Source organism: Pinus tabuliformis, chromosome 9, assembly GCF_031772625.1.
Source record: "Pinus tabuliformis cultivar Carrire ecotype Pingquan chromosome 9, CPIR1, whole genome shotgun sequence".
NCBI classification, from domain to species: domain Eukaryota; kingdom Viridiplantae; phylum Streptophyta; class Pinopsida; order Pinales; family Pinaceae; genus Pinus; species Pinus tabuliformis.
The window spans coordinates 59175360-59247448 of record NC_142307.1 but is presented as its reverse complement, the minus strand read 5'-3'; the positions used below and the strand labels follow the sequence as shown (position 1 = coordinate 59247448).

The 72089-nt window shown below is 39.6% G+C and overlaps 1 pseudogene; it reads left to right on the top strand.

The window, feature by feature from the left end:
* The first annotated feature begins 12697 nt into the window (after positions 1-12697).
* Positions 12698-49328, top strand: LOC149147118 (long chain base biosynthesis protein 1 pseudogene; annotated as a pseudogene).
* The last annotated feature ends 22761 nt before the right edge of the window (positions 49329-72089 follow it).

Sequence of the window (72089 nt, the reverse complement as noted above, 5' to 3'; positions counted from 1 at the left end):
TTTATTCAGATTGAAATACTGCTCCATTTGTGCTATCCATGCTGCCGGGTGAGAACCATCAAATTTATGCATATCCAACTTGGGAGGTCACGGACGGGATTGTTGGTGGGGGTCCCAGAGGTGAAGAGAGTGGCTAGACTCACCCTCACTATGTCCATTGACAATATACACCTCCTCGTGGGCTTCCTCCTTGCCCTTCAGGATTATGCTAGTTAGTCTGTCAAGCTGAATTTGGAGGGATTGCAAGGTTTGTTCAAGTTTGTCCATCCTCTCATTGGCCATAGCTTGAGCTCTAGTTTCTACCATGCACCGACCTGATGTTCTTGAAATTTGGGACCGCCCAAAAAAAAAAATCACTAAGAATTGAATGGTACCACCGTGCTCAGCTCGTCGTCCTGATTTTGATGGGCTAGATCACCAATAAGCGCCCCGGAAGATCTCAGACTTCTGAAAACTCCTAACGGAGTTTTACTCCTTCCTTAAGAATACTGCAGTAACCGAATCCTCAAAATGTCAATGCTACCAAAAGTCCTGCGAAAATCATGCCCCGGTATAGGAACCCCACACAACTACTCAGATTCGGTGGATCTGAGAGATCTGAATGGCGGATCGGATAGCTCTGAGTGGCGGAACAGATTGTAGCTGCAGATCTGATGGATCTAATAGATCGGAATGTCTGGTCGGCACTACAGGACTGATGTCTGCTGCTGCGGCACCCCTTTGCGCGAGCAGATCTAGCAGAGATGATGCGTGATCCCAAGATATAAAAGCGAACTATGGTCTCGAGGAGTGTCAGGTGCTACAGATCGCAATATACATAAGGGTCTGACAGTAGTACTCGGCCCAATGTTTCAGGGCTCTATCTAAGGAGGATCAACCGTACCCTTAGCCATACAACCCGACCACCCTATCGTACGGAGGAGTAATCTCTCCAAGTGCTGTTCTCGGTGTACTATAGCAGCAAGACAGCCAACGGTTTATCTATGGCGAGGTTGCAGAGGAGCTAAGGGGCTTCCGATATACCCAGAAGGTACTTGGAAGATAGTCTGTACGCGGTTCTGTCTAATGCGCTACTACTCGAAGGGGTACCCACAGGGGTTACAAGGGAGTCCAACAAGCGTGACCACCTCTTGTATTTCCTGCGTGCATGCCTCCCCAAATCTGCAAGTTTATGCGCTCAACGACAGATCCCATGGTTTAAAGATGTCAGAACACGTCTCTAGCCAAAAAAAAAAATTCTAAGAAATGGTGATACCACCGGCCCTGGAGCTATAACAAGTGGTATCAAAGCTATAACATGTGTGATTTCCCGCATGCTGATACTGAAACTGTGGCGGAAGAGCCCATTGCGGACGAATCCTTGTTTCTTATCAGTACTCTTGATCCATGGTATGGAGATATCATTGTTTATCTCCAAACCCAATCTTTTCGGCCTGAAATTTCACGATCTCAGCAACGAAAGATACACTTCCAATCCCAACAATACAAAATTATTGAAGATACACTCTATCGTCATGGGGCGGATTCTGTTTTCCGACGTTGTTTAACTCATGAAGAAGTTGAAAAGGTTCTAAATGACTGTCACTCTGGAGCATGTGGTGGTCATATGTCTGGGTATGCCACAGCCCAAAAGATATTGCGCGTTGGTTATTTTTTGCTGTATTTATTTAAAGATTGTATTTATGCGGTCCGAAAATGCCACAATTGTCAAATTTTTTATCGAAAGACGCGTGCTCCACCTGCTCCTCTCCACCCTATAATTGCCATCGGTCCTTTTGCAAAATGGGGTATCGACTTTATTAGATGTAAACCTCACTCGGCCGGGGGGCATGCGTATATCACCCTTGCGGTAGATTATTTTACTAAGTGGGTCGAGGCGATGCCTACTTTTTCAGCAGATGACAAAACTGCTGCAATTTTCATTTTCAATCATATAATTACTAGATTCGGTGTTCCTCAAGTGATTATTACCAATCATGGGAGTCATTTTCGAAACATCATGATGACTGAACTAACAGATCAACTTGGCTTGCGTCACGATAGTTCTACTCCATATTACCCACAGGCTAATGGTCTGGTTGAAGCTATCAACAACGTTCTAGTCATTATGATCTGACGAATCATTGGTATTCATAGGTCGAATTGGTATAACATGTTATTTTCAGCACTTTGGGCGTATCAAACCTCAGTAAAAACATCAACTGGTTTCACTCCTTTTCAACTGGTTTACGGGTTGGAAGTTATGTTACCTATTGAATGTGAAATTCCATCATTGTAAATAGCCATAGAATTACTCCCAGCCACTTCCGAAGAGGAGAAACGTTTGTTGTACTTAGCTCAGCTAGATGAGAATCGACGTGATGCTGCATTAGCAATCGAAACTCATGCCAAATGAATTAAAGCTCAGTACAATCAAAATGTTACACCTCATAATTTTTCAGAAGGAGACCTAGTCTTACTATACGATCAAGCAAACAATAAGCTAGGGGCTCGAAAATTTGTACCTATGTGGCATGGTCCCTATGTTGTTAAGCGAAATCTGGCAAAAGGGGCCTATGAATTGGTAGATTTTGACAGTGTCCCTTTGGGTAAACCCAGAAATGGTCTTTATCTGAAGAGATATTATGCTTAAATCTAGGTGTGGAGATTTTAGTTAGATTAGTTTCTTTCTAGCTGGTGTGTTTTAGATTAGAAAAGTGTGCTTAGTTTAGAGAGTGTTTTTGTCATTATTCTTGCTTATCTTGATTTTACTCTTGATATTGCAGATGTCGACGTCTCTTCAAACATACATTGGTTTCGCTGATGGTGCTTGTCATAATACATGGAACATTTCTTCTCCAGCTTGGGTTATCTATTCACCCTTTGATGAGTTGGTATCTATGCACGGGGTAAGCCTCGGTCAAACAATGAACAACATTGCAGAGTATAGTGCAGTGATTGAGTTATTATCTGAATCCATCTCATTCGGGATTCGGAGTTTGATTGTTAGGTTAGATTCTGAACTCATTGTATTGCATCTTAATAGAGTTTATGCCATTAGAAATCCGGTGTTATTAATATTATTTTTGAGAGTTCATCTCTTGGAACGTGAATTTGACTACATTGAATATCAGCATATTCCAAGATATTTAAATACATTAGCAGATGCAATTGCTTCTCGAATGTTAAATAGACATTTGCAATAATCAAACAGTAAATTTAAAAACATTTCATAACATGTTGTACAAGATAGCCAGTAATAGTGATATAGCATAGCATAGAAATGTGTCAAATATACATCATCTTCGATCATAGGTTGAAAAACACCTTATGATCGACAAAAATGATATTACAATAAAAGCAAAAATGTCATATGAGTCTACAAAGGTGATCATCCTATCACTAGTGATGATCACGATAAGAAACCACTGCTCGGGCCACCCTACAAAGGAACCTCCTGAAAGGTCCTGGGACCCTAATCACATAGCGTTGTAACCTAAGTGGAATATCATCTATGCTAGTCTTTAGAATATCTGTTGTCAAACGCTCTAGATGATTTTCCAATTCGGTCAGGGTCTCTGTAGATTCATCATGTGGGGTCGGTACTGTTGCAGCAAGGTGTCTCCTCTCATAGGGCCGGAGAGTGGCTGGTCACCGTGGACCCACATCTGCATTTGAAACTTTTTACTATTAGTTCTGGATGATTTAAAAACAAAACAAAAAAATAGTTAAAACTTAGAAAATGTTGAGAATGATTTTACCTGAATCATCGCACTGCTCTCCTGGTGGAAGAGTCATGTCTGGGTCACTACGATAATCCATCCCAGCATAAGGAAAATCCTGAATCACGAAAAGTTGGTTCTCCAACCAACGAAAATACTCAGGCGGAAATCGAACAACCCTCCTCAGGATGACGGGCCATAACTGCAACCCAACGCATTAGCTTAGGTTCTCAGGGAAGTCCAACTCCAACAGAAAGATGTTGTGGGACTAACATCGGGACCCTCTCTAGACCAAAGCTCACAACTAGGAAACCATATCCAAAGTTTTTTAGTTTTCTATTATTTGCTCTAGTTAGTTGGCCTTTTACATTCGCCAACATAGCTTCGCACTAGTTGAATATGGTGCCTCAATAACAGTCTACTGCCATTCGCATTTGGGATCTTGTAGCTACATGCAGTGCTTCGCTTATGCAGAGTCTGGTGACAGTAAATGCAATCACTTTAAGTTCAGGACGGGAGATAGTTTTGATATCAATCCCTTTGTCCTTTGTTTGGTCATTACAAAACTCTAGCCGGAGACTATCGACAGACTGGCCACCTGGCCTAGTCTCGAATAGAGATTATCATTCACCTCTCTTGAGCAAACCAGTCAAGAAGTAAATGTCCTCTAGCTCGATTTCGAGCCGATGGCCACCAATAATGAAACATTGGTCATGTATATTCCACCTATCCACCAGCGATTGCAAAAAGTCTACTTGGGCCCTCATGCCAGGTATGGCCCAGAATTTAAATAGCCCACATGCCCTTAATGCATCCAATGAGGGATGATGATTAATTGCGGCAAGGTCCACATCCTCATGCTTCCGTTCCCACCAAATGAGCATTGTGTATATCCTACATTGCAAAAACGGCGAATTAGAACATTTTAATTAAAGAATTTTTGGGCAGAAATGGGAAAATTGAAGTTTTAAAACCTATTTCGCGGGGTCCGCACCCGCTAGTTAGGGACAATGCGTAGGTCCGCACTCTTCCCAAGCAATAGGTGCGAGCCCCTGGCTCTTTCCTTTGTAGGAAAAAGTTGAGGTCCGCAGGTTTCGCATGTTGCACCTGCAGACCCCCGCGAGCGGTCTTTTAAACTAATTTTTCCTAAAAAAATCAAAATGGAAGCCTAAAAAAAAAATTCAAATGGTTGAAATGCAAGATTAAGGTGATGTGAATTACCTGGAGCTAGCGGTTTTCGATTCCAACGGATGGATTTTCTGCAATCTTCACAGGAAGTTTCTTACCCAAATGCTCTCTTTTCTCACTCTGAAGTCAAAACGGTAAAAATGAATTTACAAAAGCCCTTTTTATAAGCTTTTTTGAATAAATGAATTTTAAATTGGTTTATTTTTCACTTTAAAAGGTAACTTTTGATGCATTTTTATTTATTTTAAATAGGTATGAGTAATGTTTGAGTTTTTGTGCAGAATATCGGATTTTGTAGGGAAAATTGATCATTTTCAACAAAAAACATTTGAGTCCTCTTCAAGCTCATTTCTGACTCGTAAAATATGAAAAGATTGCCGAGTTTTTCTTTTTAAGCTCGTTAAAACGGAATTAAAAGGACGGTCCACTTACAGCTCTTTTCTGACCATATAAACATGAAAATATTTCCACGCTTTTGTCGTTTCAAGTTCGATATTGGTTACAAAATGACGTGTCATTGATTGCTTTTTTACTTTTTCGGATCAAAGACACTAATTATGAAAAGAACTCCTTGATCGTAATGGTCAAGCAGTTCTCTCAAGTATTATTTTATACTTTTTCGGCCTTAGGAGACACAAATTTATGAAAAAGGACAACCATGGAGTTTTCTTAAGTTTTTCTTCTAACTCCCTAAAATTGAAAAATGTCGAGTTTCTCCTATACTGGACTCATTAAAATGTAATAGTAAAGGACCTGTTCAATTTTAAAACAGGAACGAACCACTCCTTCTTAGGGTTCGAATTTTAAACTAAGTTGGACTCATCCGAAGGGTGAGCTTATAACCAAGCAAATGTTATCCTCCTCAAGCTTGTCAAAAATAAAGAGGTACTTGCCAGAAATGGTGGGGGAAAAGAGAGAAAAATGAACCTGTTTGTTATACTTTGTGTTTTAGAAAAGAATTTAACCACTCTTGAACACAACACTTTTTGTTCACCTAGGATGGGAAATCCTTTGCCTAACAGTTAATCAAACCATATTGAAAGTCTTCAGCTGGTTTCTGGGTATTAGCTTTGGGTCAATTGTCACCAAACCATCTGCAGTGTTGTTATGTGTTCAAGAGGTCAGTTCAAATAAACCATTCATCTGCAAAATATCTTTCATCCATCTTGACCATCCTTGAGTTAGTCCTTGCCAAATATATTTCTTCAAACTTTATCTATGATTTCATGTTGTGGGCTTGCCTACGACGGATCACTTTCTATCGAATTCAGCTCATTATCTAGAAAGATGATCTAGAAATTGTCAGTACCTTGGAATCTGCATGCCTCAATGGCAGGTTTCTCGCCTTTGATGATAGGTTGCATCATTGACCTTCAATCAAAGGATTCTATGACATGTTCGACATCAACTCATCTATTCACATTTTGTGGATTGTACTAAGTACTTTGAGAGCCATTGACATCACTGATGGTTTCTCTCACACTTGTTAACAGTTCACATCATTGACTGGTAATCAAGTGGTTTCTACCATGTTTGACTTCGACACATTCATTCACATGGATAGAATCGTACTAGTTCGGGAAGCAGAAATCAAGACCCTGGATCTAGTTTCCACCATCCAGGCTGCGAGGAATTTTGTTATTCATTATACAGTAGACTATTCATAAGCAGATGTCCATATTGTGTCTACATATGTCTTTACTTGTGATGTATTACAAGATCATTTCTATATCAGAGCAGTTTAGTTAATTTTCTATTCAGTTTTGATCTGAGTATGGGAATGCCTACCTCAGCGATGATATGTTCACATATATATATTTTGTATTGAATGATTTTACAGGTTTCGACCAGAATGCCCATAGGATGATCTTTGAAATGATAAAGTACTTCACTCTTCTTAGATGACAAATACTATCCTTATCTATTACAGACTTCGCACTTTAGGGGGCAATCTGTTGCACAAAATATTGTCACCATGACATTCTACAATCTGTGTGAGTCTATCACCACTCATACTTTCCTCCTTTGCAACTCTTAAACCTTAGTTCTTCATGTCAAGCCTTGAAAAATAAGAGAAAGCCCTTAAAAGTCTCTAAAACTCTGGTTCCGCACTTTCTCTTAGCATTACCTGCGCTCCCGCACCTACTGATCATGTCCCCTGCGTACCTGACCGCTCTGTCTTTGTGTAATGGGTGCGGACCCCTATAAAAGTCAAAAAGACGCAAGTACATTCTTAAAAACTCACTTTGGGTTATTTCTGGAAGCTTCTAGAGGGAATCTTGAGGTGGAAAGTTCGCTCCTGTAAGGTTCATGCATCCCATACCTTAAGGATCTAACCCCTTGATGTGAGGAGCTTATCCCTTTGAAGGAGGACTCTATCCCTTCATAGGTGGACCTGTAACTTCCTCCCTCTACACTATAAAATGAGGCATTGGGCTGGTTACTGAGGAGGTTGAAAGCTGAATATTTTTGAGGTGAAATGCTGTTGGAATTTAGTCTTCCTAATTGAGCTTGAGAGGAGAGATTACATACCTTTTTTGATCTCATTGGGAAGAGTGTGAAGCTTGTCAAAGTAGAGGAGATTCTTGCTTGGACCCTGGGAGGAGCTTGTACAACATCAAGGCACCAAAGGTTGTAAAGTTCTTCTTTTTTCAAAGTTAATACAATCAAGTTTATTTTTCTCAATAAGCTATGTTTTATGGTTTATTTCATGGATTCCTTTATCACCATGATGAATCTGATTTATTATATTAGCTATGCAGGTGTTATTTGATGTGTGCTTGTTTGTGATTGCAAGTTCTTAAAAGGAAACTTGTTCGGACGATCGAAGTGTGGCTGCCACAAACTAGCATTAGACTTAAGGTAGGGTCTAAAACACCTTTTAGTTTTTATTAATAAATCACAATATATTTAGAGAAAGGTAGATTTGCTTGTCCTATTTGTCGCTAGATATCTGTTGATACTAGGGAGGTCGGTCTTGTCCGTAAGAACGATTTATCTGGCTGACACTCCATTGCCCAATGGATAAGGCTAATTGGTCTATGGTTTTCCTGACACCTCCAAGGAGCCACCATCCCCAGTTGGAGCCAATGTTAGTGTCAGTCAGTTCAGCCTATCGCCAATGATCAAATATGCTCTTACAAGGTGTTGTTAGGGTGTCAAGTCAAATTTTTGTCATTTCAATGAGTCTTCAAATAAAAGTTTTGTCACCAGTTGTTGTGTCTAGTTCATTGTTGCTCCCTTCACTTACTCATGGTCTTCATCACTCATCATGGTCATTGTCTTCTTTGAGGTATCATATCTTCATTTAAATGTCTTGGGTCATGAAATGGTTAAATTCCTCATTTTAGGTCATGGTCTAGGGTTTCACTCCATGTGTCGTCATGATACCATATGTCAAAACAAGACATGTCCATAATGTGATTTAGTGGGTAAAGGGAGTTAGCACCTTAGGGAAAGAAAAATAAAGGTAAAGGTAATATTTAATTTCAAATAAGACAATGTTGCAGTACACTACCTCGCCTCATCATTCCTCATAGGGACATGTTTGATTCAAAATATGTTTCTGACCAAATGGAGAATAATTTTACAAATGTGAAATAGGATTTTGTCCATTATAGTCCAAGGAACAAAAACCTCCTTCATTTTATGCATAGGTGTTATGATTTGAAAGAAATTCCCAAAATACACTTGCTACGGGAGAGTTAATGCACTTATGAACAGCTTGACTTCAAGATCGTTTTTCCGGGGCTTGGAGCATGTGTTGGTAGTTCTTAAGGACTCTATTTTGTATAATGCACCCTAAGCTTTCCAATGGTACCTTCAGATCATGATTTTGATTAGTATAAGGCATCCAAAAGTTCTCTGCGAGTTGGAGCTTCTCTTTTGTCAAAGAAACCCTGAGTTTTTGGAGTGACCTTGGGAAAATAAACTTTTCTCCCTTTTGGAGTGTCCAAATTACATTCTTTAGGTGTTCATATTATATAAGACGTAAATATCTTTCCAACGAGCTATCAAGCTCTCAATTTGGAGCAGTTTAAGGCCTCCAAAAGTAGTTTGGAAGATGGAATTTTGCTTCTGTGAACTGCGTTGCGCTTTGGCACTGCGCGTAGGAACATTGCGCTGCGCGCAAGACAGAGTGCCCAGAAATCCTTCAAAACTCTCCCAAATCTAAATTTTTCCCTTGAAAGCTTGATTTTATTGAATTCTAAGCCAAGTGACAAGTAATTACACCATCATCCTCCATCTTTTGCTTTCCCAATTTCATCTCATGTCAATGATTCTCCAAGTTAGGGTTTATAGCAAACTTTCCATGGGAAATGCTAGGGTAGAAATGGTCATCGTAACTTTTCATTTCAAAAACATGTAAATTGATATTATACACCTACACACATGATTGATGAGTCATTTTTACAAGTTCATCCACCTCCAAACAAAGTTTAAACACTAAAAAAACAAAACCCTAGCTCATTCCTAGAGTTCTTTTGGGAAAATTTCATTATAAACCTTCCTGGTATCACTTGCAAGCAACAACATCTTTACACTATTTTCTTCACTCATTTCCATCAGTTTTCAAAGTCATCTCATCTTTCATAAAACCCCTCCCATCATTTTGTCAAAATCTCCTATATATCACTTCATTTCCATTCACACCTCAAATCTATTTTCACTTCCTGCTGCTAGGACGTTGTGTCATCATGGAGGTTGAATATCCACCAGAAAGAAAGAGAGAATACAAAGGAGGGAGGATTCTTAGATATGTACCATCAGACTGCAACACAATCAACTCCTATCCTTTCATCAAAGAGTGCTTTGAGGATGTTCACTGCTTTGAATTTTGCAACGGATAAGGATATAGTGGAGCATGAGTTTGAGCTAATTTTTCCAGAGGCTGAGGATCAAACCACAAGCATGAGACAGACTATCAAGGACAAATAATACCAAATCAAGGAGCTGGTGATAAATTTGGAAAGCGAAAAATATGTCATATCATTCCTTAACAAGAAGACGGTCAACTCAAAGCAAAGGAGTTGATCCTAGAAAAGGAAAAAGCTAAGCTAATGCAACAAGTCGGCAAAGGTAAGGAGATAATGACATCAAGTGAGCCTAAAGCATTAGAGGTGAAAGGGAAAAGGAAAAGACCAAGAACAAGAGGCCTCAAGAAATCTTTGCAAGAGGAACAAGCAAAAAACTTCTGCTTAATGAGGATCTTGACCTAGAAGATAGGATCACCCTAGAGGTACATCAAGATAAAGAATATTGGCTTAACAGGGTGAATGAACACTTAGAGAAGCTCCTGGAGAAGGAAAACAGAGATAATAAATTTCTCAGACACATGGCGCATCATTATCAAGCTCAAAAGATGATTGCCAATGTCAAAGTGAAACAACTTGAGAACAAGCTCGAGGAGGCCAAAAAAGATCAAAAGGATGAGGGAAACTTGGAGATGCTTGTTGTAGCATCCATGAAGCTATAAAAAAACTCATTTTTACACTTTCCCTCCAATTTTGAGTCAATTCTGAGCATTTTGTGTTTTTTGGCAAATTTTGGTCTAAATTCAAAAATTTAGCCTTTCCAGAAGCGCAACACCTTGGCACTACGATTTTTCCTCAGGCCTACATTTGAGGAAAGGTATACATTTTTGGAAAGGTATTGCCATCCTCTAAAAACCAATTTTCTCATATTTTGCAGAGGTGGCTTATTTTTGGAGAAAAATGCAAAAAAGTGGCAAAAAACTAGCATTCTGGACCATTTTTTGCCAGCGGCTACGCTTTTGGAGGGACATTGGGAGAATGGATTTGTGAAGGTCTTCCCGTTCTCCAAATTTAGAAATTCAAACTGTTATGGAAACTAGACTTGAAGGTATAGTTGACCGTTCTCTCAGATTTGCATTTTGACCCCTGGAAGGAACCTAAAAGTCAGCTCAAAGTTGGCACTGTGCTTCTGCACTTTCTGTGTTTTTATTTGAAAAATTTCACTGTGTAAAATTTCTAGTTTCTAGTCGAACTTGGTCCAATTCAAGATTATCTATGTAATGGCACAAGTTACGAGGTTAGGTTATGTAGGCATGAATAAATTTATATCATAGTTTTTTTTTATGTTTATTAAGCCTCATAAAAGAAGCAAACTCCTAGACAAACTCTTCATGAAGTGTTTGAGTTTCACCTTCTCACTCTCACCTGTTGGTTGAGAGAATCTTGGATTCAGTTCCTTCACCAAGGAATTCAACTCCTGAAGGTGGGAAAGTGGTCTAGTAGAGTCTATAATTGTCATTTCACTTCAAGAGAAGAAGGTTGAACTTTTTGTGAAGGAGGCTTGCATTGTAATCATCTTTCAGCTAATATAGATATAGGTTGGAGCTATTTTCATGGAACTCTAGCCCATTGAGTTCATGGTGCTTGTACTTCATTCGTTTTTTTTTCTCATGGTCTAAACATCTTTATCTACATTATATCTCTTCTTTCTATGAATGCCTTGTGATAAAATACTCAGAATTCTTTCTTTTCAAGCTCTATTATATGGTTTTCATAGTTATGTGTTTTGTCTTCCTAAGCTAATGAAATCATGTTTATTTATGCTCATTAGTTTCTTTCACATTATATTCTCTATACTACACTGAAAAATACTCAAATTACACCATGGCTTTTGACATCTAGCTCCTTCTTATGCTTGCTCCTGTATTCCCACAGCCTAGACCTACTTGTGGCTCCAAACCCTAAGTTCAACAAATCCTTAAAAAAACCAAATTTTCACAAACAAATTCACATATATAGGCTAAAATTTATTATATTTAAAGTCATATCACTGATAAGAGACTTAGAGAGATCCCTCTCATGCTCAGTAGGGCTAGCTACTGAGCTGAAGCAGTTTGAGGTTACCCTTGTCGATTTCCTTTTGAGCCTAGGAGATTGTAAGGACTAATAGAACATATGTTAGAACAGATGGACACGAATATGGTTCAGCTAGAACTAGATCAGGATATAGACCTCATGCCTAAGGGCCAAAAGGTCACTCCAACAGCTTCACCAGATCTGGGAGTATAGGAAGTTCCAAACGATCAAGGAGACACTGAAATCCTTAATGAAAATCCTGAAGTATATGTGCACAACATATCCTTTGACGAGTCACAACACAGAGTCATGCAGTCATGAAAAGTGCCCACTCTGTATGTCCATGTATCTCATGCACAATTTGAAGAATGAGTGATCGTTTCCAATGTGCGCAGACATCCAACTGCATTGGTCAATGCTACAAAGGCATATGCCAAAGCCACCTTCTCAAGTGTTAGATTCTTGATCGCTGAGAACGAGCACATGGCTAAGGAGCTACAAATGGCCAAGCAGGGAGAAGAGAAAGCTACAGCATACACCATAGCAGAGTTGAAGAAATTGATACTTGATGAAGTATCGTCTCTCGAGACAGTCATGCGGAAGTTGTACTTCAAGTTCACCACTGTGCATAAGTCACTTGTCCATCTTAACGGTTGGCGGTGGTGTTGTGCTAGGAGAGCACGCATATTGTCAGACATACAAATTGTTGTCAGTCACATGCAGATATGGGCAATGAGGTACGAGGGATGCCCGTTGCACTTGCTAAAGATGATGAAGCCAAAGGCAGTGGAGTTGAAATCACTTATCTAGAGTTAGATCTGGAACTATGAGGAATTCCCACAGCTCATCACCAGCTTACAAGTTTCACATGCATGAGTGTTTAGGAGCATGGATTTCATTGTGTGCACACATGTGATCCCATCCATTGGCACACTCACCGAGGCAAAAGAAAATAACCAAGTCTGACTGGAGCTGGACATGTACTTCGATCAGTTGATACGCATAGCCACTAGCGTAGACTTGCAGATGAGTGCAAACACTATGCATCAGTATGTCATTGGCCTGACTGCACTCAATACCATGATGCACATGCTATTTGATGAGTTGGACAATGGTGCCAAATCAGTGTACTCGGATGTAACGGAGGCAAGAGTTTTCTTTCAGAAGGATGTCACCACAGAGTACGCGGACACCATAACAGACTACCAAGCTTGGCATCAATTCACTATCGTCAATCATCAAGAAGATGTCAAAGAGTTATTGTTCCCACAACTGTCTGAGTCTTAGTGATGTCTTGTATAGCTTACTCAAGCCCATTTTTGTCTCACATGGGTACATGTGCAGATTGTATTGTTAACATGTTTTAAAGTGAAAGACCAAGTGTCAATAGTAGAATGTAAACAGTCATGTGTAAGTTGAAGAGACATGAGGGTAGTTGAAGAATCACAAAGGGGAATGTCAAGGGTCACCCTACCCATTGCTATTTATACAACCTCATAACTCATTGTAAGGGCTTTTGGAATCCAAGATTCTGATAAGTATAACTTAGAGAAAGCTTGGAGTGTATTGTAACAAGCCTTGGCTTCTCCAAAGTGCAGAGCTAGTACATATCTTTGGAGGACGAAGAGGCAGTGACTGTAACATTCCTCTATCAAGGCTAGTGGTCGTCATGGTTGTATGTATGACTGGATATTTCACTCTTTTAATACAACAAAGACAACACGTTTCATGCATATATTGTTATTGTAGTTTGGTTATCCTAGATACTCTAATGATGTATGTAGTTGTAATTTACGCATGTATGTATGGACTATTCTGTATGTGTTTGTATGAATCTTATATAACTGTGTTGTTGGTATAGCCCATCACTTTGGATTGTTGGCTATCATGCTTTCCTTATTGTGATGTCTTTCTGCTCATGTGTTCCCTTCCAAGCTGTGTGCTATCACAGGCTTCTAAGGGGCGCACTCCTCTACCCTTCTATGTGTTAGAGCCTTTCATGCACCTACCTTGACTTGCACAAGGTCACACCCTTGCTTTCAACAAGGACATCTTACTTACCTCTGTGTGCAACCACAATCAAGGCAATACCATACTACCCACTACTGGGACTCTTACTCCAAATGGTCTGAGGTCTAGTTGGGACTTATTACCAGGGAGACCCCTGTTATAGACAATTTTGTGCCTTGCAGCATCAGGCATGAATTGTCAATAATCCAAGGGATCCAAAGTCCCTAAACATGATGTTCCTACCCCTAGAGGAACAAGGTCAACAAACCAACAGCTCTCAGATCAGTTCTCCACCTGAAAACACTCAAAAACAAGCAATCCTGAAATCAAAGCAGGTGCTCCACTAGGCTTCTGCGCTGAAACTCAACTCCTCCATGGTGTACCTGCATTGCAAAGCAGGTAGAACAAAGGCCACCTGCGCTGAGCGAGATGGGACAAGTGGCACACTGAGTCATTGCTCTGGAATCTTCCAAAAATGACACTTGGATCAGGGATTTCGCCTTGTGATGAGTCAGAGGCTCTGTTTCTCCAAGTGGAAGGAAGGTTCTCCAAGTGGACTCAAGAACTGAAGATCAACTGAAGAGAGAGAGGACACAAGGCAGCTACACATCAGTTGCAAGCTGACTCATCCTTTCTCAATTCGTCTATATATTGAGCTCTCTCCTATGAGCTCAGGAGGCTGGAATTTTGTGCAAAGTAATGATATGCTGTTGGTTTCACCATAGAACTATTGGGTGATTGCTTGAAGGAGGTGAAGAGGAGAAATTCTTTCTGCTGGGAGGTGTTGCTGGATTGGGGCCTTCAATGGTTGTAACCTTCTCAGAACTTTACTTCTTCCATTAATAAAAGCTATTGAGGTTCTTCTATATGCACTTGTTTCAATGATGTATTGTGATAATTGTATATTTGATTTATGCTAATCCTTGAATCAGTTATGATTGCATGCTTCTTGTAGTTTCCTTCTTTGTTATTTTGCAGGATCTCATTGTAGCTGGGCCAGCAAAAGAGCAAGGAGCTGGGAGCAAGCAGCAAAGAGAAGAGTTTGGATTCGACATTAAGCGCAAGGCAACGGTTAGTGCATTCCTTCATTCTCTCTTGCTTTCATAAAGAAGTAAACCTTAAGTAGTTTTCTTTACAGTTGTTGCTGAGGTACTATCACCCTTAGAGTGGGATAGGGTCATCCGAATCGGATACTTTTCCCTACAACAAACTGGTGACTCCACTAGGGATCGTATCTGTTTGATTGTTTGTAGTATTTTGCTATTCATTTCCTGAACAAAAGAGTACCAAATCGAAAAGCTTTTGACTATATCAAAAGCGAAGTAGAGGGCAGCTACTCTAGCTCATTTCTGAGCAGGTTCATGATTTGAAGAGCTGATCTACAAGGATCCTTGTAAGCTCTTAGTGATAGCTTTTCATCTTCCTTGTCATCCCTTAGTGTGTACTTGACTGATAGCTTCTGATTTGAGCAAAAACTGTGAATTTTTGAGAAAATTGTGACCCGGAAACTGAGAAAACGCAACTTTCGTTTTCCAAAGCAGGTAGTACACAGGCTACCTGCTTTGCAACGCAGGTCCCGAAGGGGCTAACTGCGCTGAGAGCCAGACTAGCTGTGCAGCACCTGCGTTGGCCCAATTTTGCCTTGTGCATTTGGGGTTTCCTCCCTTTTTCTTGCCTGTTTTCACTATAGATTTTGCAGCCAGTTACCAGTCTTGTACCTATTCTGAAACCAACCTTACTTGCCATCATTCCACCTCTGTTATATAACGAAATTGTACTTGTTCTTTTGTATTTCTTACATCATTTACAATTTCCCATAACGAAAGTGAAATAGTCTTGCTTTGGCCTCTTAGATCTGAACCTGTGTTAGGCATTTTGCTGGTCTAAAGAGTTAGCTTGTTTGCTGTCCATAGCTGATTAGTCTTTTTACTTTCGTCATTATGGTTTGATTTCATGTATTTCCAGTGATTAAACAAGTAAATCTTAAGGTGTCTTTTGATTTTGGACAAGCTTGTTTGTTTTCGCTTTAAATCGAAATCAAAGTTATATAACAACTTTCTTTTTGTAATACATCAACATTAAGAAAGGGAAAAGAAAATACATGCATTGTGCATTTTGCATTTGACTGTTTGCATGCTGATTTAGGAAATTTTGCATTAGTGTGTGCTCTATGATCTGTGTGAAAAGATTTGCCTTTCTTCTCCTCAATAGTTAAGATTTTCAAAGTTGAAAGATTGAAAAGTTTGCTTCTCATCTTAGACTGCATCCAGGAATTTGTTACATACATCTCGTGGTGATCCTTAAAGGCAAACTGCTAAGCAAGATCAACATTAAAATAAATCCAATTTACTTAACAATGCTTTGAAACATAACGCAAACACATAGAGGTCTAGGTAGAGACGTGTTCTGGCGTCGTTAAACGTAGTGACCGTCGATCTCTACGAAGGTGGGTGATTCCTCCTGAGAGTCGGTGGCACTAATACGGACTCATGCTCCCACGTACTGTCGCGTATATATTGGGAGACCCCTATAGGAACAAAGCCTCTATCCATAGGAAGCCGTGTCGGCCGCCCTACTGATCGCGACGCAGTGAACACAGCATTCACGAAGATCGACCACCCGTACCGTAAAACGTATTCTGTGGTTTCGCGAAAAGTTTGGCACACCCTCTGCCTAGAACTCCAGAGTAGTTTCTTTTGGCCTTTTTCAAACTCTATAACTGAAAAAGTCCAGCCGAGCATTTGTCACTTGGGGCTCGTTAAAACATCGAAGGAGACTAGAGTCATCTTTAGCATTTTCTCGACTCTTAAAACATGAAAAAGCAAAGTTGTGTCTAAAGCGTCGTTAATAAAATTTATTTTAATCGGAACATAATCACCTGTTATTCCCACGTTGATCTTTCAGTTGAAAAGTATGGAGCCCACCAACCAAGGAAGTCACCTTGGTGGAAGTCCCAATCCCTTCTCCTCTTGGGGAGATGTTGGTGCGCCTCATATGGCCACATTGTCACTTCCAGGATTGACAATTGGCCTACCTGTATGGCTCTTTTCAACTAATGTAGTTCAGATCACCACTAATCCTGAGCAGTCGAATCAACAGTCAGACCAGTCTAGAGCTACCCACCAGCCTTCCACTTCTTACAATTCTTCCTCTGATCCTTCATCTTCGCAAGGTAGAGCCAGCAAAAGTCAGCCTCCCATGGAGAAGAAGGAAAAGAAGAAGAGAGAAAAGAAGCAGAAGGGGCCTATGGCGAAGGCGACTGGGGGCAAGCAAAAGACATCTGACAAAAATCCACACACTACACCGACCGGGCCTAAATCGCCATGTGTCATTTGCAAAGGGACCCACTTCCACCGTGACTGTCCTTGTATTCCCCGGATACTAAGGGACTGGTCCCCCAGGTTGCACAATCCGGTAGCATCAACCTCTGATAGACATGTTGATTGCATTCCATCAACTAGCGAGAGTGAAGGACAAAGAGGGAGACCAAGATCACCCTGCAGACTGTGTGAAGGCGATCACACCATCCACCGTTGTCCATTCTTAGATGAGGCGAAGAGAGTTTTGGAAGATCGTCCGGTTTCACCGTTACGACTTCCTCCTGGATACCAAAAACTCGTGCCAAGTCCCTCGATAGTTGAAAATCCAGCTGGCCCGATCAAGTGGTCAGCTGAAGTGTCGGTCATTGAGAATGAACCTACTGAATCCAGACCAGACGAAAGTCTAAAGGTCGAAACGGCAGTTGACCCGGTTCTTCCTTCAGAGGTTTCATCCTCAAATGACACCGTCGTTGAAGATTCATCTTCAAATGACACCCTCACTGAAGAGAACAAGGATGACACCATCCAGATTCTTTTCATCAACACAGACTCTGATGAGCATCAGGGCAATGCGCCCATTCCTTTATCGCAGGAAGGAACATCGTCAGGGTCGTATTCGGCCGTGTATTCGGTCCCACCAACAAGCAACCTGGTTGTGTCCTTTGATTGGAACCAACTAGGCAGACCCCGGTTACCAGCCAATATACCATTCAGAATCATTGTCCAAATCTATAGAATGGTGATGGCTGGAACTATCATTGATGAAGGGGCATCTGTGAGTATCCTTTCCTCTATTGCTTGGAAAGAACTGGATTCCCCGGCGCTTTTACCTGAGATGAGAAATCTATCAGGTTTTGATAAAGGAACCAGTCGCCCGTTAGGGATTCTCCCCAATGTTCCCGTTACATTGAAGGGGAAGACAGTTCATATGAACGTCATGGTCGTCCAGGGACCCTTGGTGTATAACTTACTCCTTGGACGAGACTATATATATTGCATGGAGGCGATAGTGTCCTCACTCTTCAGAGTTATGTGTTTTCCGCACGAAGGAAGAATGGTCAAGCTCGTAGACCAACTTTCATTTCCAGGATCACGCATCGTAAATAGTCAAATACCATCCCTTAACGGTTTATTCACTCAAGGAATGCCTCCACCCCTGGTTCTACTTCCCGATGAATGCGAGTGATTCGGAAGAAAGAACTGGGACCCAGGGGGCATGCACCCTGGCCTGCCTTGGGCAGAGAAAACCTTGGGTATAAAGTTAATTTCCGCAGAAGAATATGACTAGTCCGTACCCCGTCCGACATGGAAGAGAGGGTTGTTCTAGGATAAAGTTCTTTTGTCAAAGTTATGTGAGTGAGATAATCAGCTTCTCGCTCCCCTTGTCTAGGTAAGTAGGTTGCCGAGGGAGGAGATCCATTTGTGGCGGCAAGTAGCCACCATCTTTGAAGCCAAGCCTCACCCATTAAAACATATGTTTTGAAGGATAAGTAGGGGCAGCCTCCAAAGAAAGAGATGAAATTGCTGCAACAAGTGGTCACCATCTTTAGTAACCTAGTAATAGACATCGCCGGAAAAAAGAGTTTAGTTTGCGGCAGCGAACAAAACCATTTTTCGGATAATAAGTAAGAGGCAAACCTCCCTCCGTAACGCCAATGTTTTATCTGTTGCGATCTTGCAAAAATCAAAAAGTGAACTGATGGGAAGACAAGTACCGTCGGCACCGAAAAATAACGAGAAGACAAGTATCGTTAAAAATATAGCAAGACGACAAGTAGAAAAACAGAGGTGGGACAGAGGAGGGGTAGCCTTGAAATTATACTTTATACCTGGGGGCATGCGAACCTTTTGGAGTGCAAGCACGGGACGACTATTTATTTTTTAAATTTTTAGGTCCTCCCTTTAAACCTGTAGGTCTAACCCGTTAAACTCGTAGGATTAGCCGTTTCCAGCTTGCATAAAAAAGGATGTGGGGCAAAAGTTAAAACTTGCCAAATTGGAGTAACTAGTGAGGTATAGCTCCTTAAATATGACTACCTCACCTGAGGCGTTCCTTGTATTAAGACTGGTATAATCGAGCAGTTTTAGCACACAGTTCATGCTCGTTAAAAAATAAACGCAAGATCCGAGCAGTTTTAGCACATAGTTCATGCTCGTTAAAAAATAAACATAAGTTGTGAGCAATCTTCCCCTAGAGTTCAAGCTCACCCAGAAAAAATGAACCGGTAAATAACCTTGGTAAATGTAACCTTTGACAGCCATATTAAAGCCCTGGGTCGTGTTCTTGCAGTCTCATCTCCATCCGTTCATTTGGCCAATCGTTCATCTCCATATGTTTGTTTACCCATTTTGAGGAACAGCTGCGAAGAGTGATTTCACTTAGCCATCCTTGTGACACTGCCATGATTGGAATATTCCAACCTGTACCTGGAATCTGCTGCTATCCCTGTTTATCACTCGTTCCTCAAAAGACGAGTCTTCTTTGAGCTCTTTTCTTCTGACTCGTAAAATATGAAAATTTTGCCGAGTTTTGGCCTTCCAGCTCGTTAAACGACCGAAAGAGCTATCCCTCCCCTAGGTTTTAATCTTTTTGGACCTGAGGGATTATTGCACAAAAAGATCGAGCGCTTGTTTTGTTCGGCTCGTTAAAGCAATCGAAAATTCATCCCTTCTGTATTGTTTTATACTTTTTCGGACTTAAGGGATTAGATGACGAAAAAGGAATTCTGGAGTTGACTTTATGTACCTTTTCAGACTCTCTAAAAATGAAAAGGACCGAGTTATCCTTGTCGTTAGACTCATTAAATTCATTAAATAGCGACAAACTTGTCTTTAGACGAGAACGAGTTTCCCTATCGCTAGGCTCGTTAAAACATAGCGATGGGCTTGCCCGAAGGGCAGGTTATAGAACAAGCATATGTTATCCTCCTCAAGCTTGACAAAAATAAAGAGGTACTGGTCAGCAATGACTGGGGAAAAAATTGGGAGAACCTCACAGCTTTAATGGTAGCAAGTCGCTCTTGAACATGACACTTTGTCCTCCGTATCACATCGGGTTGGGTTGTTTCATTCACCGGTCTCATCACCATGGTCCTCGCCACACCATCCACATTTGGGGTAATGCTACCGATCCATCACATCAGTGTCGTTATATGTTCAAGAGATGTTGTTCTGCAAAGAGTCAACCGTGTCCCATCCACTACCATACATTGTCCTTCATCCATTTCATGACCACCACCCTGAATCATACATCACAGTTTGTTTTCACCTCATCACAATCACTAGCTCCGTTCCGTGTCACTAATGTGGGATTCATTAAGGCCCTCCTTTGACGAATCGCTCCTTGTCGACATCAGCTCATTATCCAAGGAGTTGATCTAGGAACAACCCCTTCAGTACTTTGAAACTTGCATGCCTCAATGGCAAGTTTCTCACTTCCGGTGACAGGTATACATCAATGACCTTCGACCAGAAGATTTTGCATGGTGGTTGACGCCAAGTCCTTTATTCCCACCATGTGAATTGTACTGCCGTACCTTGAGGGTCATCATCCTTATCGGTGATTCCTCTCGCGCTTGTTAACGGTTTACATCATTGACCGGTAATCAAGCGATGTCTTTCCATGTTCGACTTCAAGAAATTCTCACATGGATCGACTTGTACATCGAGTGAAGATCGGAAGAGATTGAAGACCCCAGATCTAGTTTCATCCATCCGGGCTGCGATATATATTCAGGATATAAAGACATTTGATGTGTACATCATTGCAGCAGATGATCATCCTTCTCAAAGGATGATAATTTCAGCAGAGAATTATCAGTCTACCATCAGACGATCGTCTGTTCTATGTACCAAAATGAATTTATAAAGCTGAGCATGGGAATGCCCGCCTCATCTAGATCATGAAAAAGTATGAAAAATAATGTATTGTATTGTATCTTATTACAGGACACTTCTCGGCAGATTGAATGAACTTCGGATCCTCCTAATAAAGCATTTCACCCGATAAACGACCTCATACTTTAGGGGGCATCTGTTATAGACAATTTTGTGCCTTGCAGCATCAGGCATGAATTGTCAATAATCCAAGGGATCCAAAGTCCCTAAACATGATGTTCCTACCCCTAGAGGAACAAGGTCAGCAAACCAACAGCTCTCAGATCAGTTCTCCACCTGAAAACACTCAAAAACAAGCAATCCTGAAATCAAAGCAGGTGCTCCACTAGGCTTCTGCGCTGAAACTCAACTCCTCCATGGTGTACCTGCGTTGCAAAGCAGGTAGAACAAAGGCCACCTGCGCTGAGCGAGATGGGACAAGTGGCACACTGAGTCATTGCTCTGGAATCTTCCAAAAATGACACTTGGATCAGGGATTTCGCCTTGTGATGAGTCAGAGGCTCTGTTTCTCCAAGTGGAAGCAAGGTTCTCCAAGTGGACTCAAGAACTGAAGATCAACTGAAGAGAGAGAGGACACAAGGCAGCTACACATCAGTTGCAAGCTGACTCATCCTTTCTCAATTCATCTATATATTGAGCTCTCTCCTATGAGCTCAGGAGGCTGGAATTTTGTGCAAAGTAATGATATGCTGTTGGTTTCACCATAGAACTATTGGGTGATTGCTTGAAGGAGGTGAAGAGGAGAAATTCTTTCTGCTGGGAGGTGTTGCTGGATTGGGGCCTTCAATGGTTGTAACCTTCTCAGAACTTTACTTCTTCCATTAATAAAAGCTATTGAGGTTCTTCTATATGCACTTGTTTCAATGATGTATTGTGATAATTGTATATTTGATTTATGCTAATCCTTGAATCAGTTATGATTGCATGCTTCTTGTAGTTTCCTTCTTTGTTATTTTGCAGGATCTCATTGTAGCTGGGCCAGCAAAAGAGCAAGGAGCTGGGAGCAAGCAGCAAAGAGAAGAGTTTGGATTCGACATTAAGCGCAAGGCAACGGTTAGTGAATTCCTTCATTCTCTCTTGCTTTCATAAAGAAGTAAACCTTAAGTAGTTTTCTTTACAGTTGTTGCTGAGGTACTATCACCCTTAGAGTGGGATAGGGTCATCCGAATCGGATACTTTTCCCTACAACAACCCCCTAACATGTTGGCGGGTCCAGCACCATCAACAAAAATCATATGAACTACTGAAGCATTGAGGACAACAACTTTTTGAAAGAGAGGGTCATGTTAGGTCCCTATAAGACTAGTGTATTCCCCTTGTTGTTATTTTTAGTGTATCCCCCTATTATTATTGTTGTGCCCATAGAAGCCTACTATTGTTATTGTTGTGCCCTTACATTATTATTGTTATGTAGGCTTTGATTATATTGTGACCCCTTATACTCATATATATACCAAGGAGGTCTTATCATTTGTATCATCCAAGAATTTTTTCATTTATGTAATGTAAAGGAAGTTTCCCCCTCAAAGAGGCTAATTTCTAAGTTTTTGATCTATGTTTTCTTCTATTTGGTGAGAATGTTGCATCTATCTTGGAAGTCCTTGTCAAGCTAGGCCACACAAATGTGGGTTTGGATCATCTATCTCAATTGGAGCTAAGAGAATTTAGAGGATCAGTCAATGATCGGTTATGAGATGTGTTGTAGCTCAATCTGGCACAACTAAGAAGTTCTATTAAAGAACCTCATTATTAGTATTGTCATGTTTTGAATTGGTGTATCTGCAATGGCATCTGGTTTTTCACTAGATGTGTGCATTGTTTCATTCCTATTAAGTGATGGGAGGTGGAGTTGTAATGTGCCTGTTATGGAAATTTTTATAAGGTATATATATTTTTAAGCGAATTGGAGAAATGGAACTCTTCGATCTTCCATCTCATTACAGGTGCAAATGAACTATCACAACATGCATAAGATCAACTAAAAAGTTAGTTGCATCTATTGAAAATGGCACCAAGAAATGCTAAAAATAGAAATGTTATAAATAGCATTTCTATAAATAGCATCTCAGGTACCAGTTTTGGATATAACAACAAGGAATGAAAAATGGAAATGCTAAAAATAGCATTGCTATAAATAGCATTTCTGGATGGATTCCTCTTTTAGTTAGTCCCTGAACTAAAATAGAGAAGTAAAATTCGAATTTGATCTTAGAAGCTATTTGAAAAATAACTAATTAATTCATCTTGAGTTAATTAGTTGGAGAAAATCAAACATGAAGTCTATGTGAAGACATGCAACAGTTATCCCATTGATTGAGGAATTTATCCATCAGTTAAAGAGATAAGGATGAGTTGTAATTAGTTAGCTCAGTTGACTGAGTTAAGTCCAGTTAGATTAGTTCCAACAGTTTGTGGAATTAATTGTGAGTTCATTTAGTTAATGCATGCATGCATCTAACTGCTGCACTTCAGATAACTAAATATTCTCTCATAAATAACTCATGCAGGTCAGTTCAGTCAGAGACCCAGTTGAGATCATAGGAAGGGACAATGTACTCTCAGTTGGAGGATTTTTCATATATAGGAAACTCATCCATGCAGAAGGAATTATCTCCTTCAGGTTTGTGCAATTATTTCTAAGCCAAGTGAGTAGTGTGAGGTGGGAATTCACACAAGTGGAAGCACTGGACCATAGGAAAAACTACGCAAGGAAATAGGAGGCTTGGAGAGCAGAGGAGAAGGTTGTGAGAGCCTTTGGCTATCTATTAGCAGTATTGTTTGATTGCAGAGAGAACAGGATAGCTTGTGAGCTGATTCTTTTTGTAACTCGAACATATTTCCACTTGTATGATAATACAAAGATCGGGTTTTAGCTGAGGCTTTCCCCAGAGTATTCTTCTGTGTTTCATTTGTATGATTTCTTCTTCTCTATTATATGTGTTCTGATTGATCTAGCTCAAATTGATTAAGCTTCCGCAAAGTTTGATTGTATAAGTAGATCTAGTATTTTGCTTTAGTATATTGCATTGTCAAGTGATCTACAATGGGAATTTCTATAGCATCAATAACATTGAAGGAGTTTTTGACATTGAAGATGTCACACTTCACGTTTGGGTTAAGGACATGTGCACAATAGAATATATTCCTAATTTGGAAGAAAATATAAGAACTTAGGTGTTATAGACATTTTTTGGCACTGCAACCCCAAGCATGAAATGTCCATAAACCAAGGGCTCCAAGTCCCTAAAAATGTTGTTCTAACCCCTAAAGAAACAAGGTCAACTGATTACAGCTTCTCCCAGAAGTTCTCCATGAAAAACTGCTCAGAATTGGTCAAAACAGGATCATTTCAGCTGCTCCACAGGCCAAGTGTGTTGCATCTCACCTAAGTACATTGTGTGGGTGCGTTGCATTTCAAAAATCCCTTCTATGGGGTGCGATGGGTGAGAAATGACAAATGGCAGTGTCATTCCGCGAGGTGGAGAGGCAATGGAAGCTTCCAGAAACTTCTCCTGTGATACTTGCCTCTCTGAATTCGACCAAGGATGAGTAAGAGATCATCAATCTCCAAGTGGAAGCAAGAACTATCAGAGGGAAGACACTAATCAAATCATAAGCTGACTCATCTCCCTTACAGATATCTATATATGGATCCCTCATCCCAGATATCCAGAGGCTGGAATTTTGCATATTGTAAGGAATTGTTGTTGGTTTCTTGAGACAAACATCAGATTGTTGGGTGATCTAAGCTTTGTATGAGGTGAAGAGGGGCTTCCTTGCTGAGAGGTTGATGCTGGGTCAGAACAACTGGTTGTAACTCCTCTTGGCTCTTTCTTGTTTATCAATAAAAGCTATTCAAGTTTTCCTCCATACTCTTGTGTCATTTATGTTTGCTGCATTTGTATGGTCAATTTACATCTGATCCTAGATTGTTTATGATTATAGATCCATGTTCTTGTATAGTGCTATGCTACTGTGATCTTACAGGTACTCTGTGAAGCTGGGTGTGCAAGGGAACAAGTAGCGAAAGACTATCAAGAAAGAGAGGAATCGAACCAGGAGATTAGCGCAAGACAGAGGTTGGTCTTCTTTGTTCCTCTCTATCTATACTTCATAAAGGAAAAACGAAAGTAGCTTTACTTTGTTTGTTTCTAAGGCAGCTATCACACCTTAGTGGGATAAGCAGTTCTGAGTAGACACTTTTCCCTGTAACAAAATGGCGACTCCACTGGGGACGAATTAGTTTGTTTGTTTATCTTTCGTGTTGTCTATTTCATAAACTTACAGACGGAGTCTGAAGTTGTGCCAGGTAGCATTCGAACTGCATTTTCCATAGCAAATGCAAAGTAGATAAATGCCACTTCAATCCATCTCCGGGATCTGTTTATGATTTAAACAACTGATTCACAAACTCTCTGATTGCCCTTGTGATAGCTCTTAGATCCTCCTTAGATCTACCCCTGATTGTTGAATTACTGATTACCTTTTGCTCGGCCAAAACCCATGAACTGAACTGCAAACTGTGACCCGGAACCCAAGAAAAGTCTCGTTTCTGGCCCAGCGCAGGTACTGTTCTGAGAATCTAAAATTCAGCGCACTTCCCGAGTGTAGAAGGTGCGCTACATTTCAAATTCCCTGTGTTACAGGTGCGCTGATCAGGCTAGGCTTTGTGCAGTTTTGGTTTCTGTGATTCATTCTTTCCAGTTCTATTCATGAATTTTGCTGCCTGTGATCAGTATATCTCTGTTTGAAACCCCTTTTCCTTGCTGTTATTCCGCCTCCTTTGTACAAAAGAACTGTAAATGTTTTTGTGTGTTTGTTGAGTCATTTTCAGTTCTCCTTTGTAAAAGTAACATAATCGTACTGTCGTCCTTTGATTTGAAAGTGTCGCAAGTGTCAATTTCAATCATAGGAAAGAGTTTGATTGCTGTTGATAGTCGATTATCTTGTTACTATTGTTTTTGGTCTGAATTTGTAATTTTTCTAGTGTCGAAAACAAGTATTCATTTCCAAATCGTAAGGTGTTGTGATTGCCTCCATTTTTTATTTCGAAAAGAAACTTGTTGATAACTGTCGCTTGAAAAGTAATTCAGATTTGTGCATCAACTTTCTTTTTATCATTCATATACTAAGAAAGTCGAAAACAAATACATGCATGTGCATTTGCATTTAGACAGTCTGATTGGTTTGATTTAGGAAAGTGCATTTAGAGTGTGCTCTTTGCTCTTTGTGAAAGGATTCTATCTTTCTTTCCTTAGTAGCTAGGATTTTCATTGCACAAAGAAGATAAAAAGATTTTTTATCATCTTAGATTTCATTTTAGGAATTACATCTACATCTCACGGTGAACCTAAAAGGCAAACTTCATAAACAAGATCAACTATAAAATAAATTCAATGAATCTAACAACGCTTTGGAACCTAACGCACAACATTTAGAAGTCTAGGCTAGAGACGTATTCCAGCGTCGTAAAGCCTGGTAACTATTGTTCTCACTGATGGTTGGGTGATTCCTCCACTTTGAGACGATAAGTGCCAGTACGGACTTGTGCTCCCACGTACCGTCGAGTATATTTTGGGAGACCACAATAGGCTTAATCCTTTATCCATAGGAAGCCGTGTCTGCCGCCTTATCGATCGCAATGCATTGAACATAGCATTCGGGAAGATTGACTATCGTACCGTAAAAAATATTCTGCAGTTTTGCGATTGGTTTGGTAATCCCTCTACCTATATTTCCAGAGCAGTCCCTTTAGTTCCTTTTCAGACTCTTTAACAGAAAAGGTCCATCTGAGCACTTGTCACTTCAGGCTCATTAAAAATCGAAGGAGACTAGAGTCATCTTTTGTTTTTTCTCAACTCTTAAAAATTGAAAAAACAAGTTGTGTCAAAGCGTCTAAAATTCATTTAATTCAGAAACATACTTCCCCTTTATTTTTAGTTGAACGAGTAATCCGCAATCGTGGAAGAAAGTTAATTGAAACCCCGTCATTCATGGAGGCTTACGAGTCAACCGTCTTTGTCTCCGAAATCGAAGCTAGTACAGACAAAGCGAACTCATTTAACCGGTTCCAAATCTCCTGTTAAAGTTAGAACAAGTGTTCCAACAACATCAGAGACTCCAGTTACTCCAAACATTTCTGGTATCCCTGCCTCTACAAAAGAAGTTCAGCAGCCACAGAAGGACAGTAGTACTAATCCTAGTCTGAGGGTAAACACTTGTGTTACCGAACCAGTTCCATTTACAACCGGTTCGGAGAGTCTTGCTCCTCAAACATCTGTCGTTGCCGATTCCATACCTTCTTCGGCACCAGAAATATTCTACGGACCTGACGATCTACCCCTTCCACCTGGTCTGATTGCCATAGAAGAGATTGTGGAAGATCCTCCATCTAGTACTCCATCGCAATTTGGAGTCGGGATCGCTGTGTATCCTTCTTCATCAGAAGTTAGTCTACCACCAGCAGAAGCTCCTGTAGAATCACTAGGTAATCTTTTGGATAGACTAGAAATTTCTGAACAACCATCGACATCTAGGACTGTGTCGTCTGACACAGCGACGGCAGAACTCCCTGCTATCACTCCAACAATGTTCGCTGGTATACCATCTGTCCCAAATAGCTCTCAATCGCTAGAAGGAGCCCACTCAGGGGCCATTTCGACGGTATGGTCTGTTCCTGTTTGTTCATCCGGAATAATATCCAGAAACTCTTATGTTGAGTCTCAACAAATTGATCCATTTGGAGGTCAATTTGGGCAGTCCGGCCCTCAAGGGCAAACCATTCCCTTGAGTTTTGGATTACCACCGTATGGGGGGCAGTATGCCCTTTCATTATCCCCTCCGGGAGGAAAACCATACGGGAGTTCACAACAAAATTCGAGTTATGCTGGAATTACTTCAAGCGGTTGGGTACCGATACTACCTCAACAACCAAGAGTTGTATATTCGATGCAACAATGCTTACCTATGTCAAATATACCAACTACGCCAGCTATTGTGACGGTGTCGCAAGTTCAAGCGCTGCCTGTTGTATGCCAACCTCAAGTTTCTCAGGTTGTAATGCAACAACCCCTTGACCCTGCGACTCAACCACAATCGCTGACTGGTGGAATGACACAGGTTCAGATGGGTACAATTACCCCTCATCTTGGTCAAACAGTTAGTATCGGACAACAGCACATGGCTTCACAACCATGGCTAGTACAATACCAACAACCGCAATTCCAACAAGTATACCAAGGTTCTGAGCAACAAATCTTTGCAAATAGTGGGCAGCCGTATATTCAAAACAGTCAAAATCAACCATTTTACAATGGTCATGCTCGCTAACCTTACCAAAGTTACTAGCATCAAATGCATTATGCCGGTATGCAAAGACCAACTGCTTAGGAAATCCCATCTTATCCTGGGTATGATTCACCTAACCTGAATCAACAGTTACCCTTCGTGGCAACTTTAGAGTTACCTGATTTAAATCGGTTAACAAATGATCCAATCGCTTACGCTCCTTGGTGGCCAGCGATTCCACATAAACTTCCATCAGATATTCCTAAATTTAATGGAAATCCGGGTGAAGATCCGTCGAATCATGTGATGACCTTTCATCTGCGGTGTTCATCAAACACCCTAAACGATGATTCGATTAGGCTTCACCTTTTTCAGAGGATGTTAACTGGTCCGGCAGCAAAATGGTATATCGAATTTCCTAGAGCTTCATTCGACAACTTCAGTACCCTAGCCACAACCTTTTTAACCCATTTTCAATTACCGATAAGGTACGAAACGAGAACGGAACTCCTTACCAACTTCAAACAAACGACGGCCACTCACATATCTAACCATATACATGAGTGGCGACGTGGAAAAAGGGAGAGTCGTCACAGAAGAGCAAGTTATCGCTCGTGCGCAATATTTGGACTTGATTTACACTCAGTCTGGCATGCTCTACTATAAAATACCTAATGCCCCTAGACCGGAATTCTCAGTTCCTCCTCCTCCTAAATCAAACAATGACTCTCATGCCGGCGATGGCATGATTGGCGCAACAGACACGAAATCGACAACGGCTACATCCAAAAAGGCCCGTAATATTTCAGGTCAAAATGCAAAAGATGAACTTCTTGCCTCGGAAGTAAATGCCGTATCGACAGATAAAGGCAAAAAAACCAAGCAACCAGGGGGCAAGAAGAAAGGCAAAGGGAAGAAGAAGAAACAGGAAGAATCATCTCTCGAAAAATCTTTTGCAAGCCCTCCTGGAAATAGGAAACAAAAATTTCCATGCATGATATGCGATGAGGATCATCGGACACTAGATTGTCCACACAGAGCTGAGCTTAAAAAATTCTTCAAGAATTCAAAAACCTCCGCGGTGTTAATTGATCCGTTTCCAAATCTAGGAACAAATCTGGTTGACAATGGAAATGCTTCCCCGTCTCAAGTGCTAATGTTGTCGGTTTCAAAACAGCAAAATGATGCTTTGATATCGACAAGGAACAAAGATTATGGGAATTCACAGCTGTCGAACAACAAGGATAAAGATCAACCTAGTAGTTCGACAACAACTTCGACAGAAGTTGCGCCACCCATCATTCCTGAACTGACAATAAAACCGCCAAAGGGAGTAGTACACAAATCGACATTTAATCCTCGTGCTAGAGCGGCACAGCATTATAATATAGTGGAAGATTTGGCCCAATCGCCATCCGCTATGTCGACTCTTGAAGTACTACAAAATTGCCCATACCAAAATTAGGCTTTATTATCAGCCATTGGTGGGATAGACCCAAAAGATTTCAATCTTGTATCCTTCGATCATAAAGGATACGATCCTCAATTACCAGCTCAACTAGCTTTCCTTGTTCAAGTGAAAGCCCTCAACAAAACTGTTCATCGAACAATTATTGATGAGGGGGCATCTACATGCATTATGTCAATGAGTTGCTGGAAAACTTTAGGATCTCCAACCTTGTCGCGATCTTCGACGACATTAAAAGCATTCGACGGAAGAACATATACCCCATATGGTATTCTAAGTAACTTGAAGGTTGAACTAGGAGGGAAAACAGTAGAAATAGATGTTGAGGTAATCGACGTAAATCTCGATTACAACATCCTACTAGGAAGGCCATGGATATATGCCATGGCTGCTGTGGTGTCGACCTATTTTAGAAAGATTGCATTTCCCTTTCAAGGAGGGATTACAATCGTCGATCAACAAAACTTCCTCCCCAATAGTTCTCAAGTTACGGGAAGCATTCCTATGATCCATGGAAGCCCCCATTCGCTTCAAAATATCGGAGTAGGCCTACTAAAAGACCCTATATTAATGGGAACTTTTTCCCTTCCACCTCCAATCAATTTGGCGGAAGTAGCATTGGTAGGAACCTGCAACATGATATCTTCTAAAAACATCTCAGAAAACGATTTCGGCATGGATCATGTGATGGTTTTGCCTCCAAGCCCAACGGAAATATTGTAGCAATCAATGTTCCTAGCCTGGGTGGCAAACCCAAATCAACGCTCATCGAGTGTTTGGATAGATAGGTCTAAGGAATGTGGCACCCCTTCAGATCCTTGGTCAAGAGTGCATGACACCGACGAAGGAATTGTTCAATCAATGGTAATTGAAGGGGCACCATGGGATGATTACCACCATCGTTCCCTTCTTCCGAATTGTGGAGAAGATACTCCTGATGACCTTTATCATCCTTCGGTTTTTTATTTTCTATCAAATACTGTAAACACGGTGGATTGCGAGCGAAACTTGTCCAACATTGAAGAGACTATCGCCATAAATATTTCGACCAAAACAGATGTTATAGACAATATTTATGTTGGCAAATGTTGTTCTCTTCAGAACTGGAAATATATAATGCTCTTTTTCACGAATTAAGAGATGTCTTTGCTTGGTCATATAGTGAAATGCGAGGCATTGACTCGAGCATCGTTGAACACGAAATTAAGATGTATCCAGATGTCAAACCAGTAAGACAACGGCTATGGCAGGTGCACCCCAAGAAAGCCACTGCCATTAAGGCAGAAGTTGAGAAACTTCTCCATGATGGTTTCATTTACCCGGTTCCTCTAACCGATTGGGTATCGAATATTGTCCCTGTTATGAAAAAACAAGGAACAATTAGAGTGTGCGTCGATTATAGGGATGTAAATCAAGCTTGTCCAAAAGACAACTACCCTACACCCTTCATCGACCAGATAATTGATGAATGCGACGGATGCGAAATCTTTTCATTTATGGATGGATTCTCCAGGTATAATCAAATAAATATCCGCCCACAGGACCAGTCAAAGACTGCATTTATTTGTCCATGGGGCACATTTGCATATCGAAAATTACCCTTTGGTTTAAAGAACGCAGGGGCAACATTTCAGAGGGCGATGAATTATGCCTTCCATGACATCAAAAACATCATGCAACCATACCTCGACGACCTTCCGGCTCATTCGCGAAAGCGGACTGATCATTCGCAGCATTTAAGAGTGATATTTCTACGTTGCCGACACTACAAGATACGACTCAATCCACACAAATGTGTATTTTGCGTCAGTTATGGTCGTTTACTTGGCTTTGTAGTCTCAAAGGACGGGATTCGTCTTGACCCATGTAAGGTTCAAGCAAACATAAATTTGCCTCCACCTTCAAATTTGCTTCAGATTCAGAAACTCCAAGGGAAAGCAAACTTTCTAAGGAGGTTCATTCCAAATTACGCCGAACTTTCTAAAGGTTATACGTGTCTTTTGAAAAAGGAAGTACCCTTTGTCTGGGATCAGGTTGCGCAAGCTTCCTTTGATGCTTTAAAAGAATCCCTAATGAAAGCATCATTAATGTATGCTCCTGATTATCAAAAAGATTTTAACCTGTATCTCGCTGAAGCGGATACGACCATCGCAATGGTTTTAGTTCAAGAAGACGACGGAATCAAACATCCTATATATTATTTAAGTAAGAACTTAAATGATACAGAAATCAAATATTCTTATGTTGAAAAGCTAGCGCTCGCAGTTGTTCAAGCGATACAGAGATTTCGACACTATGTCCTCTTTCGAAAAACCACCATTCTGTCAGATTGCAACCCCATGACTTATATATTGTCCCGACAGTTGCTGGGGGGAAAATATTCAAAATGGATAGCAATCCTACAAGAGTTTGATATGGAATTTGTAAAATCCAAGTCAAAGAAAGCTCTGGTTTTCGCAGAATTATTATGCGATCTCCCATCGTCGTCCAACGATGAAACATCTGAAGAAATGATCGTGGACGAAAGCTTGTTTCTGATATCTTCAAGCAATCAGTGGTATGGGGATATAATAATTTATCTCCAAACCCAAAAATATAGGCCAAATACCTCTCGCTCCGAACAAAAACGTATTCGATACCAAGCAAAATAATACATGATCGTCGGTGATACACTTTACCGTCGCGATATCGATACAGTTCTGAGAAGGTGCCTCAAGTATGAGGAGGCCGAAAAAGTCCTGAATGATTGCCATTCAGGCGGGTGTGGGGGGCATCAATCTAGTTATGCTACAGCGCAAAAAATCTTACGAGCAGGATACTTCTGGCCAACAATGTTTAAAAATTGCATAAACGCAGTCAGAAGTTGCCATGCTTGTCAAATTTTCGATAGAAAAACCAGAAGACCACCCGCACCTCTACAGCCAATAGTTGTTGTTGGGCCATTCGTCAAATGGGGCATCGATTTCATGACATGTAACCCCACCTCGACCGGGGGACATGGGTATATCATAGTCGCAGTTGACTATTTTACCAAATGGGCCGAGGCGATGCCTACATTAGATAATACTGGTGAAACAGTTGCCCTCTTCTTTTTCAATCATGTAGTCGCCAGATTCGGCGTCCCACAAGCTATAGTCACAGATCATGGATCGCATTTTTGCAATCACATGATGGTCGAATTAGCTGCCAAACTATGGTTGTCTCACAACAGCTCTACTCCATATTACCCGCAAGCCAACGGACAAGTTGAAGCAATCAACAAGGTCCTGAAGCGCATGCTGCAAAGGATGATTGGAGTTCACAAAAGAAGATGGCACCTAATCCTGTACTCAGCCTTGTGGGCTTACCGAACATCGGTAAGGAATGCAACCGGGTTTACACCTTTCCAACTGATATATGGCCTAGAAGCAGTCTTATCAATCCAGTGCGAAATCTCGTCCCTCAAACTCGCAATTGATCTCCTCCCCGGAACTTCAGAAGAAGAAGCTCATTTCTTGGAACTAATCCAATTGGATGAAACCCGTCATGACGCCGCTTTGGCTAACAAAGCCCATAAGAAACAAGTCAAAGCGCATTTCGACAAAAATGTCAAACCCCGTGTCTTCTCAGAAGGTGACTTGGTCTTGCTTTATGACCAAGAATCCGATAAATTGGGAGCAGGTAAATTTAAATATTTATGGATGGGCCCCTATATTGTTAAGCGAGTGTTAGCAAAAGGAGCCTATGAGTTAAAGGATTATGACAGAATTCCACTGGCACAACCTCGTAACGGGTTGTACCTCAAGCGTTACTATGCGTAATTCAGTATGGTAACCTGTATGCTTTTGTTATGTTTTTGTTTTCGCTAAAGTGTTTATTTTGGTCAAGTAATCCACTTTTTACATTTATTTCAGATGTCAAACCTATTGGAGTCATGTGTCGGATATGCCGATGGAGCGAGTCGTAGTTCGCGGAACCTATCTTCCGCGGCCTAGACCATTTTTTATCCAAGCGGCGAGTTAGTAAGTTTCAGAGGGGTATGTATTGGTTGATCAACGAATAACATCGCTGAATATAGCGCATTGATAGAACTTCTCTCTGATGCCATCACACATGGTATACGCCGACTAATTGTCAAGCTAGGCTCACAACTCGTCATACTACAACTCACTGGTATCTACTCTGTCCGAAATCCAGCTATTTATCGCATGTTCCTAAGGGTTAAGATTCTGGAAAGACAATTTGATTTTATTCAATATCAACATATTTCCAGAAACTTAAACACATTAACTGACTCATTGGCAAATTATGTGTTAGATAGACATTTGCAACATTTGTAAAAAGAAGCATACCATCAATATTTGCATTTGGATCATGTAACTTAACCAAAATAAAACTCCGAAAATCAAAAATATATATAATTGTTTATGGTTTGCACATAATGTTCTGTAACCAAGACAAAATTGGTCAAATGACCAAAAAACTCAAAACGCTAGGGGGCACCCTAGTCTAATGATGCTCGTGATAGCAAATCACAGCCTATGCGATCATGCGTAAGAGCTGAGTCCATCGTCTTGGCACACCAGTAGTATGCCGCTGCAACCTCAAGGGCAGCTCGTCAGTCCTCACATCTGGAATACCAAGAGTAAGGCCCTCAATCTGCTCCTGTAATGCTGTAACAGTCTTGGCCACATCGACGTCACGAAGGATAGCCCTTCCAACAGCCTCTCCTGCTGGGGCAGCAGCTGGCACTCTCAGGCGTACTACTGGACGAACGGGACCAACATCTGCATGAACACATGATTTTGATTAAGTCTTGACAGAATAAAGCACAAGGACATTATAAATGAAAAACGATAAACAGGAATATGGTCAAAGAATTTACCAATGGCACCCCACTGTTTGCCAGCCGGCAGTACTAAATCTGGGTCACCCCGGAAGTCCATACCAGCGTATGGGTACTCGGAATAAACCATCTCCTGACGATCAAACCACCCGAAGAAGGTATCAGAAAATGAAATCTGAGACTGACCAGCATGCCTGGACATATGGTCGACCCATCTCTGCATACGTGGTTCAGTCGGTGAAGGTAAAGCGAGTGCAATATACTGCGGCTGCATCAGTGGTATCTTTTCCAAGGCAAAGGTGGTCAAAATAGAACCATACCCAAAGTTCTTCAACCTCCCACTCTTTACCTTGGTCAATTGTTCTTTCATCACAAGAAGTATTGCATCGCACCAGTTGAACACCTTCGGTTGGAGGCATTCCAAGGCATACTGCATATAAGATCGGTTGGCTACATGAAGAGTCGCACCACCAGCCATCCTACCAAAAGTAAACAGAATAGTCCTGAAGGACCTGTCAGTGACATCACAGATGATGATCTTGCCGTCTTTACTCGGTTGAGATCCCTCTCTACAATACCGGCGAACATAATCTCTCATAGATTCACCTCCTCGGGCCGAACCTGATAAAGAGATGGGGGCACCCCACCTCGACAAGCCAATCAAGAAATAGATGTCCACTACAGTCAAGGGGATGGATTTGCCCCTGATCTGGAATACCTGGTTGGTAGGATCCCAAGCATCGAGCAAATATTGCAGTAAGTTGATCTGCTGTCTCATGCTAGAAATGCGGAAAAACTTCAACAAGCCACAGTTCCGCAGTGCGTTTACTGTAACTGAATCATGTAGGGCAAGCATGTCCTCTTCTTCATGCTCACTTTCTCACCATGTAATAGTCATCTTACTCCAAATATCTCCGAAAAACAAACAAGAGAAGAGTTAGATCCTGATTTTGGTAAGACACAGGCAAAATTTCCATCAAAAACTGTGCATAGAATTCCTTCTTTGCGCCCATCACACCTATAGTAGTGCTCTGGGTGCGTTGCATGTCAGATGGCTAGTGGACAGGCCAACATCCAACGCACCTTTCGATACACAAAGGGTGCGCTGAAGGCAGAGCGAGTTTTTCAAACCCCAGAGGCTCAAAAAAACCAGGAACCAAGCTCAGAATGCAAAATGGAAAGCATGAAATGAAAGAGCTCAAGTTTAGCTCCTACCTGGTCCAGACGGCGCCAAGAATCGTCCACAGAATCTCCCGAAATCAGCTGATGAAAATCAAAGGGGGAAAGCACCTCCAAAGCTCCAACAAACCAAAGTTCAAATGAAATGGTAAAATGAGAGGTAAAAGCACTTTTTCATTACTTTTTACGTAGTTCAAAGTAAAATATTAGTGTTCTAACTCATTTTTCAAGCATATATTGTTCATTTCTGACTAGTTTGATGAAGCAATTGAAAATACAGTGTTGAAAATAATACTGAGAGGGGGGGTGAATCAGTATTATCTAATTCTTTTAATAAATCTTCCTTATTTGTTCTTTGAATTATTTTTGCATGTCAGTACCATAGAAAAACAGATAGTCACACCAAAGAACACAAGATGTAAGGTGGAAACCCAATGTGGGTGAAAACCACCTGCTGCAATATGTCTCTATCTTCTTTCAAATTAGAAACTTCTTTTACAATGGTTTTGTACTGGTGCAGTCCTTTACCAGTACGCAGGCTGCAACCTGCAGAGAGCTACAACTCTCTCTCTCTCGTTTTCCAGTCTCTCCTGGAAGGGAGCTACAACCCCCTACTTCTTTTCATAAAGCATCAAATGATCATCAAGTACATAAAAGTTACAGTCCACTACAGTTATCAGATCAGCAATAACAGAACTAACCCAGAACACCTTATCAACAGAACATCTTAAGACAGATACGCAGTTTTCCCTTCTGTGGCCTGCGTCGCTACGCAGTTCACCTTCTGCTTTCCTGCGTATACCCGCAGAGATCCTTCTGCCGCACTGCGTGCCCACGCACTGTTCCTTCAACTGCACTACGTACTATTACTGCAGGTACGCACCCAGAGACATTATCGCGCCGCGTACTGTTACTACAGGTACGCACCCAGAAATACTATCGCGCCGCGTACTTTTACTATGCGTACGCACCTGAACCTTAGTCGCTCTGCGTACCCACGCAGTTCTCCTTCTTCTGCTCTGCGTACCCACGCAGGTCTCCTGTTTCTGCTCTACGTACCCACGCAGATCTCCTGTTTCTGCTCTGCGCACCCACGCAGCTCTTCTGTTAAACACCTGCGTACTTCTGATTAGGGCCGAATAGGCAGTCCACCAGAGTGGCACAGTTGCTCAGATCTGTTCATGCGCTTGAGAGATCACCCTTCACAGATTCGCCTTCAACTTCCCTTTCATATAGATCAAGCTTTTAAGACCATAACCCAATATTTCATATCTAAAGATATTCAATTGTAAAAGATGCTTAGCCAAGTGATCTCATTTGCTTTATATAGGCAAGCTCCTCCTAAAATCATGGATCAATACCACGAGCCAAAACCGTAATAACACAAATACCGTCGGCTAAATACCAAGGATTAAACATAAGAAACCCCACGTGTGCTTTTCTCTACCTTGAAATGAGTGCACTAGGGGTACGCACCTCCTGAACGGCTGGCCTGCGTATCTGGACGCGGTCCCTGCATGGTGTACCTGCGGGTACGCACCTTCTGAACTGATTTCCTGCGTACTTCTTAATTTTCATCATATTGAGAGCCTTGCCACGGGAGTTGCCATCAAGTACAACATCTGTAACATATAGCCATACCAGAAATATAATGCCAACAATATCCCCTTTTGGACTTGATGGCAACCTCGCAATCTTCAGCTTCATTCTGCCCCTTTGACATCAAGGGCAAAGGGGTATGCTCCCCCTAAGAACATGCTCCCCCTGAATATGAACCAGATCTGCAACAAAGAACCATAATCCACCATGAAAGAGATAGAGACATATTGCAGCTATTTCCAAGATCTCCTTCTGAACATCCTCCATAATGCCAACAATGCATTATATGCTCCCCCTGAACCTGTACCATCAATCAGAAAAGATTCAACAATAAGATGATGCATCAACAACCCCCAGCTTTTGCCTGAGGTATTCAAAAGTGTCCCTGGGAAATGGTTTGGTGAGAATATCAGCAACTTGTTCCTTAGAAGGAACATACTCCAACTTGACCTTCTGTTCAAGTACTTGTTCCCGGAGAAAATGGTACTTGATTGGTATGTGCTTGGTTTTTGAATGCATAACAGGATTCTTTGAGATGCTGATTGCACTTGTGTTATCACATAAGATGGGGATTGGTGGTGTACAAGTGATTTGAAAATCCTGCAAAGTCTGCATCATCCAAAGGAGTTGGGTGCAACAAGATGCAGCAGCAACATTTTCCGCTTCAGCTGTAGACAAGGCAATTGAACTCTGTTTCTTGCTGAACCAAGATACCAGTCTGGAACCCATAAAGAACGCACCACCACTTGTGCTTTTCCTGTCATCCACGCTTCCGGCCCAATCTGCATCTGTATAAGCATGAAGTGTAAGTTCTGTATCTCTAGGATACCATAAGCCATAATTTTGAGTCCCTTGAAGATATTTGAAAATTCTCTTCACTTCCTGAAGATGAGTCTCCTTCGGATTTGCCTGAAATCTTCCAACTATTCCAACTGCATGCATGATGTCCGGTCAGGTACCTGTCAAATAAAGTAAACTTCCAATCATAGATCTGTAGGTTGGTTGATGTACTGCTGCAGATTCATCATTTGCACTGAGGCTACATCCTGTGACCATGGGTGTACATACTGGTTTTGCATCTTCCATACCATATTTCTTCAAAATCTGTTTGAGATACTTGGTTTGAGATAAAAAGATTCCTCCTTCTTTTTGTTGGATTTGCAAACCAAGGAAATATGTCAGTTCTCCTAGCAAGGACATTTCAAATTCTTTCTGCATGACCAAGGCAAAGCTTTGACTCATAGCTTCTTCATTGCTCCCAAAAATAATGTCATCTACATACACAACAAGTATTAGCAATTTGTCATTTTCAACTTTTATATAAAGATTGCTATCTGCTGATCCTTTTGAAAAACCTTGTTGATGAAGATATTTGTCCAAACGGTAGTACCAAGCCCTTGGAGCTTGTTTGAGACCATAGAGAGCCTTTTTCAATCTGCATACAAGATTTGGATCATTTCCAAGAATGAACCCATCTGGCTGTTCAATGTATACTTCTTCTTCCAAGTCTCCATTTAGAAAAGCTGATTTCACGTCCATTTGAAATGCTTTGAAGTTTTGAAAACTTGAGAGAGCAAGGAACATTCGGATGGCCTCAAGTCTTGCAACAGGAGCAAAGGTTTCTTCAAATTCTATTCCTTCTTGCTGCGCATACCCTTTACAAACAAGTCTGGCCTTGTTTCTAATTACTTCTCCATTTTCATTCAATTTGTTTTTGAAGACCCATTTTGTTCCGATAACATTCTTATCCTTTGGTCTAGGAACCAGCTCCCAAGTGTTGTTCTTTTCGATTTGCTCAAGTTCTTCATCCATTGCTTTCACCCAACATTCATCTTTGCATGCCTCTTTCACATTTTGTGGTTCAGTGGAGGAGAGTAATGCCAAATAGCTTGAGGCTTCTGCAACTGTTCTTCTTGTTTGTACACCTGCTTCTTTCTGCCCCACAATCTGAGATTCTGGATGATTCTTCTGAACATATCTGGATGGGGTTTTCTCTTCTATTCTTGTATGCTCCTCTGGTTCTTCTTGAGGTTCTTCTTGAGGTTCTTCTTCTTCATCATTCTGTCTTTGAGAGTAGCCTTCATCTTCTCCGATGTCTTCATGATGAACTTGCCTAGGAATGTATCCCTTCTCATCAACCACTACATCAATGCTGTCAACAATTCTGCCAAGTCTTTTATTGTAGCATTTGTATGCTTTGCTATGTGGAGAGTAACCAAGAAGAATGCCTTCATCTGCTCTAGGTTCAATTTTGCCAAGCTGCTCATCAGTATTCTTGATATAGCATTTGCTCCCAAAGATTTTGAAGTGCTTTACCGAAGGAGTCTTACCACTCCAGAGCTCATGAGGAGTTTGAGTGCTGTTCACCCTGACATTTGTTTTGTTGAGAATAACAATCGTAGCATGTGTAGCTTCTCCCCAGAAAGTTGCGGGAGTTCCTGATTCATCAAGCATAGCACGAGCCATTTGTTGGACTGTTCTGTTCATTCTTTCCACAACTCCATTTTGCTGAGGAGTTCTAGCTGTAGAGAATTCTCTTCTTATCCCATGTTCTTCACAGAAATCGAAAAATTCATTTGAGGTAAACTCCCCACCTCTGTTGGATCTGAGGCACGCTATTTTGTGACCTGATTCATTTTCAACCAAAGCTTTGAAGGATTTGAATTTTTCGAATGCTTCATCTTTGTGCTTCATAAGTCCTAGCCAGACAAACCTGGAGAAATCGTCAATGAATAATATCAAGTATTCTTCTCCTCTAGGTGTTCTTTTCCTGAATGGACCGCATGTATCTGTATGTACTAGCTCGAGAGGCATGCTAGCTGATCCTTCCTTCTCTGGAAAGTTAGTTCTGGTTTGTTTTCCAAACTGACATGATTTGCATATGGTGTTGTCAGGAATTTTGATATCTGGAAGATCGCGAACTGCCTGATATTTGCATGCTTTCCTTATTTGTGAAAAGCTTAGATGCCCCAACCTCCGATGCCATAGCCAGTGCTCATCATCCTTGCTCAGATAGCATTGTTGTTGTCCTTCTTCAAATATGTACAGATTATTTGGAGTTCTTTTGCCTTTGATCACTGTTTTACCTGTATCAAGATTACGAACAAGACATCCATTTGATCTGAATATAACCTCGGTTCTTTGATCACACATCTGGCTGACACTTAGAAGATTATGCTTCAATCCATCAACATACAAAACATTTCCAGCCTTGACCTTTTCTTTTAACTGAGCAATGCCCTTTCCTTTTATAGTTGCAGGAGTATCATTTCCAAAAGAGACTTTCTTTCCCTTTTCTAGAGCAGAATAAGCCTCAAGTTTTTCTTTATCACCTGTCATTTGCTTCAAACATCCACTGTCAATGTACCATAGATTTTCTTGTCCCTCTGCATAAAATGCTATCCCACATCTTTCTGTTTGAGGTTCCTTTATTCTCCATGTTTTGGTGCTTGAGGCTTGTTCCTTTTTCTGCTGAAACCTGCTCCTGCATTCAAAGTCTTCATGACCAAAGTTATTGCAAATAGAACATTCAACTTCATTTTCAAGAACCGAAAAGTTGTTATAGGTCCTTTTTGTAATCCCTGTCATACTTCTTTGTTTTTGAGCTTCCCTAGTCATGATCGTTTTATATGCAACACATTGAGTTGCTTTGTGACCAAAGTTATGGCAAGAAAAGCATTGTCCATTGAAGAAACTTCTGCGGTTATCGAATCTACCAGCCAACTGATTGTAATTTCTATTTTCATCTATTCTTGAACCAAATTGAGAAGATTTTACCTGTGGTTGGTTGTAGCTTTTGTTCACCCTTAAGATGGATTGCCCCTGATAGTTTCTGTTTGTAATTCGTCCCTGCTTTACCTGATGATCTTCATTGTTCTTTTGCTCATTTCTTCTTGCTGCATCAAGATAACTTTTTGAGGTGGATGCTTGAGAAGTTTCTCTATTATATCCCAGACCTGTCTTGTTTAGTGGAGACCGCTGCACATTGATAATCTCATCCAAAGTTTCAGATCCTTTGACAAACTTGAGATTAATAGCTTTTGTTTTCTCAATCTCTTTTCTAAGACCAACAATTTCACCTTCTAATTTTTCAAGATGTTTTTCCTTTTCATCAATTTGAAATTGTAGAGTATCAATGATCATGTTCTTTTCTTCTATACATCTCTTGAGTCTAGTAATTTCATCATAAAGTTTATCCACATCTATAGCATCCATATAATCATCATCTTCAAATGCCATTAACAACTTATATTCATTACCTTGTTCATCTTCATCACTGTTTGATAGACCATCACTATCTTCATGAGTGTAGTAGCTTTTCTTATTTGCGTTCTGTTTCTTGTTCCATCTAGCAGGTTCCTTTCCTTTATCCTTATAAGGACATTTTGCAGCATAATGACCTACTCTTCCACAAGCAAAGCATTTAAAAGGTAACTTACCTCTGAACCTTCCAGAACCCCTTTGAAGATTTCTGACAAAATTTGATTCTTCTTCCTCTTCTTCCGGGACGTGGCTTGCTTCATAATAATCTCCTTTGCCTGATGCTTTGAAAGCAGCTTCTCTTCTGTCTGATGGACCTCCCTTTCTCATTTCATAAGCAGTTAGAATTCCATGTAGCTGAGACATAGTAAGAATTCGAAGATTTTCCTTTTCTTCTATTGCAGATACTTTAGATTCAAACTTGGGAGACAATGATCTTAGGACCTTTTCAACCACAATAGCCTCTTTTATTTCTTCACCCAAATTTTTCATACAATTAACAACCTCATCTACCCGAAGAAAATAGTTAGCCACACTTTCATCATTATACATTTTGAGAGTCTCATACTGAATTCTGAGAGTTTGAAGTTTAGCACGCTTTACCTGTTCGTCTCCTTCATAGCTCGTGACAATTTTGTCCCATATCTCTTTTGCGGATTTATAGTGCATTACTTTCATGAATTCTGATTGAGATATACATCCTAACAGAGTACTGACTACTTTTGCATTTGTTTCATACTTCTTTTTCTCGGCTGCATCTGTAGGAGTAGCTGAAGGAAAAGCATAGCCTGTTTCTACGATGTCCCAAACTTCTGTACCAAGAGATTGAAGATAGGCAGTAACTCTTACCTTCCAATAATTGAAGTTTGTCCCATCAAAAACCGGTGGCCTAATTGATGCTTCTCTCTCGTAGTTGCTCATGATGAACGATCTACCTTCAAGCGATCAAGCTTCTCTGAAGAACCTGGCTCCGATACCAATTGTTGAAAATAATACTGAGAGGGGGGGTGAATCAGTATTATCTAATTCTTTTAATAAATCTTCCTTATTTGTTCTTTGAATTATTTTTGCATGTCAGTACCATAGAAAAACAGATAGTCACACCAAAGAACACAAGATGTAAGGTGGAAACCCAATGTGGGTGAAAACCACCTGCTGCAATATGTCTCTATCTTCTTTCAAATTAGAAACTTCTTTTACAATGGTTTTGTACTGGTGCAGTCCTTTACCAGTACGCAGGCTGCAACCTGCAGAGAGCTACAACTCTCTCTCTCTCGTTTTCCAGTCTCTCCTGGAAGGGAGCTACAACCCCCTACTTCTTTTCATAAAGCATCAAATGATCATCAAGTACATAAAAGTTACAGTCCACTACAGTTATCAGATCAGCAATAACAGAACTAACCCAGAACACCTTATCAACAGAAAAATTCAATCAACAGAACATCTTAAGACAGATACGCAGTTTTCCCTTCTGTGGCCTGCGTCACTACACAGTTCACCTTCTGCTTTCCTGCGTATACCCGCAGAGATCCTTCTACCGCACTGCGTGCCCACGCACTGTTCCTTCAACTGCACTACGTACTATTACTGCAGGTACGCACCCAGAGACATTATCGCGCCGCGTACTGTTACTCCAGGTACGCACCCAGAAATACTATCGCGCCGCGTACTTTTACTATGCGTACGCACCTGAACCTTAGTCGCTCTGCGTACCCACGCAGTTCTCCTTCTTCTGCTCTGCGTACCCACGCAGGTCTCCTGTTTCTGCTCTACGTACCCACGCAGATCTCCTGTTTCTGCTCTGCGTACCCACGCAGCTCTTCTGTTAAACACTTGCGTACTTCTGATTAGGGTCGAATAGGCAGTCCACCAGAGTGGCACAGTTGCTCAGATCTGTTCATGCGCTTGAGAGATCACCCTTCACAGATTCGCCTTTAACTTCCCTTTCATATAGATCAAGCTTTTAAGACCATAACCCAATATTTCAGATCTAAAGATATTCAATTGCAAAAGATGCTTAGCCAAGTGATCTCCTTAGGCAAGCTCCTCCTAAAATCATGGATTAATACCACGAGCCAAAACCGTAGTAACACAAATACCGTCGGCTAAATACCAAGGATTAAACATAAGAAACCCCACGTGTGCTTTTCTCTGCCTTGAAATGAGTGCATTGGGGGTACGCACCTCCTGAACGGCTGGCCTGCGTATCTGGACGCGGTCCCTGCATGGTGTACCTGCGGGTACGCACCTTCTAAACTGATTTCCTGCATACTTCTTAATTTTCATCATATTGAGAGCCTTGCCATGGGAGTTGCCATCAAGTACAACATCTGTAACATATAGCCATACCAGAAACATAATGCCAACATACAGTACAATCTTTGAAAGAACAAAGCTATTTATGGTAAAGTCAAAAAGAGACCATTTAATCGAGCAGTTTTAGCGCGGACTTCATGCTCGTTAAAAAATAAACATAAGCAATGAGCACATGTTCCTCCAGAGTTTAAGCTCATTAAAAAATGAACCAATTTCCGGTAAATAACCATCATGAATGTAATACTTCAGCCTTTAAAACCTTGGTCGTGTTTGCACCGTCACCTCCACTTTTGCATTGGCCGATCATTCACCTCCATTTGATTGTTTACCCATTTTGAGGAACAGCTGCGAAGAGTGATCATGTTAGCCATCCTTGTAACACTGCCGTGATTGGAAAATTCCAAACCTTACCTGGAATCAGTTGCTACCCATTTTATCACTCGTTCCTCAAAAGACGAGTCTCCTTTAAGCTCTTTTCAATTGACTCGTAAAATATGAAAAGATTTCTGAGCCATTGGCCTCTCCAGCTCGTTAAAGGGACCGGAAGTGCTATCCCTCCTCTAAATTTTAATCTTTTTGGACCTAAGGGATTATTACACAAAAAGATCGAGCGCTTGTTTTGTTCGACTCGTTAAAAGTATCGAAAATTCATCCCTTCTGTATTGTTTTATACTTTTTCGGACTTAAAGGATTAGATGACGAAAAAGGAATTTTGGAGTTTCCTTTACGTTCTTTTTCGGACTCTCTAAAATTGAAAAGGACCGAGTTATCTTTGTCGTTAAACTCGTTAAAATTTAATAGCGGCAAACTTGTCTATAGACGAGAACGAGTTTCACTATCGCTAGGCTCGTTAAAACATAGTGATGGGTTTGCCTGAAGGGAAAATTATAGAACAAGCATATGTTATCCTCCTCAAGCTTGATAAAAATAAAGAGGTACTAGTCAGCAATGACTGGGGAAAATTTGGGAAGAAAACTTGAAGAAACTTTGATGGTAGCAAGTCACTCTTGAACATGACACTTTCACTCTGCATCCAAGTCGGGTTGGGTTGTTTCATTCACCGGTCACATCACCATGGTCCCATCATACCATCCACATTCGGGGTTAATGCTACCAATCTATTACGTCAGTGTCGCCGATATGTTCAAGAGAAGTCATTCAGAGAATTCACCTGTGTCTCACCCACTACAATACATTTATACTCCATTCTTTCATGACCGCCACCCTGAACCTTATATCACCAGATCGTTTTCACCTCCATTAAAATCATTTGCTCCATTCCGTGTCATTGATGTGGGATTCATTAAGGCCCTCCTGTGACGGATCACTTCTTGTCGACATCAGCTCATTATCCAAGAAGTTGATCTAGGAACACCCCATTCAGTACTTTGAAGCTTGCATGCCTCAATGGAAAGTTTCTCACTTCCGGCGATAGGTTTACATCAATGACCTTCGACCGAAAGATTTTGCGTGGTGTTCGATGCCAAGTCCTTTATTCACACCACGCGAATTGTACTGCAGTACCTTGAGGGTCATTATCATTATCGGTGATTCCTCTCGTGCTTGTTAACAGCTTATATCATTGGCTGGTAATCAAGCGATGCCTTTCCATGTTCGACTCCAGAACATCTCTCACATGGATAGACTTGTACTTCGAGTGAAGATCGAATGAGATTGAAGACCCCGGATCTAGTTTCATCCATCCGGGCTGTGATATATATTCAGGAAAATAAAGACATCAAATGTACATCATGGCTGCACAGATAATCATCCAATCAAAGGGATGATGGCTCTATCAGAATCATCAGTCTACACTCAGACGATTGTCTATCTTATGTACATGAAAATGAATTTATAAAGCTGAGCATGGGAATACCCGCCTCAGCTAGATCATGAAAATATTATGAAGATAATGTATTGTATTATATCTTATTACAGGTCTCCTCCCATCTTGAAAGAACTTTGGATCCTCATAATAAAGCATTTCACCCGACATCAAAAGATTAACGACCTCATGCTTTAGGGGGCAACTGTTATAGACATTTTTGGGCACTGCAACCCCAAAAATGTCTATAACAGTTGATGGTATTCTCGTTAAAAAATAAACATAAGCAATGAGCACATGTTCCTCCAGAGTTTAAGCTCATTAAAAAATGAACCAATTTCTGGTAAATAACCATCGTGAATGTAATACTTCAGCCTTTAAAACCTTGGTCGTGTTTGCACTGTCACCTCCACTTTTGCATTGGCCGATCATTCACCTCCATTTGATTGTTTACCCATTTTGAGGAACAGCTGCGAAGAGTGATCATGTTAACCATCCTTGTAACACTGCCGTGATTGGAAAATTCCAAACCTTACCTGGAATCAGTTGCTAGCCAGTTTATCACTCGTTCCTCAAAAGACGAGTCTCCTTTAAGCTCTTTTCAATTGACTCGTAAAATATGAAAAGATTGCCAAGCCATTGGTCTCTCCAGCTCGTTAAAGGGACCGGAAGTGCTATCCCTCCTCTAAATTTTAATCTTTTTGGACCTGAGGGATTATTACACAAAAAGATCGAGCGCTTGTTTTGTTCGGCTCGTTAAAAGTATCGAAAATTCATCCCTTCTTGTATTTTTTTATACTTTTTCGGACTTAAGGGATTATATGACGAAAAAGGAATTTTGGAGCTTCCTTTACGTTCCTTGTCAGACTCTCTAAAATTGAAAAGGACCGAGTTATCTTTGTCGTTAAACTCGTTAAAATTTTAATAGCGACAAACTTGTCTATAGACGAGAACGAGTTTCATTATCGCTAGACTCGTTAAAACATAGTGATGGGTTTGCCCGAAGGGAAAATTAAAGAACAAGCATATGTTATCCTCCTCAAGCTTGATAAAAATAAAGAGGTACTGGTCAGCAATGACTGGGGAAAAATTGATTTTATAAAGGAAAAACGAAAGTAGCTTTACTTTGTTTGTTTCTAAGGCAGCTATCACACCTTAGTGGGATAAGCAGTTCTGAGTAGACACTTTTCCCTGTAGCATTAGGTGTCATAAGTTGTTGCACCAATCAATTTGTGGAGATTATTCATTGACGCTTTAATTAATTATTTTGGAAGACCATATACTTATTGGAGCTTATAATATTAATTTGAAAAAAAAAAATACAACACTAGCTTTTCAAAAAAAAACATTTTGTTGGCGGTATGCAACGTTGCTCAAGAAGGTTCTCTTGGAAACAAATTGGCGGGGGTTATTTCCATGTCTAATGATAGGGTAGGGACAAATTATCCTTACAAAGTGTTTAGCATATCCTTTTCAAAGAAGACGCCTCACTTATATAAAAGTTTCCAGAACATGTCTCCTCTACAATAAGTGTTTCGGGTGAAAGCACCCTAGGGCTTTGGGTTAGAACCCCAACAAAGCAGAAAAATACTGCAACAAGAAATACTCAAATAGCTCAGGCAAGATGCTTATATTATCAAACTATGTAAGAGTGACCATACCCTGATTTCCTTTGTTCGAGTAGGTCACGTAGGGTTCAGACCCTCTGCAACTCCCGATGTTCTTCAAACCTGAAAATCATTCAAATCAAACATACATAGCAGTATAGAAGTAAATAATATTTACGAAATTGACTTTATATCATATAAACAAATGATTGATCATACATCAAAAAGACATTCATATATGAATTAAAACATAATTTGATGCATATACATAGTTAATTTTGGAAACAAAACATCATTTCTTTTATTGCAGTAAGCTAAAAATAACATGGAGAGAATTCACCTGAGTCTTTCTCTGGCTCCAAGCAGAACCATCCTCCGGATTCATCCTATCCCAACCTTCAACAATCTTCTTCCATCACCAACACCATGATATCTCAAGCAAAAGGAAGGATATATATAATCAAGGAAACAAGGGTTTCTTGAAGCTTGGGGAAGTGCATGAGGCACAAGGATTCATTAGACTCAGTCAGGGATAATCTCGGTATAATAACTCTATCTCTTCTCCTCTTCAAGGCCTTCCCATAAAGGTCTATTTATACCTCTCCCAATTAGCTTTTTAGTTGGGAAACAGTTGGGAAACAGTTGGCCATGGGTAATAGGAGGTAATCAACAGGTAAAACCTGTGAACTCCTCCCAAAATTAAGGAAATTTAATTTTTTAAGTGTTTTATTACTTATACGCAGGTTGGGTATTGACTGACCCGTGTGTACATGCTTTTAGCTCAGGGAAAAGCAACATACAGGGATTAAAACATTGTTTTTTTATGTATTTGGATCAAGTCTAGAAGGAGGGGTTGCCCTAGGCCATAAACAAAGAATCATATATACCAAGAGTGGTAAATGGTTCTATAAAAATAAGTGACAAATTGGGTGAGAGGTCAATCTGAGGTTATGAGCAAGGAAAGAGGGTTTTCTTTGAAGAGACACAAACTCAGAAAATTTGGATGGAGTCAGGGTTTTAAAATTGGGAGATGGAGGGAGTAGAGGAGAATTTCAATGAATAATTTATTAGTAATATGGATGATGACTTCACACCTAGACCAATTCCAGATCTCATACCCACGTGAAAGGAACAGTCACGATCTGGGTGACCTCGGCACCGACCCTTTCCTTTCTTTTGTTTGACTTGATAAATCTCCCTGCAGTTAGCACACCCTTGATCCAAGACATACTACATGAAACAATCGAGGTCACAAGATTTCTTGATAGAGGGTTGATGTGCTTCAATAGATTGTAAGTTCGAGTGGTCTCTTAGAGTAATTTTTCCAAGATAAATGCCAATGGACAATTCCACTAGACTCTTCCCAGCACATTCGATTTACATACTACATGTACAGGGAAATAGGGCTAGTTTATGAGCTTCCCCATGCAATTTTGACAGGATTTGCATCTAGAAACTCACAAAAGTCTTGGGAAATATTAATAGTCAACCACGTCAGGTTACTCCCAAGAGAATGATGTCAGACCTTCATTTAGTTGTGGAAGCTTTTACTTGTGGCAGCAATTTTTTTCCTGTTGTTTTAAAAGAGTTACTAGCCTCAAAACGCCCTCTTACAAGAAAGGAAAATGATCAACTATGTGATGAATGGGTCCCTAAGCCACTACATCCAGCCATTAAAAAGGATATGTAGATCGAGCCTCCAGTTTTAGAAATTGATGCGGGACCACATTCCATAATAATGGTAAAGAAGTTATTAATCTAGCATCAACAAATTATCTTGGGATAATAGGACATGGGAAGATAGCAGAGGAATGTGATCCATATTTGGAATAATATGGAGTGGGGTCTTATGGTCCTTGTGGATTTTATGGAACTATTGAGGTCCATCTTGACTGTGAAGATAGAATTTAAAAAAAATTGGGAACTCTAGATTCAATTCTCTATTTGTATTGGCTTGCAATTATCTATAGTGTAATTCCAACTTTGTGTAAGCAAGGAGATATAATTATTGGCTAATGAAAGAAACTCATTTGATGTGCTGGGTAAAACTAAAAGAGGATTTACAGAACATTGTGGAATTTTGATTAAAAAGTTGATATTGTTACTATTGGTATGGGGTATGCTTTGGAAACTATTGTAGGATTTTCTACAGGAAGTGCAAAATTTTTTAATCACCAACATCTTAGTGGTACAGGTTACTAATTTTCCGCATTATTTCCACCTTATCTAGCAAGTGTTGTGATTACAAAAATTGATAGTTTGGAAGAAAGTCATGAGATTCTTATCAAATTACAAGAAAATGTTACTCTTCTATCAAACGATTTGTCATAAGTACAGGGTATAAGACTTATGAGTAATGCCTTGTCACCATTTGTCTTTCTACAACTAGAAAATTCATCCAACAACCTCATCTGTGAACTTTTTTGTGGTCTTACTGGAAATTGTATGAGGAGCACTTGCGAAATGATTTTTGAGGCAGGGAATGAAGCTTTTCTTTCCATTGGTACCATGGATATTTCTGGGACCAAGACAAAAAATTTAGGGAAACACCAACCTACAACAGATCAGACCATACCTCCAAGGTCTAAGCAACCTTGCCTCTTGGATTTGAATCAGGGGCTCTTGGAGACTGATGCAAAAATGCACGATTCTATTGGACCAGATGATAATGTTGAAGGAACTTCTCTTGTGTTTTCATGACAGGTAAATGGAAGAAACTTTGAGCAGATAGCTACGGTCTAAATAATTCATCTCTAATATCCATGAAATCCCAACAACATAAATTTCACGGAAGTTATGCTAATGAGTTCTCTCGAGAGTGGTTCATCCTAAACTACCCATCAAAGAAATCGATGGTTAATATCCATCCCGCCATCAAAACTTGTACTTTCTAAAAACCACTATGAGTGGTTCCATAGCCATTATTTTATTTTCATCATCTATGTGAGGTTTTTTTGACATGTGCATGAGCATGACTATTGGGTTGTGTTATATTCTTTCCACGACTAGCCCACGTAGTTAACCAGGGGGTTAGAGGGGGAGGTAGAGCCCCCCTTCGTTGCGTCGATTATGTAGCGGGGGGGGGAAGGGGGGTCACAGGGGGTTTGAAGCGTACCCGTAACCCCACTTTATGGGGTCTGGGGCAGCACCCCGGAAAATTTTGGTTTTGGACCCTATGTTAGGATGGGCGGACCCACCTATGGAATTGTGCATGATTTTCGCACATGTTTTTGGACGCGATGGTATTCGGTCCATGGTATTGGACGCGATGGTTTTCGGTCCATGGTATTGGATGCTTCAGCATGTATAAATATGTATTATAACATTGAAAGGAACATAATGAAAAATCAGGTTGGTAGTCCCGATTTTGGGATCCAGGGGAAAATCTTTGTGTATATGTGTTTTATGTGTTATGATCTCGCATTGCTTATTTTCTGTGTTTTAGAATTCGTATGCAGGTAATTTTTGTAGGGGGTTAAAACCTACAATGACACTAGGACCCGTACCGACATTCATTCCCAAACACACCTCCACAAAACATTGATAAGAACTTTAACAAAAATGCCTTTTCACATGTTCCGAACATTGGAGGATCTAAATGCATCTGGCAGAGAATTAGGAGGTGTTTTGAAAAAATATTATTATAAAATATTGTATATGTTTTTATATATATAATTTTTTATAACTTGCAATGTTTATTTAAAAAGGAAAAAGAGCTTTTCAAAATAAACAATGTTTATAATTGTTTAAAAAAGTGTTTGGTAACTAAGTCGAGGAGTCATTTCCAAAACTGATTCTCTTTTGAAGGTTAGTTATTTAGGCTGGGAGGGGAGAATACAAGTGGAAAATCAAGACATTGTAGAGGTTGAAAGTCCAGTCCTCATGACTAGGTATTGTAATAAAAAAATCTCTCTGAAGTCTGAATAATATATTGCAGTTTGATTCTAGTTTGGGAAGTTGCAGCCATTATATTTCCTCTTATGCCTTAGTATTCATCCATGTTTTTTCTTCTTTTGGACATTGTAATGTGTAGTTGGTGCTTCAGTTTAATTTTTAATGAATTTACTTAATTGTACTCATGACAATTAATCTTGAAGCCCTTAATGAAGCGCTCCACATCGAGGAACCTCATTCACATTTTCTTAGTCTTGCATTATTCTTTCTGCAGTAGTCTAAATTCAGATTCTTAAGTGCCTAATTTGGACTTTGTTTTCTATTCTTCTTCAATCCACTCCTCTAGTCCAACATTCTGCAGCTCTCAAACTTTCTCTAGCCATTCTTCTTTGGAAGGCTAGGGTTTCATAACTAGAAGTTTTGGTTACAAGCCTTCATGGCTTGTACTTCCAGCCACTAATTTTAATTATTTTTATCCAATTTCAAAATGTCTTGGGCACTGGTTCCCCCACATCCAGGAACTGTCTCCTGAGGTACAACAGTATGCACATTTATTTCTAGGTGAAGCAACCATAGATCTTTTGGAGTCTATTTCATTGTTCCTAGCCACTGGTAAGTGCATCGATGATTATGCAGCTACTCAGAAATGACATATTGTTGTCTGAGCTTCGAATTATCAACTTATTGCAAGCCAGTTATATAAAATGTGGCTCGATCAAATTTTGCATTGGTGTTTTTTGGATCATGAAAGGGATACTATTTTATGGGAATGTCATGTGGGAGTTGCGCAAGTTCATGTTTGAGGTAAAGCCACTACTCAGAAAGTTTTGCAAGATGGTCTGTGGTGGCCAATATTATTTAAAGATGCTAAAGGATATGCTAAGAAGTGTGATATTTTTCAATGAGTTGGTAAATCATCTTAGAGATATGAGCTTTCTCTGCATACCATAAGAGCACTTGAAGCATTTGAAAAATGGGTAGTTGATTTTGTCAGGTCGATCAATCCAACTGCATGACACTCACATGCTAGGTATATCATCACCACAACAAAATATCTGACACAATAGGCAGAAGCTGCTCCTTTTAAGGATTTCACTATTGGCACTACTACACAATTTATATTTAAAAATATCATTACTAGATTTGGTTGTCCCACAAGTCTCACAAGTGACCAAGGCTCACATTTTATCAACGAGACAGTCAGTTCATTGCTCTAAAATTTTATGATTCAACACCACAAAAGCATCCCTTATCACTCGCAAGTGAATGAGATTGTTGAAGCCTTTAATAAAATCCTCGAGAAGGGTCTCACTAGAGTTTTATTCGTGAATAGGGATGTCTGGGATGAGTGGGTTCCAACAAATTTATGGGCTTTTCACACTACAATTAAGATATTTCACAAGTCTACATCATTTCAACTTGTTTATGGAAAGGAAGTAGTGGTTCCAGCCAAATTCATAGTCCCCAATATTTTCATTGCTCAAGCTATTAGGATATCCAATGATGATTCCATTTCTAAATGATTATTGGAGTTATAAAACTTGGATGAGCAGTGGCTCCTTTCCTACATTCATTAAACTATTGAAAAAGAAAGGAAAAAAGCTTGGCATGACAAGCACATTAAGAAGAAATCACATCTAGTTAGAGACCAAGTACTACTTTATGATAACAAATGTCTTAAGCACATTAGTAAATTACAAATACATTATCTTGGACTATTTTATGTTATGGAGATTCGAGACTCTAGAGTTGTCAAGCTTGCTCTGTTGGATGGTATCCTTTTGCCTGGTTGGGTGAATGGCACATGCCTAAAGCCCTACTATGGCCCATAAACTCATTCTGGTTTTGAATGCTCTCTGAAAAGGGAGTATTAGTTAGGTTTAGCATTCAGTGAGTTGCATCAGTCTTAGTGAGAATTCTATGTTTTATTTGGCCTTGTATTTAGTTGTGTCAATAAAATTACTTATGTTTAGTTTCGCCCCACCACAACTCATTATGGTAGGGAAGGTTTCATTGTGTTCAATCTATCAAGTCATAAATCATAAATATGCATCTTTTCTATGATTAAGACATGTCCTTCTCGTAATAGTTATTTGTCTTATTTAGTAATATTTCTCGTATACACTAGTTAAAATTCTAGTCTTGGAAAGTAGTGGATTATATTCTCTAGGAAAGTTAAGCAATTTTCTTGGTCTTTGTGTAGATTCTAGGATCCCCATTGATTTTCTCATGTATTTCTTCCATCAAATAACATCCTAGTGTTTTCAAATTCCCACAATGTGTTTTATATAACCCCCCTCCACTTGCCTTTTATTTATCATTGCATTTGTATTTTCATCAAGTCTTCATCCTAGCTCCTGCATATTTTTCTTTTGTGTCTCCACCTCACTGTTGACCCCCTATTCATCTTGTCTACACCTGTCACTCATCTTCAATGGGTTGTTCTACAAAACTTTTTGTTCCTTTGTTCCCTCTTGACCCTCACATTCACACCGCAAATGACCTTTTGGGGAAATATGAGAAGGCTACCCTAGTCGACAATGATTTATCTGACCATGTCTTCTTTCTTGCACTCTGTTATGATTTTGGACACACATATTCATTAGATAGAGGAAGAATCACAAGCTACTAAGTTTGTCTTAAGGGACCTTCAATCTATCGTGCAGAATCACTTTGTCATTGTGTAGGTCTTAAATTTTTCATTTGATGGTCAACTTCAAGAAGTTCTTCAATCCCAACCCATTGAGCCTACTGCAGAGGCTACTAAGTAGTTTGTTAGAAAGGTCACTACTATTTTGGATAATTGGAAGGTTTTTGTTCATGCATATACTTGTTTAAATGAGAATGTGTTGCACGATGTGCTAGAGTTGGGTCCTTCATTTGAAGGAGAGTCAACAACGCAACAAGATGCAGCCATAAGTGAAGAAATGTAAACAGAGGTAAGATCAGATGCACTAGCGACAAATTAACTCGAGGGTGAGTCAATAGTTTGTGGTCGAGGATTTTTGGGTACTTCATTTTTGGAGAATTTTGAAGAACATGATTGAGAAGCAGTTGAAGAGAAGAAATGGCTAGATTTTCTTGAAGCAGCCACCAGAAATCGGGAAGCGACAAAGAAGTGAAGGATCAGCTATATTGGGATTTAAGAAGCTGCGAAAGAAGGAAGCATGGGTTAGATTTGAAAATATCAAAGCTAATCAGGAAAAAATCACTAGAATGTGTCAAAGTGGACCCAATCGAGATTGGGATCAAGGAATCTGCGTGTTAGACCAGATCAAGTGAGCAATATTTCTTAAAAAGGGACAAAGATGAACAAATTGAACTATTGTTAGTTGATAGTTGTTAGTTGAGAGTTTTCATCTATAAATTGGGTCGTAGTTAGTGGAAGAACCAAAGTTCTATTAGTTTTCCACTGTGTAATATCTCGTTAGAGTCTGAGTCTTTAGTTCTTTGAAGTTATGTTATGCTTATGTTATGAGTTGCAATCCACAACATTAATATCTTGCAATATGCATGAGATTTTAGTGTAATGAATTGCCCTATGAATAAAGGAGTTGTTGCGGGAAAGAATTATGAATCAATAGTTGATGATTGTAAGCCCCCTTTTAAAAATTTAATTGTCATCTCATGCTTATTCTATTATGTTTGGCAATGAAAGTTTAATCTAAATGTCGACTGGGTTGCGTTGGTTAATGGAATGTTTAAAATCCATGTATAATTTAATGAATAAATCTTCTTCATTGTCGTTTTAGATCCCTTATCTCTTTCTGTTCCAACATGCCTCAGGTGAGATGCTCCTCTTTCTCCAAAGAGGAGTGAAAATTTCAGTGATAAGCTAGACTACGACGACGCCTTTTGTTTCCAATCTAAGGTTGAAACATGAATCTTTGATAATTAAATTTCATGCCAACAACCACATGTTTCTCTTTGTGTTGTGTCTGTACACAGGGATGGATTAGAGATAATGTCCCAACATCCTTTTCACACCAGATGAACCTGCAGATGATAGAGGTAATATTAGTGTTTTCTTTAAATCAATCTAGTTTCATTTTGTTGTCTTAATTAATTAGAATAAAATTTATTCTAGCATGTTCTTTAACATGTTTCATTAAATTATTTAATGAAATTGTCTAATTATTGTTGTGTTCTATATATTTTTTAGACATCATCAATTTCATTGGGGACATGCCTCCTCCCCCGCCAAAGGGAGATGCAGAGATGGGTGAGGCCCTGTACGGTGAATCACATCCTCGTATGTAGAGGGGTGCATGCATGCAGACACGTAGGGCTGGTGTCATATTCAAGGTGGAGTAATGCAACCAACTCTATAGACTTTTGGTTGAGGAGGGAGTCCTCCCTATGAGGGCTCAAGACATCAGGGAAGATCCTAATAATTTTCTGAGGTTGCATAAGAAAATCACCAAGGTAACCACAAACAAAATTTGGAAGCTAGGATCTAGCCCTGTTAGCTTCAAAGAGGGCTCTCTCTGTAAGATTTAACTTTGTTTGGTTGAATATTAGGTTAGTTATGAAGTGTGGGGTTTGATTTGTATTTGAATGGCTGGTTGATAACTTAGATTTCCATTGGACTATGGAGTTTGTTACATAAAATACATATTAACTATAGTATCTACAAATAGATCTCACAAGGCAAGGTAGCCAAACTGACTAGATTATTTAAAGTCTGTGAAATGGAGAAGAAGAAGAGATTTAAGGTTCACTTTAAACATAGAGCATTGTTACCTAAATTCTATATTTAAATATTAGAAGAAAACATTGAAATTATTTGTAGTTAGGTGTAGAGTGTAGATTTAAACAAGTTCTACCCTTTATTTATCTATTGAATAATTCAGATTTAGAAAACAATTATGTGCTATAAACAGAGAGGTATAAACACATAAAACAGATATATGTTCTTCACCAACAACTTGACACATGAATCCTCTGAAAGAGATTCTGTATTACTTGGAAAATATATTGATGCTTCAGAAAAATGTACAATAGAGTTTCTTTGCACAAAAACCAACATCACTTACTTCAAATGATGAAGTATTTATAAAAATTCTAAACTAAAATATCTTGAAAAAATATCAAGATTTGTTAAAAATATCTCAAACTATATTACACAAATAGACCTCAAATCTAGGACATTCAAAAGTAATGAATCTATTTGGAACTATATTTATGAATTGCTCATGACAAAGAAGAGAAATTTGAATTTGATAACAACTCTTATTTGATGAGGTGGCATCCAAGTCACTAACTGTCTTTGAGATTTTCCTCCCGAAATTCTGAAACATAGGGTCTTGTAATCCCTTTGTATATCCAAAACCATAATAGTTGTTAGAAACCTAAGAGATTTTTTTGTACATGAGGAGGTTATCAGCAAAAACCTCCTTCCATTTTTGAAAATTCATTCTCAGCTATTTGTAAATCATGTTTTAAATTACTATGTTGTATAGGAAAAAAATCATACTTTAACTAACCATGAAACAAACATATGAAGTGGAGGCGGGAGGTGACATGGAGGTGGGGATGATGTGGAGGCACAAGATTGGTGGAAAGGAAGTAGATTCTGCAAGGGTGATGTAGAGAAATGACATGGAGGTCAGTGGGGAAAATAGTCCAATTGGCAGGCAGTGAGTGGTGCGGGAGTGTCAGTGGGAATAGAATGGTAAGCAGGAGTGGGATTAATGGAGGAGGATTTGTGGCATCATTGGAACGGTGGTTAAGGAAGGACATGGAGGGTGAAGGTTGGAAAGAAGGTGGGTTGTGGCGGGAGTCTAAAACTATTTTCAGAGGGGGGGTAGGTAGTATATGGTGTGAAGTGGGTGGGGGGGGGGTGCGCATCCGAAGTGACGAGAAGGAGACACGTAGAGATGGGGCCCAAAGTGGTAAACAACTTTTCAGACCCCCCTTCGCTGATAAAGGGAGACATTGAGGGGGGAGCAAAAAGGTTCTAGAGCCGTCAAATGAAAAAGTGGTGTGATCGAGAGGGGGGAATATGTGCGCCTTTTAACCACATATGACAAATATCCATTTGTCATTTTCAACTCTACACTAAAATCAAAGCTATAGTACCAAGGCCTTATTACAATTTATTTAATCACATTTAAATGATGTGATTAATTTAATCTAAACATACTTAATTATCCTCTAATGCTGCATTTTGACTTGCAAACATATTTTTTTTTATTTTTCTTAAAGTTTTGACCTTTTTTTGGAAATAATTTACAATATGGAATATTATTTACAACATTTCAAACATAATAATGATCAGTAATAATCAAACGATCCTATAAAAATTATAGGATGCTAACAATAGGTATGGATGTGTATATTATGGTATGGTATTTAAATAATTCTTAATTATGCAATTAACTTTGGGGGATTCGTATAATTGTTTAGATTCTTCCTCAGAGAGAGAGAGAGTGACAGAGAGTTTCAGGCGAAGGGATGTTTTGTATGGTAGAGAGAGAGAGAAAGAGAGAGATGCTTTGTATGGTTTTCTCTTGTGTTGTTCAAAGCTCCAGATTTTTTTTGCTCTGGATTATGCCTCTGTTTTGATATTTCCCCTCGATGTTGCATCATCTCGATGGCATGGAGAGATTTTGGGTTCATCTTAAGTATGTTTAGATGTGTTGAGGTTTCACAAGCACCCACTTTGTTGTTCGATGATAACTTGGGGGGATTTGTATATTTGTTTAGATTCTTCCTCAAAGAGAGAGAGAGAGAGAGAGGGTTTCAAGCGAGGGGCTGCTTTGTATGTTTTTTCTTATGTTGTTTGAAGCTCTGGATTTCTTTTGTTTTGGATTATGCCTCAGTTTCACTATTTCCCCTCTATGATGCATCATGTTGGTGGTGTCGAGAGAGTTTATATGTTGTTTGATGTAAACTTGGGGGGATTCATATAGTTGTTTTGATTCTTCCTCCCTCTTCCTCTCATTGTCTTTTGATTCTCTCATCTGGTGGCATGGAGAGGGGCCAGTCACTTATGTGGGAGCAAACTTATGTTTCTTATTCCTAATCAAAAGGTTTTTTAATTGATTTTTTAGTTTTTTTCCATTCTTTGTAGAAATTATGGGTTGACATTATTTGTTTTAGCTCCCTCCCTTTGGCTCTTAAGGATTACATGTTCATATCTTCATGCTTTCTCCCTTTGTTACCCTTTAATAAGAGTAGATCTAATTGAAAAAAACCCATGTTCTCCTCCACCGGGGTTGGTGGGAAAGGAAAAAGAACTAGATTTAGTCGAGGTTGATCATAACAAGGTGAAAGCTTCCCATATGTTTGTAACGGCTCTGAATGGGACCTCGATCCCATTTTGGGTCTTGGAAGAGGAGTATGTGGAAAATCTAATGTAGATATTGGAGGAACAACTAGGTTACCAGTGTTATACTCCTATACCAATAGGTGTCATATTTCATGATTGACTGGTTGAGCTATGTAATATGTTGATCCTTTCCTTGCTGCAAAGGTTTCCATATTATCAAAAAAATCAAAAAAATTAAAAAATGTAAAGAGGGTATACCCTAAAAGAAAAATCAAAGGGTAAAAAGAATAAAATGGTCAAAAATGAGAAGAAATGAACCCCAAATAAAGAAAGACCAGGAAAGTGTGCAAGTCCAAAATGCCACTACTTTTTCATTTTCTGCAAATAAGCATTGTGTGCAGCTTGTTGAAACTTTATACCACAATTAATGAATGGCCAAAAATCTCAATCTTGGCTAGTTCATGTTTTAATTCCCTGTTTTAGAGATAGAGAATAAAATCTGTCCAAACTATTTAATCTTGACAGATAAGTAGATAGGTAGAGAAACAAAGGAGCTCAACTATTTAGTCTGAGTCCTTGGAAGTAATAAGTGCAGACTTAGGTAGGCTTCCCATGCAAAAGAAAAAGAAAATTTGATGAGGGTTTGCCAGTCCAAGTGCACCCAAGTAAAGAAGAAAAAAATGCTAGGCAAAGTAGGCTGGGTAGGTAGATGGTGTTGTAGAATGATATCTGTGAGGGATCATGTCTCTCAATGTGCTAACTTACCCTTCTATTACAGGTGCTATGGCAGATATTACACTGGATGCAGATCAAGCGAGGCAGATTACATAACTAACTCCCCTTCATATTGTTTCCCCAATCACTCACTAATTTCCCCTCCAAAGATATTAAGATCTGCTTTATATCCATGAACCACTGATTCCGTTTCAAAATGATTGCCTAAGTAAAATTCTGTTTTACTTAAAAAATAGTCATATTTCTCATATAAAACCACTTTTCCCTTTTAGCCTAAGTTTTTAACCATATAACTTAGCCCTTTCCACTTCAAAATTCATATTAACGCTAACCTTTATTTTTTTTATTTTTATTTTTTTTCACTTCTGGTTCACGGATACCATGGTCAGTGGTCCGCTACGTCCAGGATCGAAAGTCTCTAGGGTGGACCCCACCCGAAGGGGGTCACACCCCTCGGCCTCACAGACCTAACCCCAAGGGCTTTCGGGTTCGACCCTGTGACCTCCCATTGGCGAGGCCCCGGCTTGACCGATTGAGCTAACCCTTGGGGCTAACGCTAACCTTTATTATATAAACTCCCATGTAAATATTTCCCTTCCCCGTAATATGTATATATAATAAAAATCCCAATATCATTAATATCCTCACCCCAGTTAACTATAACCATAGTCACTGTTTAAAGGGAATTAATAGGTTTATCTAAAACTTATTAATAACCTCTTGTGCTATCAATGGGTTAATTAACCGCGCGGGTTAATTAAAACCAACCCTGAAACCATTAAAAAGCATTGTTTATTTGCATTGGCCCCACATGTTAACCTCCCGCCAGGTTCGTGTTCCGTCCACTGTCAGATCTTTGCCCATCCATCCGACGGTTTTTAACCATTTCGCGCTCCCCCTAGCCACCAAGTGTTAACATGTAGGGAACCGCTGGCTTTGGTGCATGTTCCCTGCCATGCGTCACCCATCCAGGGTGCTCGCTCCATCCTCGCCCGAAACCGCCCAAACCTAAAAGCGGTGCAGACCAAACCGCTTACCACCACCCTTCTACTAACGTCACCCTTCGCTGACATCATCTGTCCCTCTGTTGATGTCACCGCCACATCGCCCACCACGTCACCGCCATGTCATCTATACTGTACCCCCACTGACATCATCCGTTCTTCAAATAATAAATTCCCGCCAAAATTTCTTTTTTGTCGAAAAAAAGGGAAAAAGGTCTTTTTTTTTATGTTTTTTTGCATATAGCGCCCCGCGCGCTCCAGGTGTAAAATCGGCTGAAATCAAATTTTCTAGTTTCAGACCACCTCCAACCAGAAAAGCTCTAGCAACGAGCTCGCGGCCTCAACCAAGTTTCCATTTTACAGTCTTCTTTGTTTTAATACAGTTCGAACCAGCACCGAGGGACATTCAGGCTCGCGGAAAAAGAAATAAAGGAATGAACAAGGATATTTGCTACCTTAACCAGTAGACCTTTAGAAGACACAAGTTGCCAGAGGAAAGATGATCTGAGGACATGTAGCAGTTTTATCAGATCGGCATTAAAGGCAAAGCATAAAAGCAAGTCAAAGAGTATTAGTTCAGAATTAAAGGCAAAGCAGATCAACAATAAAGGATGTCAGAGTAGAGTTAAAGAGTACCAGGTCAACATTGAAGAAAATCACATCAAAATTAATGCACATTTAAGATAGGCAGTCGGCACATAGCTACTACAGAAGACAGCTGCAAGCCGAACCCTAAAGGCCTGCCTCCAGCACAACATCAAATATCTTTTCCTAAGCTGTTTCTATTTTCACTTGTAAACAATTTTAGGTTAAAATTAGATATTATCTCACAGCTGTTATGAGATATTTGATGTACATATTCTTTTATAAATACCCCCTCCATTGGAGTATGGGGGTGGTCTGTGGTGTATGGATTTCCTAGACTTTGCTGTAACACTAAATATTTTGGAATAAAAAGCTGTTGGAACCAACTGTTGTCTGGCCTACTGGATGAAGAATTGAAGCAGAGGACTTGTCACAGAATTCTTGAATCAACCTCCGGATCAATAAGTCCCCTATATCTTGTGTTTTACAGTTTTCTAGTTTACTATATCATCTGTGTTTCATAATCTGAATGATAAAGAAAAAGGTTAATTTCAGAATTTGCTTGACTGCACTCTGTTTTCAGTCTTTATTATTCTCTGTGTTTTCTTCAGAATTAGAATAAACAGTGAATTCTTAATTTCTCTTGTTTCTTGGTTCTTTCATGTTGATTATTTGGTAAAGAATTCTTAACTGCTCCTTATCAGTAATCATTCACTTTCCCTCTTTCAATATGGTGAAGGATTCTTAACTGCCCTTCAACCATTTGAGCCCATTCCATCGGTTTCAAGTCTTTTATTTGTTCCCTGTTTGACCACCTTGCTCTGTGAAGCCATCCCTTGTTAAGAAACCAAATCTAGAAAGCCTGTTTCTTTGACTCCATCATGCCCAATGGACTGAACTGTTTTGTTTTACCTCACTTCTCTATTGAATCTCACCACCCAAACCCAAAACAAAACCCTTGAACTTCATAACTAGCCTAATACCTTCAAAAACAAAGCTAAATCATAAAGAGAGAGCCCTCTCTGGATACAGATTGGCTAGATTCTATATCTAAAAGATTGGTCTGTGGTTACCTCGACAGTATTCCCTTTCTTACAACTTTTGGGAAAAACTTGAGTGATAACATCATTGGCGACTCCACTGGGGAACTGAATAATTATTTTTTACTATTGCTTATTTCACAAGCTACAAATGGAGCCTGAAGTTAGCCAGGTAGCCTTTGAAAATTCTTTTTTACTTTGCAATTGTAGAAGTAAATGAATGTTGCTTCAGTCTATCTCCGGTCTAGTTTATGTATTGAACAGTTGGTTTCAAATACTTGATCAGTTCCTTTTTTCAAAAAATCATTTTGAAAAGTTAAAAACTCCTACATCTAAAACCTCCTAGAAGAGACTGTTAAAAGTTGTATTGTCAAAAATATTTCTAAAAACAAAAAAAAACAAAAACACACCTAGAAACTGGCTTCAGAAAGGATTCATTACACCAGATCACGTCCTGATCCTAATCCCCCACCTGTGTTTGAAAATCCTAATCTGATTCCCAGGATTCTTAGAAGTCAAGAGAGCCAAGGAAATTCTGCTAGTTCACACCTTGACAAACATTTGTAGAACTCCATTCAATCTGAGCTTACCTCTGAAAGAACACCAAACCTTTCTGTCATTACTGCAGCTTCTCCAAGTTCACCATCAGCACCTCCAACTACCCTTTCCACTCCTCCATTTACAGCACACATTCCCATTGTTATCCCTACTCCTCTAGTTGTCACATCTATTTTTGCAATCATGGCAAACCGATATACTCCCCTAAACTTACCTGCCAATCCAGGGGCTATGCCTCAAGACTATCAAAGTAAAACCCCTTCTTTTGATGGTACTGGCACTTACACAGCTCAACAACATACCAAGAAAATGACCGACTATTTTGAAAGTTATGAGATTGATGATGATGATGTTAGAATGAAAGTATTTGTTCAAAGTTTAACTGGAGATGTTAGAACCTGGTTTAGAGCCCTCCCTGCAAACAGTATCAATGATCCACAAGCTCTTTATCAGACCTTCTTGAACAAATGGGAAAAAAAGAAATATCCTCTCCACATTTTATCATTGTATGAAAACCTAAGAAGAGGCACACAAGAAACTGTCCAAGATTACTGTGCCAGATTCAATAATGTTTTAAATGCTATTCCTCATAATCTCAAACCTCCTCCAGATTTGGCCTTGATCAAATTCCCTAATGCATTTGATTTTGATACGGCATACCAACTTAGGGAAAGAGCTCCTCGAAACTTAGAAGAGATGCAGAGTATAACTGTCAGCATTGAGGCCAACCTGATATCTAAATGATCTAGAGCCAGAGCTGAAAGAAGAACATCTTTCAAAGAAGAACCTTCTGCTTTTGAACAAAAATTATATGCAATTATTAAAGGAATGGACAGACTTGGAGATAGAGTGGAAACAATCGAGTGAAAATCCCCTTGGGATGGTCAAATAAGCAATACTGGGAGAAATCCAAATTTCAGGAAGAACCAAAATCCCAACACTGGAAAGATAGGACCTTACCAAAATATTAGACCCCCATTTCAAGAAAATTATGCTAAAGCCTCAACTTCTGATGAGCCAACAGAAGACACTGAAATTAATCTGATGGGATTCAACAATGAACAGCAAGTTTTCTTGAGCCAAGAGGATCAAGAAGCTCACATCCTTAAACAATTCCAAACTCAGTCAGGTGAATCATTTGACTTTAGGGAGGGATATGATACAGCCATTTATGAATTCCACAAACAACACAATCTGAGGAGCAGAAGAATAGATGTCCCTGAAATCAACAAACAGAGAGATACCAAGCAGCCCAAAGGTAAGAACAGTGCCCCCCCTGTACATATTCTTTCCAAAACAAGTCCTAACCCTGAGAATCAAATTGTTCAAGATGTATCAGATAATCAGCCGCCTAACAGACAACCTTCCACTGCTATTCATGTTAAAGGAAAGGTAGGAGAGCCTCTAGAACTTGATCTGGAAAAAACTTCAGCCCATCATCACGCTCCTGAAGAGAAGAGAAACGCAGAAAATTCAGTTGTCCGAAATACAAGAACTCAGACCGAAAAACCTTTCAACCTTGAGACAGAAGTAGTCAAACTAAAGATAGTTGTTCCATTATCATAATTAGCTAAACATGATGTCTACAGAAGTCAAATCAACATATCACTCAAAATTTCGGTGAATGAAGATTCAGTAAACGTTTTTGATAACCTGCCTGAATTGATATTTGGTCCTGGATTAAATGGCAAAATAGTAGAGGGAGAAGTTCCTCCATTCTATGTAGGTTTAAATATACATGATAAAATACTTCATAATGCCATGTTTGATTCTGGTGCTTCTCATAACTTAATGCTTAAATCTGTAATGGAGAAACTTGACCTTGAAATCACCAGGCCATATAAGGACCTTTTTTTCTTTTGATTCAAGTCAGGTCAAATGTTTGGGTTTAATCAAAGACTTATGTGTGTCACTAGTCCAATATCCAGCCAAAACCATCTTAATGGACATAGTAGTAGCTGATATTCCTCCAAAGTATGGTATGTTATTGTCTAGATCTTGGGGTGTAAAGCTTCAAGGATCTCTACAGTTAGACATGTCTTACACTATTGTTTCAGTATTTGTTCAACCCAAGAGATTATATAGAGAAACATTAATGAAGTATGTAGTAAGTAGTCAAGAGAAACCTCAAAATTTCCCTATCTACTCAATACATTCAAATATGGATTCTTTTATCCTTTACAATGTTGAAATTGGTCCCCCGCATGAAATAAAAATTTTAACAGATGAAACGGAAAAAATCGCAAATCAAAAGTCTAGTGTCAGAATTCAAGAAATTTCTGAAAATCACGAAACATCAGATAAACTAGAAGAAGCTAAAAAACCAGATCTCCCTCTTAAACAGATCCATGAAACTCCAGATACTAATTATAAACATGAAATCCTTTGGTATCTATAATTTTATGGTTCTGTGACAAATTAGGAGCAGGAGCAGGAGTCTGGGTACACAATCTTCAAAACAATCACGCTGAAGGTCATGCCTACAGGTTAAATTTTAGATGCACTAATAATATGGCTAAATATGAAGCTCTGCTGCTAGGTCTTAAACTGCTCAAAAAACTAGGAGCAACTAGAGTGTCAGCCCTAGGAGATTCTGATTTAATCATTCAACAGATAAAAGGCAAGTTATTAACAAATGATCCCAGATTAAGAGAGTACAGAGGAACAGCTATAGAGATCCTCAACACATTTCTAGAAACTCAGCTTGCCAAAATCCCAAAAAAACATAACTTGAAAGCTCATAGCATAGCAATGTTTGCCGGCACCTGCAAATTGCCATTTGAACCAAATCATCAATTCACAGCAAAGATTAGACACAGGCCAACCATACCTGATAATGTAAAGAACTGGCAAGTGTTTGACAGTGATAATCAGATCAACAATTTCTTAACCCTAGAATAAGAATTTTCCAGCACTAACGTAGATGGAGATACAGTCACTGAATCTGATCCAACAAATCAGATAGAAACAGACATTTCAGTAGAAAATGCAACTCAAATGCTTCATCCAACGAGATTTACCAAAGAGGAAATACAAGATCTGAAGGAAACAGACATTGATGAGATTATTGAAGGAGAATCTGAAATTATCAATTTGAAAGACAATCACTTGCCCAAAGGATTAACTCCTTTGGAAGATCTCTTTGATTTCAATGATATTCCAAAGAAACCCCAAATGGAACCTCCAAAAGCAAACATGGAAGACTACAACATAGGAACTGAAGACAATCCAAAAATGGTAAAATTGTCCAAAACTTTGCCCCCTGATCAAAAACTTAAGTATGTTGAATTTATCAAAGAATTCTATGATGTTTTCGCCTGGATCTATGAAGATCTGAAATCGTATGATACCTCTGTAATTCAGCATATAATACCCCTCAAGGAAAATCAAAAACCATTCAAACAGAAGCTCAGAAGAATCAACCCTGTACTACTTCCTTTAATAGAAAAAGAAATCAAACGAATGCATGATGCAGGGATAATTGCACCAATTAGATTTTCAGAGTGGGTATCTAATTTAGTGCCTACAAGGAAGAAAACAGGAGAAATCAGATTATGTGTTGACTTAAGAAATGTAAACAAGGTTTCTTTGAAAGACACCTACCCTTTACCCAAGATGGATCATATTTTACAAAGAGTAGTAGGTGCTTCTAGGATTTCACTTTTGTATGGGTTTTCAGGTTTCAATTAGATTCTAGTTCATCTTGATGACCAAGAAAAGACTACATTTACAACACCATGGGGTACATTCAAATATGTTAAAATGCCATTCGAACTTAAGAATGCAGGGGCAACCTTTCAACGAGCAATGGACATAGCTTTTGCAAAAGAGATTCACGATTTTTTTGGTTGTATATCTAGATGACCTCACTGTGTTTTCTAGATCAGATAAGCAATATTTAGATCATTTGAGACAAGTGTTCCTAAAATGAAGAGAGCATGGTATTTCATTAAATCCTAAAAAATCTATGTTTGGTCTAGAAGAAGGCAAACTGTTAGGCCATATCATCTCCAAAGATGGCATCAGAATTGATCCTGCTAGAATAGAAGCTATTCTACAAATACCCCACCCTAGAAATGTCAAAGAGCTTCAAGCTTTCTTAGGGAAGATTAACTTTTTGAGAAAATTCATACCTAATTTGGATAAATTAATTAGATTGCTGAACAATATGCTAAACAAGGATTCAAAGGTTAAATGGACAGTAGAAGCCAAATAAGCATTTGAAGAAATTAAATTGGCTTTGACCAGAACACCAGTCCTCACAAGTCCAAAGTTCGATAGAGACTTCATAATTTTCTCATTTGCATCAAAACATACTATAGTAGTTGTTTTACTGCAAAAAGATGATCAAGGATGTGAAAAACCCATAGCCTTTTTCAGTAAAGCACTTAGAGATGCCCCTCTGAATTACAAAATCATGGAAAAATAGGCTTTTGCACTTGTGAAAGCCATTCAAGACTTCAGAGTCTATATATTGTACTCTCATGTAATAGCTTATGTACCAAATGTTGTTGTCAAAGATATCTTGACTCACGATGGAATTGAAGGCAAACGAGGTAAATGGATTGCTAAAATATTGGAGTATGACATTGAAATAAAACCTACAAAACTGATAAAAGGACAGGGATTGGCTAAACTCATGACTGAAACAAATTTTCAAGCCCTAGATATTAATGAACTAGATAACGAACAGGAGATGGCGACTCCACAAATCAGCCAGGCCTTCTTAGAATCACCTTGGTATGCTGATATAACTCATGTATTATTAACCCTGCAGGCTCCTCCAGGGTTATCCAGAACAAAGAAAAGGTTTTTAAAGATGAAAGCTTCAAAATTTTGTATTTTAGATAATTCTCTTTTTTAGAAAAATCATGAATGTATTTTATTTAATTGTTTAATAAAAGAAGACGCTAACAAAGTTCTCAAAGAATTTCATGCAGGGGACTGTGGTGAACACCTTTACTGGAAATCAACTGCATACAAAATCCTAAAGGCTGGATTTTACTGGCCATCCTTGTTCGCTAATGTAAAGAAGTTTGTCACTGCTTGCCACAAATGCCAAATTTTTTAAGGCAAAAAGAAACTGTTACCTTTACCCTTGAGACCAATTTCCATTGAAAAACCCTTTCAACAATGGGGTTTGGACTTCATTGGAGAAATCCATCCTCCCTCTTATGGCCAACATAAATGGATTCTTACTGCCATAGATTATTTCACCAAATGGATAGAGGCCATTCCTTCTAGACAAGCCAATGATGGAGTGATTATAGGATTCTTAGAAACCAACATATTGTCTAGATTTGGTTGTCCTGAAAAAATCATAACCGATAATGCTGATGCCTTCAAATCCAAGAAACTAATAAATTTCTGTAACAAATACCATATCATTTTAGGCCATTCCACAGCCTATTACCCTCAAGGTAATGGTCTAGCTGAATCCTCCAATAAAAGCCTGATTAATATCATTAAGAAACTGCTGGAAGAAAACAAGAAAAACTGGCACAAGAAGCTTACAAATGCACTATGGGCAGACAGACTTACTACAAAGAGATCTACTGGAACTAGCCCTTATGAGTTAGTTTATGGCATGGAGGCTATGTTTCCTTCATCTTTAGGAGATCCTGTCATGAAATTTCTACAAGAAGCTCAGGTGAACCCAATGGTATTCAAAGGAGAATAAATCAGACCATCCATTTGCAGCAGACCAGAGAAGAAGTGCACCAAAGATCCCAAGTGTTACAAGAAAAACTCAAGAAAATATTTGATAAAGGGACCAAAGCAGAAGACTTCTACCTTGGAGACAAAGTTCTAAGGTGGGATTCCAGGAGAGAAGACAAAGGAAAACATGGTAAATTTGACTTCCTATGGAAAGGGCCATTTATCATTCAGGCATTGCAAGGGAACAATACTTACTTTCTGAAGAGCCTGGATGGTACAGAAATAGAAGAAGGACTAGTGAATGGTCGAATGCTGAAACATTACTTTGATCCAGTTTTTTGATGAATTTTGACTCTAACATGTACATACTATATCCTTGATAATGTCACAGTTTGGATTGGATAGTAACTTGCTGCAGTTGAAGCCCAAAGAGAAGGCCCTAAGCTTCACAAGTGTGTTGTCATATATACAAATAAAGCAACCGGCAAAGGGAAATTTCAGAACACAACAAAAGTTATTCAGAAGGCCATCTGACCTGCTGTTCTTGACTTTCCGCCAGGGAAAGCCATCCCCAAGTGGAGCCACTCTTATACTCCTATACCAATAGGTGTCATATTTCATGATTAACTAGTTGAGCTCTGTAATATGTTGACCCTTTCCTTGCTACAAAGGTTTCCATATGATCAAAAAATCAAAAAAATTAAAAAATGTAAAGAGGGTATACCCTAAAAGAAAAATCAAAGGGTAAAAAGAATAAAATGGTCAAAAATGAGAAGAAATGAACCCCAAATAAATAAAGACTAGGAAAGTGTGCAAGTCCAAAATGCCACTAATTTTTCATTTTCTGCAAATAAGCATTGTGTGCATCTTGTTGAAACTTTATACCACAATTGATGAATGGCCAAAAAGATCAATCTTGGCTAGTTCATGTTTGAATTCCCTGTTTTAGAGATAGAGAATAAAATCTGTCCAAACTGTTTAATCTTGACAAATAAGTAGATAGGTAGAGAAACAAAGGAGCTAACTGTTTAATATGAGCCCTTGGAAGTAATAAGTGCAGACTTAGGTAGGCTTCCCATGCAAAAGAAAAAGAAAATTTGATGAGGGTTTGCCAATCCAAGTGCACCCAAGTAAAGAAGAAAAAAATGCTAGGCAAAGTAGGCTAGGTAGGTAGATGGTGTTGCAGAATGATACCTGTGAGGGATCATGTCTCTCAATGTGCTAACTTACCCTTCTATTATAGGTGCTATGGCAGATATTACACTGGATGCAGATCAAGCGAGGCAGATTACATAACTAACTCCCCTTCATACTGTTTCCCCAATCACTCACTAATTTCCCCTCCAAAGGTATTAAGATCTGCTTTATATCCATGAACCACTCATTCCGTTTCAAAATGATTGCCTAAGTAAAAATCTTTTTTACTTAGAAAATAGTCATATTTCTCATATAAAACCACTTTTCACTTTTAGCCTAAGTTTTTAACCATATAACTTAGCGCTTTCCACTTCAAAATTCATATTAACGCTAACCTTTATTATATAAACTCCCATGTAAATATTTCCCTTCCCCGTAATATGTATATATAATAAAAATCCCAGTATCATTAATATCCCCACCCTGGTTAACTATAACCATAGTCACTGTTTAAAGGGAATTAATAGGTTTATCTGAAACTTATTAATAACATTCCCGCGCTATCAATGGGTTAATTAGCCGCCCGAGTTAATTAAAACCAACCCTAAAACCATTAAAAAGCATTGTTTATTTGCGTCGGCCACGCCTGTTAACCTCCCGCCAGGTTTGTGTTCCGTCCACCGCCAGATCTCTGCCCATCCATCCGACAGTTGTTAGCCATTTCGCGCTCCCCCTAGCCGCCGAGTATTAACGCGCAGGGAACCGCTCGTTTTGGCCTCCGTTCCCTGCCACACGTCGCCCATCCGGGGTGCTCGCTCCCTCCTCGCCCGAAACTGCCCAACCCCAAAAGCGGTGCGGGCCAAACTGCTTACCACCACCCTTCTGCTGACGTCATCCCCTGATGTCACCCTTTGCTGACGTCATCTGTCCCTCTGCTAATGTCACGCCACATCACCCATCACGTCACCGCCACGTCATCTATACCGTACCCCCGCTGATGTCATCCGTCCTTCAAATAATAAATTCCCGCCAAAATTTCATTTTTGTTCAATAAAAGGGAAAAAGGTCATTTTTGTTATGTTTTTTTGCATATAGCGCCCCGCGTGCTCCAGGTGTAAAATCGGCCGAAATCAAATTTTCTAGTTTCAGACTGCCTCCAACCAGAAAAGCTCCAGCAACGAGCTCGCGGCCTCAACCAAGTTGCCATTTTACAGTCTTCTTCCTTTTAATACAGTTCGAACCAGCGCCGAGGGACATTCAGGCTCGCGGAAAAAGAAATAAAGGAATGAATAGGGATATTTGCTACCTTAACCAGTAGACCTTCAGAAGACACAAGTTGCCAGAGGAAAGATGATCCGAGGACACGTTAGCAGTTTTATCAGATCGACATTAAAGGCAAATCACAAAATAAGTCAAAGAGTATCAGAGCAGAATTAAAGGCAAAGCAGATCAGCAATAAAGACTGTCAGAGCAGAGTTAAAGAGTATCAGGGCGGCATTGAAGAAAATCACATCAAAATTAATACACATTTAAGACAGGCAGTCGGCGCAGAGCTACTACAGAAGACAGCTGCAAGCCGAACCCTAAAGGCCTGCCTCCAGCACAACATCAGATATCTTTTCCTAAGTTGTTTCTATTTTCACTTGTAAACGATTTTAGGTTAAAAATAGATATTATCTCACAGCTGTTATGAGATATTTGATGTACATATTCTTTTATAAATACCCCCTCCATTGGAGTATGGGGGTGGTCTGTGGTGTGTGGATTTCCTAGACTTTGCTGTAATACTGAATATTTTGGAATAAAAAGTTGTTGGAACCAACTGTTGTCTGGCCTACTGGATGAAGAATTGAAGCAGAGGACTTGTCACAGAATTCTTGAATCAACCTCCGGATCAATAAGTCCCCTATATCTTGTGTTTTACAGTTTTCTGGTTTACTATATCATCTGTGTTTCATAATTTGAATGATAAAGAAAAAGGTTAATTTCAGAATTTGCTTGACTGCACTCTGTTTTCAGTCTTTATTGTTCTATGTGTTTTCTTCGGAACTAGAATAAACAATGAATTCCTAATTGCTTATGTTTCCTGGTTCTTTCATGTTGATTATTTGGTAAAGAATTCTTAACTGCTCCTTATCAGTAATCATTCACTTTCCCTCTTTCAATATGTTGAAGGATTCTTAACTACCCTTCACCCATTTGAGCCCATTCCATCTGTTTCAAGTCTTTTATTTGTTCCCTGTTTGACTACCTTGCTCTATGAAGCCATCCTCTGTTAAGAAACCAAATCCAGAAAGCCTGTTTCTTTGAATCCATCATGCCCAATGGACTGAACTGTTCTGTTTTACCTCACTGCTCTAGTGAATCTCACCACCCAACCCTAAAACAAAACCCTTGAACTTCATAACTAGCCTAATATCTTCAAAAACAAAGCTAATTCATAAAGAGAGAGCCCTCTTTGGATAAAGATTGGCTAGATTCTGTATCTAAAAGATTGCTCTGTGGTTACCTCGGTAGTATTCCCTTTCTTACAACTTTTGGGAAAACCCTGAGTGATAACACCCAGTAGCCATGCAAAAACTTCTATGTGAAGGAAAGAAACTACAATTTTTTCTTAGATGTGTGATTATGACATAACTAGGAACTCCACTATTGTATTTCTTTTGAGGTTAATAGAGGTGCTTTAAGCTCTAGGAACCCAAATGCTTCAGTTTCTTACAAGGATGTAGCTTCTGGGAAAGGTCCCATTACAATGGAACAACCATAATTGATTCCAAGACCTTATATTATTGAATAATCATAACAAGTGTCGACCCTAGAAGTAAATCTAAAAGAGGTAAATCAACTCTTTTGGGTTCTTCAATCAAAGGTTGTCATTTTCATATTTAATGAT